General features: G+C 35.3%; 3 protein-coding genes across 3 annotated transcripts; 2 read left to right on the plus strand and 1 right to left on the minus strand.

Moving 5' to 3' along the window:
- Nucleotides 1-4,651: 4,651 nt before the first annotated feature.
- On the minus strand, nucleotides 4,652-6,200 carry LOC118489686 (protein FAR1-RELATED SEQUENCE 5-like). Its single transcript, XM_035987215.1, has 4 exons — nucleotides 6,117-6,200; nucleotides 5,457-6,023; nucleotides 4,928-5,331; nucleotides 4,652-4,835 (listed from the first exon to the last, which is right to left on the minus strand). The coding sequence occupies exons 1-4, from the start codon at nucleotides 6,198-6,200 to the stop codon at nucleotides 4,652-4,654; spliced, it is 1,239 nt and encodes a 412-aa protein (XP_035843108.1).
- Nucleotides 6,201-20,562: 14,362 nt separating this feature from the next.
- On the plus strand, nucleotides 20,563-52,842 carry LOC110889008 (tyrosine-protein kinase JAK2). The gene is made up of 9 exons (XM_035987196.1): nucleotides 20,563-20,750; nucleotides 21,063-21,996; nucleotides 24,074-25,082; nucleotides 25,263-25,352; nucleotides 34,140-34,226; nucleotides 49,664-50,656; nucleotides 51,173-52,072; nucleotides 52,304-52,460; nucleotides 52,544-52,842. The coding sequence occupies exons 3-9, from the start codon at nucleotides 24,909-24,911 to the stop codon at nucleotides 52,549-52,551; spliced, it is 2,409 nt and encodes an 802-aa protein (XP_035843089.1). The 5' UTR covers nucleotides 20,563-20,750; nucleotides 21,063-21,996; nucleotides 24,074-24,908; the 3' UTR covers nucleotides 52,552-52,842.
- Nucleotides 21,067-24,724, plus strand: LOC118489687 (probable serine/threonine-protein kinase PBL28). Its single transcript, XM_035987216.1, has 2 exons — nucleotides 21,067-21,996; nucleotides 24,074-24,724. The coding sequence occupies exons 1-2, from the start codon at nucleotides 21,067-21,069 to the stop codon at nucleotides 24,722-24,724; spliced, it is 1,581 nt and encodes a 526-aa protein (XP_035843109.1).
- Nucleotides 52,843-72,089: the final 19,247 nt, after the last annotated feature.

Below are 72,089 nucleotides of genomic sequence, written 5' to 3' on the forward strand. Positions count from 1 at the left end.
CACTAGCATCCGGCCTAAATGAGGAACAACGTCAGAAAGTGGGCGAAATTGGGTTTGGTTCGATTTTTCATTATAAGGTGACAGGTGTGCCTACTACTTTGGCAAACTGGTTGGTTACAAATTACGACCCAGACAATGGTATTTTAAACGTGGACGGCGGGCGCACTGTAAACATATCGTCGGAGCTTGTTAGGAGTGTTTCCGGACTGCCTATGGGTCCAACGGATCTTGCTGAAAAAAAGAAAGCGAGCAAAAGGAAGGATGTTGTTGTCCAAGCGTTCAGAGATCAGTTTAAGCATATGGATATCACCCGCTTGTCACCGGTTCAGCTGATGAATTACATATTGGATTGGCAATCTGATAACGGAAGACTGTTTGTACTGAACTTCTTGGTTCTTTACTTCTCACTCCTAGGAGAAACCACGACGAACAACTCCGTCAATGTGCGATTCATTTCAAATATTCAGTCGGATGTGGATATAAAAAGCTTCAATTGGTGTGCGTACATGATCTCATGTCTCAAAAGAACGAAAACAGCGTGGCATGGTGGCGATGATGCTTTTAGAGGGCCTATGTTATTACTTGCGGTAAGTAATTAACTTTTAGTATTAAAAAATTATTGTGAAACATCGTTAGTTAATAACACTTTATATTTCTAAATAATACCACATTTTACTTAATAACACTTTATATGTATAAAAAACACCACAGTTTACTTAATAACACTTTATATTTCTAAATAACACCACATATGGTTAAATAACACCATGAAACTTTATAACACTATATACCTGCATAACACCCTATTTTACTTAATAACACTATATAACTGAATAACATCAATATTGTTATCTGGTTCACAATTATTTTGAAACTTAGTCTGGGAATAAAACTTATTGCAAAATATTGTCGCAGATTGCTTATGGAATTGTGTTAAAGAAGATACCTTCATCACACAGTTCAAATATAATTGAACTTGTAGATGATGATCTTCTGGACAATCTCGAATGTGATATGGAAAGGATGCATACTGAACAAAATAAGAAGACAAAGAAAAGGGAAGATAAAAAACACAAACGAGCAGAAGGGGTTGAGGGTGATAGAAAAAAAGTCAAGAAGCAAAAACAAGGCCATAAAAAGGGAATGGACAATGTGCTGATCGAAGATGATGATGCGCACTTGGGTATATACAGACACTATGCTGATTACCTACTGTCACAAACTGACACCCAAACATGTGCATTATTTGTAGGTCCGGATGGCGAAGTCCGCACTCCGATGGTCTCTCAATATGGTGACACTCCATCAGCATCAGGAACATCAGTTCATGACGATTTTGAGCTGGTAAACATCTTAAAATTTGTACTAGACTTGAAAGTATATGTTATTTCTAATGATAACACTTTAAACCGGGGTTTTGTACAGGTTCGAGCCAATTTGTTGGATAACTTGTTTAGAGAATTTGAGATATGCGTTCACAAGATCAATAACACCATAACAGAATCGTGTCTGATGTTCCCGGATAGTGATCTGCTGAAACAGAAAGGATTGGTGTGGAAGGAGTTAATGAAATTGCTGCTTGTCGTTGACGATGAGGAAAAAAAGGATGGAGATGAAGTGGAAAAGGGAGATCAAAACGTTGAGGCAGAAAAGGATGACGTGGCTGAGGTAGTTGAACCAGTTGAACCAGTTGATCCGCAAAAAGGTAGTGTATCATTAGACGGATATAACACTCCTATGAACGAGAAAAAAAAAGATCATATAACACCACACACTTCTCCCTTTTCACCAATGACGGCTTCGTTTGTCGCAGAACTGGACAAAGTTGTTGAAAGGGTTCAAAGTGAAATAACACCAGAGACAAAGTTCAACGTTTCAGGAATTGAAATGGTGAACTTTTCAACAAGACTGGCCGATGCAGCAACGGATGAAAAACGTAAAGAAGTAACGGAGCCTGTTCAGCGTCAAAGATCGCCGAGGCTGAAACGAACAATCAAGCTTCCGGCGGCACTGCGGTCACCGTACGTGCATCGACCTGTTATGTTGAGAACCGTTCGTGAGAATGCTGAAGAAACACTTGCTCGATGTATATTTTCTGCAGTAGGAAACGTATGGTAAGTATCCAAATTGGACTTTAAAAAACGTATTTATGTGGTGTATTATACGTTATAAGTTTTGAACATATATTGAATTATACATTCGTGTCGACGGTGTTTCGGTTTGTAGGGATATTTTGTTCAGCGACAACGGTAACGTGTCGGTTATGAGGGGGCCTTTTGAATCGATGATGCCTGGTGTAACTGTGCACGTGAATGTCATCAGTGCCTGGGCCGCGTTGTTGAACCATGAAGAAAAAAAGAGGAGGATGGGGACAGCCCCAAGGTTATTCTGCAACGCAGGAATGCTGGTAAGTTTAATTTCTGCAGATTATTAAGTGAACACAGACTGCATCATGTGATCATAGTTAAATAGCACCATGTATTAACTTAACACCATGTTTATGTAAATAACACAGATTGTTTGTTTGTTTACCTGAAAAACACCACAGCTGGAAAAGGATTTAAATAACAGAATTATGTGATTGTGAATTCTTAACTTAACACCATAATTTCATTTTTTGTTTACCTGAAAAACACCACAGCTGGAAAAAGATTTCGCGTTATCTGAAGATGGACGATTAGCAGAATTTACAAACAACATGAATGTAGTGCTTGATTCAACAGGGCCAAAAGTAGTTAAAGGCAACTTTGAGATGGTGTTTATACCCATGTTGACCGGGCAGCATTACTATCTGCTGTTTTTCAACTTGAGAACAAGAGATGTCTTTATTATTGACAACATAGAAGGTGCTGCAGGCTTAGAGAGATACCAAGGAAATGTGGAGAAGATGGTATGTTTGTGAATGTTTATTCTTATACAGCTACCGTAACAAAAAAAATAATTTGTTAACATCGATAATTTGTAACTGCAGATAAGTACATTTTGTCGGTATCTAAGATCGATGCATCCAAAAATCGCTGCACAGCTAAGGAATACACAACCAGTTCGACTAGAGTTGCCATGGCAAACACTTTACAATGGCATCGACTGTGGTATTTTCCTTATGCGGCATATGGAAACTTACAATGGTAATCGCGTTTATATTTCTGTTTATTAAAAAAATAATTAAAATAAATGTACACGAAATATGAACAATTCTGATGGTTTGGTATTGAATAGGAACACACGTTGGACATTGGATGTGTGGTTTATCGAATGAGAGGGACGTTACGAACTTGGTTTTGCCTGATCAAGCACGCGAAATCGAGGATCTGCGTAAGAAGTACCTCTCAAAAATGCTCCTAAGCGACGTGAACACGGAACGGGGAGTTGTGGAACAAGAAGTACAAGAATATGCACTTTTGGACGAGGATGATAGGTTGAGAATGGAAGAGAATGCGTTTGATCGGATTGCTGAAAGGTTGGGAGCTGAAGTGTAAGTGGACAGCAGAACAAGTTAATCTTTTTGTTGAAAGACAAACATTTTGGGAAATATAGATTATATGATGTGTTAGCGTTTTGACAAAGTTGTGATTATGGTGTAGTTTTACTATGATAAGTATGATTACAATCGTTAGCTGTTTGTGTGTTACACACCTTTTTATTCTGGTGTTTTAATGAATTAATATTGCGATTTCAGGCACAAAAAAGAATGCGTATTGGCCAGTTAGTTTTTTACAAAGTAAATGATGATCATGCTAAATATGTAAAAAAAATATACCAACTCCTTTGCAACCTGCACAATTAAGACACTATAGTCAAGTAAATAACACAATAACGCTACACATACATAAGTAAGCAACCTGAACATATGAACACCAATAATAACACCCTGAACAACTAAAAACACCATAGTTCTACAAAATTAAAAAAAAAATAATTTCTATACAGACAAATAACACTACTCAACTTGAATTAACAAATAACACCATTAACAACAAAATAACTCCATGAAAAACACATAAAACCACCGGTTTAGAATAAATATCTGGGTGAGGACAAATAACACATAGAACGCGTATTGGCCAGATAGTTTTTTTACAAAGTAAATGATGATCATGCAAAATATGTAAGAAAATATACCAACTCTTTTGCAACCTGCACAATTAAGACACTATAGTCAAGTAAATAACACAATAACGCTACACATACATAAATAACCAACCTGCACAATAATAACACCCTGAACAACTAAAAACACCACAGTTCTACAAATTAAAAAAAATAATTTCTATACAGACAAATAACACTACTCAACTTGAATTAACAAATAACACCATTAACAACAAAATAACTCCATAAAAAACACATAAACCACCAGTTTAGAATAAATATCCGAGTGAGGACAAATAACACTATTCAAAATTGCAACATACATAATAAAACACACTGAACAAAAAATAACAGAACTGGTTAACAATAAACAAACGTATTTAACAGAAACAATATATAAACCATTGTCACTGGTAATATTAAAATTCGAACATAAGCAAACAAAATAAATCCATGAGTGTATGCGAATCCGGAAAACGATAAAAAACCTATCAATGTACGAAACAATAAGGAAGTACGTTAAAAATAACGAAATTTTTTGACATTTCTAAATAACTTACTACTCCTCTTCCCCATCCTCCTCGTCTAATGCATCCTCATCTTGTTCATCCATATCTTCTTCAACTTCCTCCCATTCATCTTCCTCCTCGTCGACTTCATCAGCTTCTTCACCGTCATCCTCGGCCATAGCTTGTTCTTTAGTCCGGGTAGGGTTTTTGCAAGAACGTCTGTTATGACCGTATCTAAAACAGTTTTGACGTTGACGGCTCTTTTTACCCAACTGACTTACTGCAAATTTCACGTTTGGACTTCATCCGTTTAGGCTTACCCATACCTTTGAATCTTGTTCCAATGGGAACACGAACGGCTCTTAGGTGGAGCATTGACGACAGACTCATCAGCAGTTTTGAAATAATTAACAACATGATCCCTGAACGAGCATAGCGCATCAAAGTTGGTGACAAGCTGATTAATAACCGACTCTGTAGAATATGTGATCTCACGTACAACACGGTTAACTTCATTATAACGATTCTCAGTCTCATTGATACCTAGAATAGCACCAGGGGCACTATTTGGAACAGCCTCCCGAGTCCAACGTCGTAATATATAGCGTTGTGGAAACTCCCTAATGTCAAGCATCCTTAGCACACAAAAGATGTGTGAGCACAACAACCCAAACTGTTCAAATCTTTTGCATGTACAATATATAGTCATGTCGGCCTCCCGCATCATAACCTATAAAACACCATTCGAAATTATAAAGTTGTCTTAAATAACACTATAAAACACCATATGCAACTGGAAATCACCAAGATCTATACAATTTTCAATAATAACACTACAAAACATCATGTGTATACCTCGAAGAAAGTAGTGCATGGTTGTTCCCAGTCCTTCACAAAAAAGTTAACGAAGTCACCAATGTCTTCCCACTTTCCGATAGCACATCTGTGTATACTGTTTTGTATCTCCAACTGCTGGTCAAAAAATATAGTGCGTGTGTATATCCTGGACGCTTGATCCTCCAAAACAAAGTCTTCAGCCCATATTTCAGCGTTTGTATTTCTGGTGTCATGGTCATTCTTCCTGTGCTCATGTCTCTGAGCTTCAATAGCAGAATCAAAATGCCCGAGAAATTCGACAAGTGTGCAACCCGGGTTACAGAACTGTCCAAAGAAATGGTTCTCGCTCTCGGAACGAGAAGAGGTACGCATAAGCCCGGACATGACCTCCTCACGATAATAAGCTGGTATCCAAGTATCCCTGATTTGGTAAAGTGACTGTAGCCACTCATGATCAACCAAGTTAAAATCGTTCATTATGGTAGCCCACTCACTTTCAAACTTAACTGGTATAATTGAATCGGTCCACACAATGGCACACAGGCTCTTTTTGAAATCTGTATTATTGCAGATTGAAGCACCAACCTAAAACACCATTGAATAAACATATAACACCATAATCACCAAAAAGTATTTAAAAAGTAGTAAGAAAGGTTAAAAGGACGAACAACTAAACACCTTAGCAGAAAGCTTGTCCATGATGTGCCACATGCATAGCCTATGTCTACTCTCGGGCCATGTATCTTCGATAGCCTTCTTCATGGCTGGGTCTTGGTCGGTGACAATCACCGGAGGGGCATGGCCAAATGCTTGACGAAACACATTTAGCAACCAACTGTAAGTTTTAGCAGTTTCGTTTCCTATTATAGCGGCACCAAGAGTAACATTGCGATTGTGATTGTCGATGCCGGTAAATGGAACAAACATCATGTTGTACCTAAAAAACAAATACGGAATAAAAACACCATAAAAATGAATTACACATACTAAAGAAAAAAAATAAGCTGTAAAACCCAAAATAAATATAATAATTACGAAACTTACTTGTTACGACGATATGTGGCATCAAATGAAACAACATCACCAAACACAGAAAAATTCATTTTGGCATCTTCATCTGCCCAAAACAAACCCCTTAAAACTCCATTCTCGTCTGTTATATACTCCATTGAAAAGTTAGGCATGTACTCTTTCTTCCTCAAAAGCCGTTTAATCATCAGATCAGCATCAAACTCCGATATATACCTGTTCAGGTCTCGCTTGAAATTTTTAAAATCGTTTTTGGTTGCCCCAACCTTGTCAAACCCACCATACAATGTCCTCATGATATTAAACGCTTTCACAGGGCCAATGTTCAAGGCACTCAATGCGTTATTGGCTTGCTCTTGCATATAGTTCATACCTCGGTTAGAGGGGAGTAGATGTCTATCTTCCTCAGCAACAAAAAAATGATTATGTGCCTCATTGAAAGAAGATACCTCGTGTAGATTCGAAGGCATTAACTTTATACACATACGTGCTTTGCACCCAGTCCTTATAGAAGGAACACATCGAACAGATTTCCTCTTTGACCCATTATTTGAGGTGTCAATCTTTTTAGATGTATCGATCGCATTAAAAGGTTTAATCCCCTCCTTTGAGTAAACAAACCATTTAGATTTTATAACACCATTATGTGTGTATTGAGTAGACTTCCTGGCAGTGAAGCCTGAAGCCATTGCATACTTCTGATAAAAGAGGAATGCGTTGTTCACTGTGTCAAAGGTCATCTTATCCCTCGGCTTAAGCGATTCATCTACCTCTGGTAAATAAGTCTTCTTACCGGAATTTGGTGACAGGTGTAGTTTCCCAACCGGCTGATAGGTTTGAAGTCCTGCGAAAATAATTCTACAGTAAAAAAACAATACAACATAATACGTATGAAATAACACCACATAAACACTGTTATGAAAAAAACCCTCTACTAATACGAAAAAACACCATGTACGTATAAAAAACACCCTAGCTTACATAAAAACACCATGACTCATCATCAACTAAATGTTTCTACAGTAAAAACACAACACAACATAATGTGTTTAAAATAACACCACAAACAACTGTTATAGCAAACCAGCATCTATTTATATGAAAACACACCATGTACTTATAAAACCCCTGTAAGGAACATCCAATGGAAAAAAACACCATGACTCATCATCAACCTAAATAAATAACACATACCAGCTTCAACTTCGATAACATACATAAAAACACCATGCACGTATAAAAAACACAACATACAGAGTTATAACTGGTGTTCATCAGAGTTCCAATAAAAAAAACAGATGATTGAAAAATTCACAATTACAATTAAACAGATGATTGTAATTGAATATTGATTACAATTACATAAATAAGCTGCGAATAAAAGATACATAAATACCTTGATCGTCGTTCTCCATGAAGAAAGAAATATGAATCAGATTAACGATTGAATGCGTAATTCAGTCTGTATGCGTGATCAACAATAAGAAATTGAAAGCGAATTTATAATGATTAAGAGATCGATATGATTTAAAGATTTAGATGATCTGATAAAATATTTAAAAATCGAATTCCCTTAAAAAACTCATAAAAATCGGTTACAAAAATCTGAACCTTAATTAGGTTTGTTTGTATAATTACTAATATAACCTTGATCTAATAAAATTAATATGGAATGATCTAATGGCTGAGATTCTTTCTCACCTTTCTCACAATTTATGCCTTTTTGACAGGATCCTTTACCTATATATATATAGGAGAATGCTATGCAAAAAACCCCATTTACTTAGAAAACTTAGGAAACCTTACTTGTGGCCTATATTAATCCACGTTGCCATAGTCCCTTGTTAATCCAGTCACCGGTCCATAGTTTCCCCAACAGGTTCATTGACAACGATGAAGAACGAAGTGAAGAACGAAAATCAGATCGATCAATCCCTGATGAAGAACGTGCTTTTGTGATGAAGATGTTAATATATGAAGTCAGATCCACGTGGTTACCCCTTCCAGATCTTGTTCCATTCCTTTTAGATCTTCTTTGTCCACATGTTTCATAATGTTGTTACAGATTTGGATATTTGTGAGTTTTTTACACTTTTTTTGTTTATATAAAATATGATTTGTATATGTTGTTTCAGATCTTGATATTTGTGAGTTTTTTACACTCTTTTAGTTTTATGCAACATATGTTTTCATATATGTTTGATTCTGGGTATTTCGTATGGATTTTTCTGATTTTGTGGAGTTTATATTAGTTGATAACTTGAGCATGTAGGTATGAACTTTTGAAAGATGATTATAATTTACGGTTCTACTATTTTACACTTAAATATTGGACCAATAAAATATTGAATTTAAAATTGATATAGGTATGGACTTTATAAGATGATATTCAACGTCTGGCTCCATTTTTTACACTTAAAATATCAAAAATTATTCATAAAACCTGGTTGTTAATAGGTTTTTGTGTAATGGCTGTTTTAGAGATGAAACATGATTTTTTTTTGTTAAAATGGTTCTTAAAAGGGGTAAATGTTTATGTAATTTACAGGTTTTTATTTTTGTGCTACAGCACAACACAAATAACACGTGTTATAGCAAACGTTGGTTTCGTCAAACGTGGATCAGATTCTCAAGGATCATGACCATGTTTATGTTACAGCACAACACAACTAACACGTGTTATAGTTTGAACTTCTCGGACATGCATGTGTTACATGTGACATGAAACCCATGTACAACATAACACGTGTTACGTGAGACATGAAAACACATTTTTATAATTTCCATGGCATACACACACCCACATGTTTACAAACCGTTTCAAGACCGACCCAAACAATAAAGCAAGGGTAGCCGCTGAAAAGCTAAGGCAGCAAAGGTAGCCGCTGAAAAGCTAAGGCAGACTGTCAAAGGAAGCTCCACCATTTTTCTTAGTGCTATGTATTTTCGTTTACTAGTAATATGTATTTTGAGACTCTTATTGTTTTGTCTAGTACATGATGTTAAAACGGTATGGACTTAACACATTATGGAAGCCTTAACACACGTTATAAAAGAGACTTAACATACGTTATATCAGGTATACTATGTTGTTATTAAGTTACTATTGGAGTTTATGCATCCATTCTAGAAGTTTTAACACATATTACTATTGGAGTTTATTATTGGACTTAACACATTCTGGAAGTCTTAACACACTATTGGAGTTTATGCATCCATTCTGGAAGTCTTAAAACATGTTATAATAGAGGCTTAACACACGTTATATCAGGTTTACTTTGCTGTTATTAAGTTACTATTAAGTTACACGTTACATACTAACTTGTACATTTATTACTTGTACAAGTTTTACGCTCAGTATCCACATTATCGGATATTTTAAACATCAACAAAAATAAAATAGATATTACTTGTTTTTTTAATTAACAAAAGGTTAATACATGTTATATATCATTCTAACAGGGGCTTAACACATGTTATACATGAACACATGTCAGGTTTACATCATGGTGTTCTGTTACAGCATGAACCACTAACACATGTTATAAATGAACGAAGACTTCTTTCCCAAAGGATGTGACTTATTCAATGTCCCCGCATTAACGTCGCCTACATCCATCCAGCTTGTCAATTGAATATCTTTTATGGATATGTTTCTGTAAATCAACACACGTTATATATCATTCTAACAGGTGCTTAACACATGTTACAGGTCTGTCTCTGTAAATCAAGCAACCCAACAAAAAAAAATATTGTTAAGATCAAAAGCCCTAAACAAGCAACCAAACCAACAAAAAAAAACCCGTTCAAAATCTCATCCTAAAGTTTTGGATTTATTTAAAATACATTAACATTAACCATTACTAGAACACACATTAACTTCTCCTACATCCATCCAGCTTCTCAATTGAATATCTTTATGGGTTTGTTTCTATAAATCAACACACGTTATATAACATTATAACAGGGGGGGCTTAACACGTGTTATGGGCCTGAGTCTGTGAATCAAGTAACCAAACAAAAAAAACACTTACTGTTCAGATCAAAAACCCAAACAAGCAACTCAAACCAACAAAAAAACAGCTATTGTTAAGATCAAAAGCCCCTAACAAGCAACTAAACCAACAAAAAAAAAAAACCCGTTCAAAATCTCATCCTAAAGTTTTTGATTTATTTAAAATACATTAACATTAACCATGGATACCCCATTAACCAATACTAAAACACTTTCAGCACACAAAAACATATTAACAACCATTTCAACAAAAAATCAAGTGTGAAATGATATTTCAAGAACACTTACCGGATCTATACCCGTCCGATGAACACGAAGAAGATCTTCAAACCTTCTTCTCACACACACACTCGTGCGTGTGTCTTTGTGATAAAGATTGTTGTTTCTCTATCTAAAACATCAACTTTCTCTCTCTAAAAACATTCATCTTGTCATCGCTCTTCTCACACACACACTCGTGCGTGTGTCTTTGTGATTTTTTCAGACCACATGACGCTGAAATTATCTTCAAATGAAGATCACCATTGAAGGATCACCATTGAAGACCATGAAGCTTTCTTCTTTTCAATGATGAAGAAAGAGGAGAGAGATAATAGTTAATTGAAAGATTTGACTAGAAGAAAGAGGAGAGAGATTATGACACAAGTGGGTTTTGTCATTTTCAATGCCAAAAGGTGTGTTTTGTTCTACCGAAAATGCCCTCACAGACTTTCAAATGTGCATTATACTATTTCTTTTAATTATAATTGTTACCTAAATGATGAGAGCCATTGATCAAGTTGGATGAAAGAGAATCAATGGATGAGGTTGGGTTTCCAAGGTTTTTTAAAAAAGATGGGGTTTCTTATAGAGCCCAACCCTATATATATATATATATATATATATATATATATATAGCACGAAACCCGGGCCTAACCCAAAACCCGAATAACAGACACTTGACTCGAGTAGTCCACTTGTAATTCAGTTACAAATATGGTTAAATTAGTTAAATTGAAAATAACCAATCCGAAACCCAAAAGAAATAATCAATAACACCTCTAGTGTGAACAAGGCCCATGCATGAAGACAGAAGAAATATATAACTCTAGTTAATGAAATTATTTTTTTAAGTATGCAGTAGGTGTGTATTATTTTTTATAGAATCGTGGGACATGATGTGAGTTTGTTAATGGAAATAGCATCCAGATTGCAGATTATGTATGATTATTTTATTAAGTCGTGAATCATGTTGTGAAGCGAAATAGCACCCATCTCTCAATTAATTTGATTTCTCACTGGATCTGTACGGCTTTTATCTTTAATTATAGCTTGGCTTGACTCAGTTCTCAATCCATGAGATCTTCTTATATTATTATTTTAGAGTAGGATTCGATTATTAAAATGACGAAGTCAACTTATTGTAGTTAAAGTGTTATCATCTCAGCTAGAAACATGATAATTGCACATGATTCGCATGTTACCATTTATAAATATTGTTAGCTAGCTCACCTTCGTTAAATATCGCTTAAATACATGTATGATAATACTTTGTTCTGACTAGAGTTAGATTAAAAAATGAACAAGTCAACTTAATTGTAGTTAAAGTATCATATCTCCGGCCAGCTCAAAACATGATAATTGCACGTTATCTGTTTTATAATTCCTAGTTAGGCTGTCATGTTCTCATCTTCAATATAAAAATACCTATGATTTGTATGACGTAAACGAATTAGGATCTGGTGACCAGTTAGCATCGCCACACAACTCATCTCCTTTGAGTCTCGTTCGATCATATTTTAATATATTTTGGCAATTAACTCTAAACACAATTACTATGTTATTAATTTTAGGGATATTCGTAAAAATTTGTTTATTTATTTCAACCTACTACACGTTCATACATATATATGTAGCACGAAACCCAAAACCCGAATAACCAACACCCGAGTACCCGATATGTAATTCGGTTACGAATATGGTTACATCAGTTAAATTGAAAATAACCAACACCAAACCCAAAAGAAATATTCGATTAACACCTGTATAATGTGAACAAGGCCCATCCATGATGAAAGCAGAAATATATACAACTCTAGTTAATGAAATTATTTTTTAAGTATTCAGTAGGTGTGTATTATTATTTTTATAGAGTCGTGCAACATATGTCAGTTTGTTAAGGGAAATAACATAGCCAGCTTGCAAATTCTCTATGAATATTTTAATAGTCGTTAAACATGTTGTTAAGGGAAATAGCACCCATCTCGCAATTAATTTGATTCTCGCTGGATATGTATAGCTTTAATCTTTAAATATAGCTTGGCGTCACTCAATTCGCAATCAATGTGATCTTTTTATATTTTATTTTAAAGTAGGATTCCATTATTATCTCAGCTAGAAACATGGTAATTGCACGTGATTCGCATGTTAGCATTTATAAATATTCCTAGCTAGCTAGCTAACCTTCGTTAAATATTGCTTAGGTACATATATGATAGAGTGAATTGCAAGTTTTGTCCTTTATCTTTAGACCATTTTGCAAGTTTTGTCCTTTATGTTTAAATTTGACGAGTTTTGTCCTTTATGTTTGAAAATCAAGCACGTTTTACCCTTTGAGGCAAAACGTGCTTGATTTTTAAGGACAAAACGTGCTTGATTTTTTAAACATAAAGGACAAAACGTGCTTGATTTTTAAACATAAAGGACAAAACGTGCTTGATTTTTAAGGCCCAAAGGGTAAAATGTGCTTGATTTTTAAACATAAGGGGCAAAACTCGTCAAATTTAAACATAAAGGACAAAACTTGCAAAATGACCTAAAGATAAAGGACAAAACTTGCAATTCACTCTATATGATAATACTTGTTCAGACTAGAGTTATATTAAAAAATGAACAAGTCAACTTAATTGTAGTTAAAGTATTATATCTCCGGCCAGCTCAAAACATGACAATTGCACGTTATGTGTTTTATAATTCCTAGTTAGGCTGTCATGTTCTCATCTTCAATATGAAAATACCTATGATTAGTTATGATGTAAACGAATTAGGATCCGGTGACTAGTTAGCATCGCCACAATGAACTTTGGTACTCATCTCCTTTGAGTCTCATTCCATCATATTTTGATATATTTTAATCAAACAATTCATTGGTTTGTATTGGGTCTGTAAGGGACCATCAGAAACAAATAATTTCTCTTTTTGTTCCCATTTAGCCCCCCATCTTCAGTTCTATATTATTTTTATGATTTTTAACCCTTCCTTCCAATATTGTGAACTATGTGGAGGATTTCTAGACACGTGTCATCTTAAGAATTGATTGATAGTTATCGGAGTGTCACAGTCCGATTTCCTTTCGTGGGTAAAGACTAAAGAGTCTATGGGCAGCCCAAAAACAAAGCGTGATCGTCTGGATTCTAAATAATGAAGTAAGACTTGGTTTATTCAAGTGTAATTTTTTATAAGTAATTATTTTATAATTCTAATCATGCACACCACCGGTTTGATTAAATGCCTCTGTAAATTCTTGGTTCCTATTTGGATTTACTTTGGTTATGATATAATAGGAAGTTTTTTTTTTTTTTTTTGCTAGGAAGGCTACGAAGTAATATTAACCATCAATTGATTTAATCAATGGCTAAGATTAAATGAGTGAAATTGAAGGGAAGACAACAGTTTCTCTCTCCTACAACCCCCCCCCCTATTTTTTAAACGTTAATAACTTTTTCATACGACCTTATTTTTTTTATAAAAATTGCACAAAAAAACGAGCGTTTTTTTATCTTTAAAACGAGTATATTATTGCTATATTTAAAAAAAAAATTCGAAAACCCAGTTGCGTAAAATGCAATGGACAAAAAACGTTAAAAATAACTTTTTTTCTGAAATGCAATGCACAAAAAACACAAAGAAATGTCTTACTTCTAAAACGCAATGGCCAGTAAACACAAAGAAAAATGTCTTATTTCTAAAACGCAATGGCCTAAAAACACAAAAGTAAGTGTTTAACCTAAAATGCAACGGCCAGAAAACACAAAAAAAAATGTTCTTTCTAAAACGCAATGGACTGAAAACACCTAAAAATGTGTTTTACCTAAAACGCAATCGACTAAAAACACTTCAAAAGTGTTTTTCTAAAACGCAATTGATGAAAAAACACTTAAAATGTCTTTTTTCTAAAACGCAATAGCTTAAACACAAAGAAAGTGTTCTTTCTAAAACGCAATGGACTGAAAACACATAAAAATGTGTTTACCTAAAACGCAATGGACTAAAACACTTCAAAAATGTGTTTTTCTAAAACGCAATGGCCTGAAAATACAAAAAAGTCTTATTTCTAAAACGCAATGGCTTAAAAACACAAAAGAAGGTGTTCTTTCTAAAACGCAATGGACTGAAAACACATAAAAATGTTTTTACCTAAAACGCAATGTACTAAAAACACTTCAAAATGTGTTTTTCTAAAACGCAATGGAACAAAAAACACTTAAAATGTCTTTTTTCTAAAACGCAATGGCTTAAAAACACAAAAAAAGTGTTCTCTCTTAAACGCGTTGAACCAGTGTTCTCTCAAAAATTGTCTATGGTCTACGGAATGGGGCAATTTCCAGAAAATTAAATTTTCTGATGCAGTTTTATTAAAGCAATTTTCACAAAAGAAAGCTCGACCCCAGCCAGGGGCTCTGCCCCTTGGACCCTGCTCCCAAGGGCGCTGCCCCCGGACCCCCGCCAATGGGATGTTGCCCCCTTGGAACCCCGTAGAACGCAATGACTCAATTTAAAAACCCAGATCGTAAAAATGCAATTCAAGAATTTCTTATATGGATCGAAGCCGATTTCTTCAACGATTGACGAAATTTGAATGATAGAAACACTTATCAGCGATCGAATCGAACGGATCGAGTGATTCGCTTCAAAATCATGAGAAAAAATGAGATATTGTATAAAATGGTGGGTTTTGAACTGGGAGAAGAAGGAAGAAGATTGGATAAAATTGACTAAAATACATTTCCTCTTTATTTTAAATTTTGCCACATGTCATAATCCTACTGCTTCCTATCCTTTCTAGCCAAAATATACTTCCTATTTAATCCTCTCCTTTCACTTGTATATAGCTCTTTAATTTTTGTTTTTTAATGAGATGGATTTAAATCAATTCAATGTTCAAAAGTAGGTTGTTGGACTTTCAAAAGTCAAACATGTTTCATAGTCTTTTAGAGCATTTACATTGGTTCCCAAATATATGTAAGTGAGTTACTTATGTCATATTATAAGGAATGGTTGTGAGTGGAGGAGACAGAAAATATATGGGAATGTTACTGTACAACCAACTCCACGTTCATAAGTAAGTATGTATATATATATATATATATATGTATATATATATATAGAGAGAGAGAGAAAGTATAATGTACTTCACGCCTTAACGTACATTAACGTGCTTCACGAAATATATAACATGCGTAATTATTTTTTGACCAAAATAACTTGCGTGATTTTGGATCCCATGCGTGATTATGTGGTCCCATGCGTGATTATATGTTCCATGCGTGATTATACCACTGATCTAACGGTTACCATTGTCTCCTACGTGAAGTATGATAAGCCGTGATGTATGTTAACCTTTCTCTCTCTATATATATATGTAGCACTAAACACAGACCTAACCCGAAAGCCGAATAACCGACACCTGAGTACCCAATTTGTAATTCGGTTACGAATATGGTTACATCAGTTGAATTGAAAATAACCAACCCGAAACCCAAAAGAAATAATCGATTAACACCTCTAGTGTGAACAAGGCCCATGCATGATGACAAAAGAAATATACAACTCTAGTTAATGATATTATTTTTTAGAGTTAAATGCTATTTTGGTATGTAGTTTTGGTCATTTTGACAATTTCGTCCAAATATTTCATTTTACGCATGAGGGTTCAAAAAGATTTCACTGATGACATTTTAGTTCACTGTGTTAACTTTATCCATTATTTCTGTTAACGAGAAGGGCGATTCGGTCATTTTATATGGCCGAATTGTCTTTCTAGTTAACAGAACCACATATAAAATGACCGAATTACCCTTCTAGTTAACAGAAAAAATGGACGAAGTTAACCCTGTGGACTAAAATGGCAATGGTGAAACCTTTTTGAACACACACGAGAAAAATGAAACCTTTAGACTAAACTGACAAAATAACCCAAACCACAAGGCCTAAAATGGCATTTAACTCTATTTTTTAAGTAATCAGTAGGTGTGTATTATTATTTTATAGAGTCATGCGACATGATGTGAGTTTGTTAAAGGAAATAGCATCCGGATTGTAGATTATTTATGATTATTTTATAAAGTTAGGGATGGTGATGGGTTGGGTTTGGAAAGGTTTAGGTAATCCATAACTCAAACCCGGTTAGATAAGCTTATCCTAAACCCGTCGGGTTTCTAGCGGGTAAATACCCATGGGTTATCACATATACCCACGGGTTTCGAGTAAACCCGTTAATTTAAAAAAATTACCCGTTGGGTATACCTGACCCAAAACCCATCGGGTACTACGAATCCTTTACATTTATTATTATCACTATAAAAATGTATTAAATAATTACAATGTATACGAAATAAAATAATTGTTATGTATAAAAATGAGTGTATCATATGTATACATATTTAAAAATATAAAAGAAATTATGTCGGGTATACAATCGGGTAAATAGGTACACTTTATCGGGTAATCGGGTCGGGTAAACAGATATATCACTAAATTCCAAACCCGTCCGAAAACCGCGAAAAAAATAAAAACCAATCCCAAGCCAGTCCCAAACCCGACTACTGACCTCAAAACCGTCCCAAATGACTCGGGTTTTAGGTTTATCCATCGGGTTCGGGTTTAATTGTCATCCCTGTATAAAGTACATGTTGTGAAGGGAAATATCACCAATCTTGCAATTTGTTTTTTTTTGAACCGCAAGGAACTAACCACCGTGACATCGAGCGCTGTGGCCAAGGTCACATACTCGACCGCCAGCCCCTTGGCTCTCCCAGATGCACGGAAACCCGATCTCCACCCGTCTGAAGGCACGACAGTGAAATAATCGGTAAAACCTCGCATCCCATCCAAGACGAACCGACGCCACTCGTCTTCGCCCTTCACCTGGATGCCGTAGAAAATAATGGAGAGAGTAGAAGAAGTCGAACCTGGGTCACAAAGAACATCAAGTTTTTCCTCAACCACTCCACCATTAGCTCATTAACACCAATCTTGCAATTAACTTGATTCATTGGATCTGTATGTTTCTTTAAATCTTACGTTGCTCAGTTAATTCTCAATCAATGTGATCTTTTTATATTTTTTTTTTGAAAGGTAACTATCATTAACACAAACACCGACCCAAGTCGGGCCGGCAAAAAACAACACCAACTATTACATATTTACAAAAGACAACCACTCCGTCCACTCCAAACCTTTATGTTTCGATCTATAAGAAAACCACAAAAAAACCTAAGGACTTAATCTCACTCAAAATATTATCTATTCTAACGGGCGTATTTGAAAATTTAGCATTGTTCCTAGCTCGCCACAAACTCCAACACCCGATCAAAATAATTCCTTGGACCGCATCCTTTTTCTTCTCCGAAACGGGTCAAGGCCTTTAAAAATATACAGGAGGTCTTTCAGATAAAAGGCGAAAATGTTTGGTATCTTGCACCACACACTAACACCATTCCAAACGTTCGCGGCAATAATGCACGTATTGAACACATGGTCAACCGTTTCTTCTTCTTCCGAATTACACATCGGACATAAGGAGGCTGTAATACCAATATTTCTCTTTAACAAGGCTTCGGCGGTCGGGACTTTATCCATTTGTTTAGAGTGGACATCGATTATAAAATGTATGAGTCAACTTAAGTGTAGTCAAAGTATCATTTTCTCACCTCGAAACAAGGTAATTGCACATTCGCACGTTACCATTTATAAGGGGAGGCAGGGTGGTTGGTTTTTCTCCGCGTGATAAAAAGTTCCACGCGTGGTGGTTTGCCTTTTTCCACCGCCACCAAATTGTTCATCATGTTGGAATATGATTTCCGTGAAGTTTTTCACACGTGACAAGGTTTGAGTGATCGAACATGTGACGGGTGTAGGGTTTATTGTTGGGTGTTGTGAGTGATGACCATTGCCACTAAAAAAGGTTATGAGTGATGGAAAAATGGTTGATGACATGGCGGAACTTAATTGGGTGTTGTGAGTGATGAGTGATGACCACCCCCACCCCCCTAAGGGGAGGCGGGGGGCATACCTTTTGCCCGTGATGGTTTATTATAATGAGTGATGAAAGATCAAACACCACCCCCACTGTTTCTTGATCACTCGTGAATTTCACAATGCGTGGAGAATATCACGCGTGAAAAATGGAATATTGTGAGGGAATGTAAGGGTTTATTGTTGGGTGTTGTGAGTGATGGGCATTTCCACTAGAAAAAGGTTGTGAGTGATGGAATAATGGTTGATGACATGGCGGAACTTGATTGGATGTTGTGACTGATGAAATTTTTGCAAGTGATAACCACCCCCTCCCCATAAATATCCTAGCTAGCTCATCTTCATTAAATATTACGTAAGTACACATATGATAAGAGTTGTTCAGACTAGACTTGCATTATAAAATGACTAAGTCAGCTTACTATTATCTCCGGCTAGCTCAAAACATGATGATTGCATGTTACTGTTTTATAATACCTCGCGAGACTATCATGTTCTCAGCTTCAATATAAAAATACTTATGATAAGATATGACGTAAATGGATTACGATCCGGTGACCAATCACACGAAAAACTTGATCATGTTATGACTGTGCCGCATTCCCACGTAGTAAAGCCCGGTCGGTCTACTCCGTAAAAGTGGCCTCTGGGACTTGTAAGGAAATTGAAAGAGAAAACAAACTAAGAAATACATTAAGGGCATGTTTGGCAAAAGTAGCTGGTGGCTGGAAGCTGTAAGCTGGTAGCTGGTGGCTGGAAGCTGGTAGTTGTAGCTGGTAGCTGTAGGTTTTTAGATATATTTGGTGTTTGGTAGAGTAGCTGGAGCTTTTAATAAAATATATAAAATGACCAAAATGGACATAACAAAAAATTTAGAAAGTTTGTGCATTAAAAAGTTTCCTATTTTTAGAGGTTAAAATAGTCATTTTTTCCCGAAAAGCTTGTAGCTCCATCTAAACGCTACTAGTAGTAGCGTTCAACCAAAAGCTTCAATCTCCTAACCTAAAAGATTAAGGGTATGTTTGGTACGGAGCTCTTAGGAGCTTTTAGGAGCTTCTAGCTTTAAGCTTTTAAGAAAAAGCTCATACTTAATAAAAAGTCTTGTTTGGTTGAAGGAGCTTTAAGCTTTTAGGTTAGGAGCTTTAAGCTTTTGGTTGAACGCTACTACTAGTAGCGTTTAGAAGGAGCTACAAGCTTTTAGGAAAAAATGACTATTTTAACCTCTCAAAATAAGAAACTTTTTAATGCACCAACTTTCTAAATTTTTAGTTATGTCCATTTTGGTAATTTTATACATTTTATTAAAAGCTCCAGTTACTCTACCAAACACCAAATATATTTAAAAAAACTACAGCTACTAGCTACCAGCTTCCAGCCACCAGCTACCAGCTTCCAGCTTTCAGCTACCAGCTACCAGCTACTTTTGCCAAACATACCCTAAAGCTCCTTCAACCAAACAAGACTTTTTATTAAGTAGGAGCTTTTTCTTAAAAGCTTAAAGCTAGAAGCTCCTATAAGCTCCATGCCAAACATATCCTAAATCAAGAAGAACGGAAATTTAATGCTATTCTATTGTTTTACATTTTATGTTTTAGCTATTTATATCTTTATCACTTTTATATTCTGATCTTTTATATCATACAAGAATTAGTTGTTTCCATTGGCATTTGCATCCCTTTCAAATTTTAACCTTAGCCAAACAATTTAAATAAGTAACTTGGAGAGGGGGGGGGGGGGTAATATTTAAAAAACAAAATAATATTTAAAGTGTATTTTATAAGAAATAAGAAAAAAAGGCAGGAGGGTACTCTCTCTACCCACCCCTGAACACTGTTATATTTACACTCGTTCCCACTGCCTTTCCCTTTGATTCCCTCTCACCCACATTCCGTCAACATCTCCAAATCCCTCTCACGCCACTGCCCTTCGATCACTTGCTATCTGGATCTCTTCCACTGCCGCTCGCTGTTGTCAAGATCTCATCTACCGCTAGCCGCTGCTTCTGTTCAGAGCCTTTTCATACCCATTACCAGGTTCCCACCTTCAACCCATTTTAACTATTACCGGCCCCTCTCTGTTTGTTTGGCACTACAAAAACTTTCTAAGGTGGTTTTGATAAATCAACGAAGAAACGAGAACCCGGGATTACTAACCCGGTTACAATACTTTTGAAATCTAAAAAAAAGGATATAATTTTTTACAGAGTTTTTTTTTTTTTTTTTTTATTTTTCAAAATAAATTGCTTCAAAAATTTTCATATATAGTGTGGTGGCTCGTATGTATAAGTTACCTTCTCAATCCTTTGTTATCCAATAATTTTTCAATCTTTTTTACTTTATAAACAGAAACATGACAACAGCAATTGCCAAGTTTGCTCACTTACAAATCCCACTTGAAGACGTAGTAAAGGCCACCGACAACTTTGCTGATGATAACATCATCGGACGCGGTGGATTGGGACGTGTATACAAAGGACAACTCCAGCGGTCCGGGGAGTTGATCAAGATTTCTGCGCTGAGGTTAGATCGTAAGCATGGTGGAGGAGTCGTCGAGTTCTGGACCGAAGTTTCAATGCTTTCAGATCTCAAGCATCCAAATATAGTCTCTATTGTCGGATTTTGTGATGAACAACATGAGAAGATCATTGTGACCACGTATGAGGCCAAAAATGGAAGTCTCAAGGAGCATCTAAGCAACCCGAACCTCACATGGACGCAAAGATTGAAGATATCTGTAGACGTGGCTCGTGCGTTGAGTTACCTCCATTATAACGAGGGACGTGGCTATGGTGTTATACATCTTAACATCAATAGCTCCACAATTTTATTAGACGAGAACTGGGAACCCAAGTTATCCGGTTTTAAAGTTTCCATCAAACAATCGCTTAACCGAATGAACCAGGTCATCCTTTCTGAACCTATTGGCACAATAGGGTATGTGGACCCGGAAATTGAAAAGACCAAAGGTGTGACCTACAAGTCGGACATCTACTCATTCGGTGTCGTCTTATTTGAAATATTGTGCGGGAGGAAAGCATTTGTTCCGAATGATGCTAATAGGCTACTAGCTCCATTGGCCATATATCACTATGAAAAAAAAATGCTAAAGGAGATAATCCATCCTGCTCTATGGAATCAAATGTCTCCGCATTCACTCAAAAGATACTCAAAAGTAGCATATTCTTGCATAAATGGGGAGCGAAGAAACCGTATGGATACAAACAATATTGTCAACGAACTTGAGGATTTTCAACTTCAACAAGTTCAACGTTTAAATCTTGTAAGACCCATTTTTTTTTTTACTTTTGCTTTGATGTTATTACTTTATTTTTTTTTCTAATCTATTCACACAGCACCACTAAGGTTTTCGATCCTTTTTGGTTCACACAGAACTTTTCTTTTGATTCTTTCTCTACACAACACCAAATGGTTGTCTTCTTCACATGATCATGGCTCACACAGAGTTCTACCATGATCACTCTTATCATCTTCTTCCTTCTTCACACGGCTCACTCAGAACCGCGTTCGGTTCACGCAGAACCCACTACTCTTATTTCTTTCCTCGAACTTCCATAACCTCTATCCGTCTCGTTATCTCTATCTTCTCACCCCTGCAATTTAGAGGGCTACTCCCCTCCTCTGGTAACCAACTCTCAAAACGGTGAATAGCGTCTTCACCCCTCTCATTTTTCGACCCTCGCTCTTATACCACTTGTTGGTTCAGGCCCAAGAACACACTCAAATCTCACGTAAAAAAACTATATGAAGTATAACTTGCAGAAAAATAAAGATGAAGACTGCTTGAATATGTGGTACACAAAAACTGAAAAACCTACTAACTACTCTACTTTTCGACCCTCGCTCTTATACCATGTATCCCTTTTTTCCAACAAACTTCAACATTCACAGCCCCTTAACGTCCATATTCCAGCTAACTCGGTCATCCAATACCAGGTCAAATGTAGACCAAAACTGGGCCATCTGACCCGTTTAAAACTTAACAGTTATCCAGCCCATTCAAGTATTTTGCTCCATAACCAGGCCAGTACATGTTGACCCATCACACGTGTCCCATTAATCTCCTGATCCGTGGCCGACTTGTCCCGTACTCGACCCGTACCGACCCGAAACATCAAGATTAACCCAATAGGAGCGTTCGGTCGTGGTCAACAAATCAATTAATTAACCCAACAGGGTGGTTTAGACATGTGGTGGTTGAGCAGGCATCAACTAGGGTGTAATTTGGATCCGGTTTTTATTGTGTGGTGGTTATGCTCCTATGCTCTGATACCAAATCAATTCACCTAAGGGTGAGCGGAGTGGTGCGATAAACACCTCGGTAAAGCGGGTTATCGATTGGTAACACCGCCTCCAACCTTTGGTTTACCGATCGTGAAGGCCAATCTTGGTGAACCTTTACCGACTCGGTGAGAGGGAGGGAAAGGGGAGATAGATGGGTGTGTGGTAGGGTCCGTTCCTTCTCAACCAATCACACATTTTTTCTTTTTTGTAATAGTTTTTACCTAAACCCCATTAGGTAAACCACCGCCAACATTTTTAAGCATTAGGTAAACAAATTAGGTGAATTGATGTGACACTATTTGATTGGGTGAATGGGGACCATCACTTATTTTTTTGTTCAGTTTATTCGTTAATTCATTTATTTATATTTAACCTTATCAATCTTTCTAATTACCACCTTATCAATCTTACTAATTACCAAGGATTGTCCTAATTAACTTTATATGTTAGTTGGAAAATCGAGACCATAGAATGGGTCAGATCTGGGAGGGCCTAACCCAATTTTGAAAAAAAAAACACAAAGAATACTAATTATTATTATCTTACATTCTAGTTTATTAATTAAAATAACTTGTTTCGGATTTCGTAAATATTTATAAAGTATACACATATTATACATGAACTTCGAAGTAGAAAACAGTTCAAAGTCCTCTTTATTTTCTAATGGGGTCAACTAGGGGTGAGCAAGTTTAGGTCCGGACCGAAAATAACAGAGAACCGAACCGAAAATATACCCAACCCGACCCGAACCTAAGTACCTAGGTATTTAGATTGGTTCCATTTTTCATATAAAATAGGGTCGGGTCGGGTCGGTTCTCGGTTCTTTTAATGGTGAAACCCGACTTGGACCTATGGACCGGAACCGACCCTATATTTAGGGTAGTGAATCGGTTCTGTATTTTATGTTTGATTGGTTCTCGGATCGGGTAATGGTCGGGTAGGGTCGGGTTTTTCCTTTTGCTCACCCCTAGGGTTAACAAAATAATGACCATTTCTTTTTAACTTATGTTTTTCTAACAAGTTATGACAGTTTTTCCTTTGTTACATATATGTAGATAGAGAACTTGAAACACTTGAAGATTCACCTTAGTGGCATAAAATTGGCCACCGATGATTTTTCAGACACATACAAAATTGGCGTTACAGCATACTGTAATTTGTATAGAGCAACTTTTGATTTTGAAAAAACTTCTCCCATAGAAGCGATGAATAAAGGTGAACCACTCAAGAGACACAACATTGTGCTTATAAAACGCATACTTTCTAGAGACGATGAGCAAGGAGAAGGAGTATTTTTCACAGAACTTGAAATGCTTACTAGTGTTAAGCATCATAACATAATCACTCTACTTGGATTTTGTGTTGAAGGTTCGGAGATGATCCTTGTCACTGAGAATGTTTCTAATAGATTCCTTGGTGATCATTTGGGAAACGTCAATGACATGCGTATTTTGACGTGGGAAAAACGTTTGAAAATTTGCATTGATGTTGCACACGCATTGAACTACCTTCACTCAGAGATGGAAGCCCAAAAGATTGTAATAAACCGTGATATAAAGAGTGACAACATTGGGTTAGACGAGAATTTGAGGGCAAAGATTGTTGAGTTTGGGTTTTCTGTATTCTTGCCTCCAAATCAAAAATGGCGAAGCTCTACATCTCACAAACATTGCTGGCTCATATTACTACATAGATCCCGAATATGAGAAGAGTGGTACATTAAAAAGAGAATCAGATGTTTATAGTTTTGGAGTAATTTTGTTTGAAATTTTATGTGGAAGACTAGCCTATGACCCGATTTACGTTAATGAAGGTGACAAAGGGCTAGTATCTGTGGCAAGACAAAGTTACAACACTGGAACACTAGAGAACATAATAGATCATATAATAATGGAAGAAATTGGTGAAAGCAGTTTTATTCCTAATAAAGGACCCAACAAGGGTTCTCTGGAAATATATATTGAAATTGCAAACCGGTGTGTAGCAGCAACTCAAGCCGAACGTCCAACTATGAAAGTCGTCGTTAAGGAACTTGAGAAAGCATTATTTATTCAAATGAGCCAGGTAACATATATATGCATTTATAAAGGATAATCTTTTTGTATTCATACTATTTATCCCTAATGGCAGTCTTGAGTTTATTGGTTTTCTTAGTTTTTTTTTATTTGCTTCACCAATATAAAGTTTTTATCATTCATTTCTAGCTTTTAGAACTAATTCCCTTCCTAAAATAACTGCTTAAAGGGGGATCAAGTGCAAGGCTCAGAAACAGACCACGCTGTCAGTAAACTTGAGAAAACATTGGAACTTCAGTTGAATGAAGAGAACAATCATGTAAGACATTTTATTCTTTTCTTTTCACTACTCTCATATCATTTTCTTATATCTATTAATTTATGCTTACTTTTGTAATTAGTAATTCGTGTCAAAGGAATAGCCGAGAAATACAATTGATAGCCCATCACAAAGTGTTTTAGAATAAACTCATCAACCAAGATATGCACTTGGAAGCACATCACAAATTGTCGATAAATTTCAAAACACAACAATCTAATGTAACAATACACGTGTATATTTCATTGTATCCAAAACGCCACTTTCTCGTCTCGTAAATTCAATATATATATATAGGACAAAGATCCGTTACAAAACCACCCTTTATTGCGAAAACCGCGACTGTGAACACAAACAGTAATACCTAAAAAAATCTAAAAAACACCCAAAAAAATTTTTTTTATATTTTTTTACTATTTTTTTTTTGGTAAAATTCGCTATATTTAGTTTACAATAAAAAATAAAAAAATAAAAAAAATTTCAAAAAAAAATAAAAAATTTCCGAGTCACAGTTATCCATGCACATGTGCATTTGTATCTTTTCTTTGACAAATTCCGTAATTCATTACAAATATTAGACAATTACACTTTCATTTACACTACCACGTGTAATACACTACTTTTTACGTTAACAATATTAGAAATGCACATGTGTATCTATATGTATCAACATCAAATAAGGTGTTTTGGTACACTAATTTCTCTTTCATCTATCATTCCATCCATAATACACAAACATGCACATGTGCATTTTTGTCATTTCTTTGACAAATTCCGTAATTCATTACAATTATTAGACAATTGCACTTTCATTTACAGTATCATGTGTTATACAATAGTTTTTACATTACCAATATTAGAAATGCACATGTGCATCTATATGTATTAACATGAAATAAGGTGTTTTGGTACACTACTTTGAATACACTTTCCCTTTCATCTATCATACCATCCATAATACACTACCATTATCTCCTACCATCCATAATACAATACCATTACCTCCTACCATCCATAATACAATACCATTACCAATATTTTCACTTTATTACATGCATGTAAACACCATTTATACCATCCAATCAACATATTACATCATAAATTGACAACTATAACCAAACCATCAACCACTAGATATAACTAACCAAAAAACATGTATATGGGCCTACTTCTCCATTCAAAAATCACAAACTTTTTGTAACAATACACGTTATATCATGGTTATACCTAATGATGCACATGTGCATTTTGAATATTGGTAATGTAAAAAGTAGTGAATTATGAATGATATTGTAAATTAAAGTGCAATTGTCTATTCCCGATAACGTATTACCGAATTTGTCGAAGTAATGATACATATGCACATGTGCATGGATAAATGTTTGGGGGGGGGGGGGGGTAACTAAATATAGCGAATTTTTTCGGAAAAATATTAAAAAAAATAATTTTTGAGTGCTTTTTTGATTTTTTTTTTAGATTTTATTTTGTGTTCACATTGGTTCTCGCGGTTCTCGCAATAAGGGTGGTTCTCGCATGAACCTTACCCTATATATATATATATATATATATATATCATGTGTTGGTTCGGTTTTTTACTAAAACATATACAGGGGGAGGTTCATTTGAGAAGAAAAAGAACACCGGATATAATTGTAAAACATTAAATAGTCTTTTTCTCATCTCATTTATTATTATCTTTGACTAATTAATTAGTTATACAAACTATAATCCCCCACACTATTTTTTTTTCCTACACACATCAAAATTTATCCTACACGTTTTGAAAGTCATCATACGCAACTCGTAATTCATCTTACACACGTCGTAATTTATCTTACACTTTAAATTATTTTTTTTCATCTTTGGAAAACTATATATTATTTTTTGAAAATAAGTTACAAATTTAATGTAGTTAGCTATTAAAAAGGAATACTACCAATTAATGATCTATCTAGTTTTACCAATATACCCTTACACTATTATTAAATGAAAAAATTAAATGAAGTAAAATGAAACATTTTTACTGGTTGAAATTTCTTTTTTTTATTCTTACAAAAAAATTCTACTCAATTTGAACTCTTCACTACATATACATATGTATTTATGCAAGTTATATAAACAAAATCACGTATAAGTCCAAGAATTTTATTTTCTTAACGATTTTGTTAGTTGATTCGGGTTAGAGCTAGGTATCGGTTTAGGATAAAATTCAAATAACTATATTAGGGCTGTCCAAAAAGCACGCGGCTCGGAGCTTGCTCGAAGCTCGCTCGGATTTAGCTCGGAAAAGCTCGCTCGATATGGCTCGGTTTGAAAGTGATCGGTAGGTAAGAAAGTGAGCCTAGCTCGGCTCGGCTCATGACGAGCCAAATTGGCTTGGTTTGGCTCGCTTGGTAGCTCGGCTTAGCTCGAATTATTTTACTTTTAATATATTTTATTTTATATACATATAATATATTACAAAAAGTGATTATTATTTACATGTATTTAGGCTTGTAGTTTGATATATATGACATATTTAAAGGTTGATTGTCGTGCTAATGAACAAATATTGTATTTACTTGAAATATAAAACTTATTTTGCGTTGTTGTGCATGATTTTGACTTGTAATGTATTAGGTTGAACGTATTTTGAATATGTTCTTTTGAAGTATTGAATAATATTTTAGAATACTGAATTTTGAGAGCTATGTATTAATTTTTATTTTTAAAATCGAGTCAAACCAAGCCGAGCCGTGCCAGCTCGGTTTAAAACCAAGCCGAGCCCGAGCTTAGACTTTCAGCTCGGTTTCAAATCTGTGCCGAGCTGAGCCAGCTCGGTTTATAATCGAGCCGAGCCCGAGCTTGCCCTAGCTCGGCTCGGTTCATGAACAGCCCTAAACTATATAGTAATATTGCGTTTTTTATATTTTACCAAGACTCGCGTTAACTTGTTGACCCGAACCGAATCTGACCCGTTGACCAGGTTTGACCATGTTGACTCGCTTTGACCGAGTTTGACTTGTTGACCCGAACCTGAGTCGAGACCCGAATCCCAAACTGAAAAACCGAGTCCCCCTTGATCCATGTAAACCCAAGCCAACCCGACCCAACCCAAACCGTCCACTACCGGCCTGGAGCCGCCGGCTGCGGCGTCGCACCACCACCCTGCCCCCCTCTGGCGGCTCCCCTCTGCTGCCGTCATCCCCACTTCAGCCACCTCGACATCACCACGCCGGCCACCACCATTACCGACAACCCAAACACCACTAAAAAGAAAAAAAAAACAAAAGAAGAAGCTTTAAGTGAGCCAGATCTAAACAGATCTAAGCTTAGAAAGTGGAGGAGATTAACTTACCCGCGACGAACTCATGAGACAGGCTACCAGAGCTCGAAATCGCGACCTCTGTTGCTCGTATGGGAAAACTAGTGTCAGAAACGGGTTCGGAAAGGATGATTTAGGGGGTACGCCTTGGTTCTGCTGTGAAATTCTGTCGCCAAAGCTGCCGTGAGCGGCGGCGCCGCCGTTCGCCTTCGCTAAAACACCGCAGGACTTCGCTGGCACCGCCGTGATCCGCCGTCGGAGTTCTAGAGAAAGAAAGGGGGTTGCGGCTAGGGTTAGGGAAAGAAATGAGAAGGATGAGTTATAATAGGGTATTTATACTTAGGTTTACGTGGGTTGGGCGCAACGCCCATTAGCCCGTTTCTTGTGTTTTGTTCGGCCCATGCGTATACGATGCCCGTTTTCGAATCCATACTTCGTGTAATGTCGTAAAATGTCATTTCAGGATCAGAAATATGTAAAATAGTGTCGGAAGTAGGTGTGTGACGCTTTCTTTTGTCGGTTGCGTTAAAATTGCGTAAAATACTTCGGTGGTCGTTTCTAGTCCGTTTTTCGGTCCCATTTCAACTGTAAATATTAGAATTCGATTACGAAGCTAAATATATCATAATATTTCAGATTTAATGTAATACACGAGCCAGATGCTTCCACTTCCTTGTCGGTGTGTTCCTACAGTCGCGTTTTTCGTTCACGTATGCATATTGTGACGTTCGAAAGCATGATAATTCAGCATAACCAATTCGTGTGTTTAAAAATATACGTATAAAACTCGTATTTTTTGGCATTGTCAATATTTCATTCGGTGTCAGTTCGTTACCGTTTAATGTTTAATGTTCGTCAAGTTTCCCGCAAATCACCATTCGCGTACTGTAAGGTCGAATAGACGTTCCTAGGCAATTCAAAGGTCTAATTAAGTTAATTTGTGTCTTAAAACAATACTTATAATTGTCTTAATGTTCGGTATACGCGTAATTATAAACCAAAAATTACCGTTTGTCACAATCGGTACCCGGTACTATTTGTTCATCTCCGACCACAGGTTTCATATGAACAACATCATTACCATACACCTTTTTTTTGGTTGATTTTCTTTCGGCTATCCTCCTACATTTTCTTGTTATTCTTGTCGACGGTTCCATGCGCAACACGCTCGTAATGATTTCAAAACACATGTAAACACAGACTAAATAAGAAAAAAGTTTGCCACAACGCAGCGACAATGATAAACCTAGTTAAATTTAATTTTGTTTTTTGCAACCAAACACCCACGTATCATAATTACAAAAATGTTAGTGCTTCTTCTATTAGAGAATATAACTTCGTATATCGTTATTGTAAGGTCACATAAAAGATCTACATCTTCTCAAGTATCAGTTTTTCATCATGCTTACAATAATGTTAGTGCTTCTTGATAATGACAGTGGCGGAACTAGAAAAAAAATTCAGGGGTATCCCAATTTTTTATTGTACATTCATAAAACAGATTAATTTTTTTACGGTACAATAAGTGGCAGATCAATGATTTTATTTGTATAAAGTCACTATATTTAGATGCTTCAGTTTCACTAAAGCGCACATAAAAAATTCTGACTCAGTTCAGATCGGGCTCTAACATAAGTTTTTGTATCTTTTAATATGTTAAAGGTTTGTTATAAATAGTAAGCTCTATACAAAATAAAAAATTAATAAACTAATAAATAATAAGTTTCTTAAATACTATACAAGTTTTTTTTGAAAGGTGTGAATTATTCGCGAATATCGAGAGATCTAACATACGTTATTTTAACCGGTTCCGTGCTAGAGAGCGCCTCGCACAATAGATCCCTCATTTAAATCTGTTAATGAGAAACCCCTATCACCAGACTCGAATTTAAGACTTAGAGAGGAAAGCTCACCCAAACTCACTATAAGTGCAACTTAAATACCTGTGATCACCACTAAATCATAATTGATGTTTACTATATACAAGTAATTGAATAATAACTTAAGCTAACTTCTTAGAATAGACATTAACTTTTAGAAATAAATGAATTTTAGCTTAACAATGCAACTGTAAATAATAAAATAGAAAGAAAGATAGTCTGCTAGCCACGTGGGTTACAGCTTTCCATATTTCAATGAAGAAAATAAATCTAAATAATAATAAGAATATCTTTTGTTTTAAAACACAAAGGTCATCTTAGCTCTGCAACGCCGGAGATCTCATTTTTCTTCAAAAATATTTCATATTTCTTCTCTATCTTATATCTAGGGGTATCCTAATATTTGCTCAAAGGTATCCGAATACATCAAAACGAAAAACAAAGTTTTTTTTGTATTTGGTCGATAAAGTTGAGGGGTATCCCGGGCAACCCCTGGCTCCTACATAGATCCGCCCCTTAATGAAGTCGTGTCACTACGCAAATTGCATGAAATTGTACCACATGTACATAGCATTTGTTAGAAAGGTTTATCTATTATTCATATTTCTTAGTTTTTCATCTTCAAAGTTTTAATTTAATTTCTTTAAATATGAAAATATAGTTGATCAACTTAAGACGATGTAAGAAATTTTTTTTATAGAGTTAATTACACAAATAGGTCTTGTGGTTTATACCTAATTTCGTTTTTGGGTACTAACTTTATTTTTTAACAGATTTAGGTTCTATGGTTTCAATTTTGTAACACCTTTAGGTACTAACACCAAAATTAGTTAATTAATGATTAAAATTCCCTTGCATTTTTTTAAGTTTATCATGTAACACATTTGGGTACTAACACCTAATTTTATTTAAGTTTAAATCAATTTTACAAAATATATTTATTTTTTATATTTTCATCTTTTTATTATATCTCTTAATTAACATAAAGTCTATTTATTTTTTTTATTTTTATATTTTTATTAAATTTCTTATTTAACATAAAATCTACTTGTTACACCAGTATTTTTTTAAATAGAATTTTTTAAATAAAATCTACTAGCTATATAGTTTTACGTAAATTAAATTTCTTACTAATTTTAAATAATGTAAATCTTACTTGTTTTCAATTTTGGATATATATGATTGATAATAATAATAAAAAATATCTTTCATGTAAAAAAAATTAAGCCATTTTTAACTTGTTTTTTTCATTTACATTTTACGATTTTAGAAAGATATTTAATTTACATAAAATGTACTAGTTGCACCAGTAAATCTACTAGCTATATAGTTTTATAATTAAATATCTTTTTTACAAAAAAACGAGTTAAAAAAAGGCTTAAATTTTTTTAGTTTTATCTAAATTACCTAGCTATATAGTTTTATCTAAAATATCTAGCTATATAATTTTATGTAAATTAAATATCTTTCTAAAATAGTAAAATGTAAATGAAAAAAAAACGAGTTAAAAAAAGGCTTAAATTCTTTTAAATGAAAGATATTTATTATTATCAATCATTTCAATCCAAAATTGACAACGAGTAAGGTTTACATTATTTAAAACGAGTAAGAAATTAATTTACATAAAACTATATAGCTAATAGATTTTATTTAAAAAAATATTAGTGTAACAAATATATTTTATGTTAAATAAGAAATTTAATAAAAATATGAAAATAAAAAATAAATAAATAGAGTTTATGTTAATTAAGAGATATAATAAAAAGATGAAAATAAAAAAAAATAGATTTTGTAAAATTGATTTAAACTTAAATAAAATTAGGTGTTAGTACCCAAATGTGTTACATTGATAAACTCATAAAAAATGCAATGGTATTTTAGTTATTAATTAACTAATTTTGGTGTTAGTACCCAAAGGTGTTACAAAATTGAAACCATGTAACCTAAACCTGTTAAAACGTAAAGTTAGTAACCAAAGGCGAAATTAAGTATAAACCACAGAAGTCATTTGTGTAATTAACTCTTTTTTATAAAAGGAGACACTGTTCATTATATAGTTGACGTCGTATACCAGGCTAAGACAATGACTATCAACGATTACTTTCTTTGAGTCTGTATGCAATTTTGTTGGGGGATATAATGGTTTGCCGTGGTGTCAATAGCAACCAAACATTTTGTAGGATCGTTTCCCCATCATTAGTCATCTTTATTAAAGTTAGACCTTTGGTGTTTCACCATTTTAGTCTTTAGAAATATGATATTAGTACTAGACTTTAAAAGCACATGCTAACATTAAACATCTCTGCCTTGCCTTGTGATAAGTAAGAATGTATGCAGGGTATTGTAATCTTAATTGTCTAATGACTGAATTTAAAATTCAATACAACCACCGCATAATCTGAATGTATTATACGTTTGTGAAAAGGGACACGAAATAACTGCTTTACTACGTGTCTGTATGAGTTTAATTTCATATTACATTAAATTACTACAAAAGTGCTTAGTTCTAGGATATCACCCAAATGAGTCTTCCTATCATGGCAAGGCTACCAAAGTACCTTATCAATTAAGGGGCCGTTTATTAACCATGATTAGTTTATGTTCAATTAGTATGTGATCTTAGAGCACGAAGCCAAACACGCAGTTTTAAATTTTAATACTATTATACTACATGTTTTTTTTTTCGTATTTTAGTACTATGTATACAATCTAACTCATTATAGCAATCATACGTTCATCTGGTAACGAATCTAGAAGAAACATTAGGGGTATCCCAAAGAAAATTTGTTGTAAACTGTGGCAGCTTTAGAAAAAACAAATCCACACTGACAGATATGCGTAAAACCAAACAAAAAAATTGGCATTTCACCAAGAAAGTTAAGGGTGGACCCCTCAAACTCTCCGTTCATTGTTATTGTAACACACTATTTTACCATCTTAATTGTTAAACATCTAACATTGCATCCTAAATATGGCAAACAAATTGAAAGCTGTATGATATAATAAATAAAAATTTTGGGAAAATTTTGTATTAAATAAGTAATATGTATATGTAATATGTTTGGTAACTATTTATATAACATTTAATCTTTTTATAATAGGAAGTGGAAGAGATATGAGAATACAACTATTCTTTGGTTGTACAATTTCCATTAATGTTCATTGAAAAATTCTATTAATCATGTGGTTGGCTACATGTACACGAAGAGTTTACCTATTTTTAAAGGTAAATTTCATTCACCACGACCCCCTAAAAGAAAAAAGGGGGCAACAAAAACATGTTAGAGGTAAACTATATCAAAAACTATACAATCTTAAATTTACACCGATCGCGGACTAAAACTTCAACCGTGTGAACCAAAAAAAAAAAAAAAAACAAGGCTTTTGATCTTATCCATAATCTGCTCCACTTAGATTTCCTTGTTTGAAAACCGTTTCTTGTTCCGTATTTACCATATACACCACAATTGTGCCATAAAAAAATTATACATCACTAGGAGAGTGTGGAAAGTTTTATGTTATTAGTAATTTCTAATTTTATCAACAGTTTATAGTTTTTAATTTTTTATAGCTAATTTTTTTCCTCCATATTATTGCTTAAAGGAGGAGCAAACACAACGTCCAAATACGACCCAAGTAATTGCTAAACCTAAGGAAGCATTGGAGCTTCAATCAACGCATGAAATTCTAGTAAGACCCTCATGTTTTTCCTTTCATCATTCTCTTATATTAATTAGTTGCACTTATCATTAACACACAAGTTGGTTATAAATATATTTAAAAGATATAAAATATTACATAATTTATTAAGGATATCCATGAAATCGTAGAAGTTTATATATGATCTGAACAAAAGTTAAGTGATGCAAAAGATATATAGTTAATAGGTTGTGTGTATTTGTCTAGGTTACGCTGTAGAAATCTAGCCAGTATCACGCTTTTAATCTTTTATACGACATGTATGTGAAGTCCACGAACCCAGTCTTTAACCGTATAATCTATCCATTGTTGCCCATTCATATCACCGGTTAATAATATTATACGGGTTCTAGGATAAAACATTTTTTGTTATAAAGTTTTACCTCTGGTGTTGGTGACTCAGGTCGGGTTTGCCTTGATATTCCACCGTATTCACAATCTCGAAACTCATCACCTAAGCCTCCACTTAATTATAATTTCTAAATCTTATTACTAATTGTTTAATATTTTTTTATTCACCCCATATAATACAAGGGTCTTTAACCTTATATATATATATACATATATATATATATAGGCTTTGGTTCAAAGGAGAACCACCATAAGTTGCGAGAACCGCGAGAACTAGGCCATCCAAAAGGTTTTTCCGAATTATTTTTTCACAAAAGTCGTAAAAATAATCACTTGTTTCAGCAAAATAAGAAAAATTGAAAAAAAAAAAGTCGCACACCCACATTTTTACATGAGAGGTAAAAAAATATTTATTTTCTTCCAAAATTTACGTTTGTCGTACAAAAACTTGCTTGAGTCAAAACTACCGACTCTTTTTTAAATTTTTTTAAATCTTATTACTAATTGTTTACATTTTTTTCATCTACGTTTGTGTAAAAAAAACTTGGCCCAAATCGCGCCGGATCAAATAGTTCTCGCGGTTCTCGCAACTCAAGGTGGTTCTCATTTTAATCTTTCCCTATACATACATATATATATATATATATATATATATATATATATATATATATATATAAGGGAGGGTTCAAGAAAAACTCCTTTTATTGCGAGAACACGAAAACTCGTAAAAACGCTTAAAAAACACAACAAATATATTTCTTTAACATTTTTTAGCTGTAAATCTAATATTTTAAAATACAAAAAAAAACAAATTTGTATTACACATGTGCAACACTACAAAAAACACCTAAACACCGGCCAACCCCCTACCCCCCCCCCCCCCACCCCAAAAAAAATTAAAAAAAAACCTAAGTTAAAAGAAAATTTTAGGGATGAGCCTAGGTAAAAAAAAATTAGGCAAATTGGATTTAAATAATCCCCACTTACTCAATTTGGCCGATAATAATCCCAACTCAGTTATTGGCTGATAATAATCCGAACTGGTCTACTTTTGGCCGATAATAGTCCGTCGTTAAAAATAGCTTAATGGAGTTATGCTTTTTTCCGAATTACAAACCGATGTTTTAGGGCTTTTGATTAGAACGAGGACAAGAGTTTATTGATGTAAAATTTACCTCGAAATACTACCCCAAACGACAAAAACGGTGCTTCAATTCGGGTGTTTAAACTTCCAATTAACAAAAATCAAGCCGTTTGAAGCACCGTTTCGAGGTAAGTTTTACATAAATCGACTCGTATCTTCGTTGTAATCAAAATCCATAAAATATCGGTTTGTAATTCGGAAAAAAGCATAACTCCGTTAAGCTATTTTTAACGGCGGACTATTATCGGCCAAAAGTAGACCAGTTCAGATTATTATCGGCCAATAACTGAGTTGGGATTATTATCGCCCAAATTGTGTAAGTTGGGATTATTTAAATCCAATTTGCCAAAAAATTAAGATATTACTAAAATTTTCTTTTAGATCTGCACTGGCCAACAACACCCACCAATTATAAACTCTCTTGTTTCTCTTGTTTCTACCCACCAAAACACATAAAAACGTATAGCTTAAAATTAGTTTTACCCATTTTTAAGTTGAGTTAAGGTTTGCAACGATAGCATGACGTAAGGAAATAAAAACTCTTCACGTACTCAAGGGTCGCTGATTGCAACTTGAACTCCCACATTGGTTTTGAAGATGTATTTTCTGTAATAACCATGTTATCTCGATCCATTGGTCCATTGTTAATATTTAATTGATCACCACTAATAATCAATTGACCATTAAACTGCCACATAAAACCTTCAAATTTGTACCCTGAGCAATAACAATAGAACTATTCAAAACAAAAACTATTGAATTCAACCATTGAACAGATTGCAACATTCTGTTACCTCCAAAAAGCCAAAACTCAAAACGACGAATATATATCAGATGGCAAAAACGCCCCACATTCTACGCGGCTTAATTCTTTTCTCTAGGTTTACTTTCATGAAAGAGTTTTTTTCTGTTCAAATTTGAACTCAAAATAATAACGCATATAAAGCTGCATTTTAGTTGAGGACAAATTAAATAGGTTAAGCTCTTTGAAAATTATTGGGGCTGCAAGCTTTCTGTTTACTTTCAGAAAATGATTTGTTTCACTTTTAACTCATATTGGCATGGAATTATTTCAAGAAATTGGACGCGATAGATAGTGCTTTTCAAAATGTTGAAACTTGAAGGATGAATGTAGAGTAAAATGCCCGGATAGTCCTTGTGGTTTTGTAAAATAACACATATAGTCCCTAACTTTTGAAAATTACACCGGTGCTCCCTGTGGTTTGACGAGTTGTTACTCGGATAGTCCTTGGAGTGGATGTCCGTTTGTTTTCACCGTTAAATCCATGTTAAATTACCAAAATGCACTTACTATTAAATTAAAACACATTATCACACACATACATACAAATATACAATACAATCTTCATAGAAACCCTACTTCGCCTCTGTAACAACCCACATCTTTGCCCTAACTATGGCCGATCGAAGAGACAGAGATCGAGACAGAGACAGAAAACGAGACAGAGATGACGGTGACCGTCCCCGACACCACCATCTCGACCATGACCATTCCCACCACACTAGACCACGAACCGGTTCCCCTGACCACCGCCGGTCACATTCTCGCTCCACCGACATAAACCGTAGAAATACCCACCACCGTACACATAGAGGTGAGTGTGTAGATGTGTGGATCTTGATGACGAACGGATTGATTGTCATAAAACATAGGATCGAAGCGAGTACGAGAGTGATCAATAAGAGGATGTATGTTGAAGGTGTGAAGGATGATTTTTGGGGTGGTTTTCAAGTTGAAGAGGAGGACAAATTGAGGGTGATTCTTGATGGATTTGGGTTTCACCATTAGAGCTGATTAAGAGAGACTGAAGGGGATGTGTGTGTGTAACGTAAAATTGAATGGGGGTGGGGACAATCACGTCTTTAAGATGGATGATGATTTTTAATTGATGTTGTTTTAAACATTTACATCATGTTATTGTTGGGTGTGGGGTAAATAAGTAATTTTACATGGATTTAACGGAGAAAACTAACGGACACCCACTCCAGGGACTATCTGAGTAACAACTCGTCAAACCACAGGGAGCACCAGTGTAATTTTCAAATGTTGAGGACTATAGGTGTTATTTTACAAAACCACAGGGACTATTCAGGCATTTTACTCATGAATATATATAGGGTAGGGCTAGGTAGAAAACCCTAAAAATTTGAGAAAACCCAACCTCCCGACTTTTTTTTTTTGAAAAAAATAACACATGTAATATACATGTTTTTAAGAGTTTTGAGCCAAAAAAATCAAAAAAGCGCCGAGTGGTTTTTTTTTTTTAAATAAACAAGTTTCAGCACTTTTTTTGTCTAACACATGTTAGTGACGAAAGTTGCTGAAACTTGTTTATTTTTTTTAAAAACATCCACTCGGCGCTTTTTTGATTTTTTTGACTCAAAACTCTTAAAAACATGTATATTACATGTGTTATTTTTTTCAAAAAAAAAGGTCGGGAGGTTGGGTTTTCTAGGGTTTTCTCAAATTTCTAGGGTTTTCTATCTAGCATTGTCCTATATATATATATATATATATATATATATATATATATATATATATATATATATATATATATATATATATATATATATATATATATATATATATAGGATTAGGTTCAAACGTGAACAAAATCCCAAGAGTGAACTGCGTGAACTGATCTGGGCCCTTCATTTTTATGATCTTGAGATTAAAGTGAGTGGCATGATGGTAATTATTTGGTTAACTTTTTCCATTTAATTAAATACAAAAAGGGTATATGTGTAATTTCAATCTTAAATTGATTGCATAAATCTCTCACAAATCAAGTAATTAATTATCCTCTTAAATTGATTTCATAAATCTCTCACAAATCAAATCAATGATTAGGAAAAATGTAACTTAATTCAATTATTAAAATAATTATTTGTTTAAATGCGATGTACACATGTGTATTCTGATTTTGCCCTCTATTTAATGCGATGTACACATGTGTATATCGTCTATTTTTGTGATATCTCAGAATGTTTTTTGTATTAAATGTTGATGTACACCTGTGAATTACTATACACATATGTACGATGCTGAGTACACATGTGTACTGTTCTATTTATATCCAAGTATACATGTGTATACCGTTGAAATATGAAGGTTACGTGGATCTTAAAAATCAAAATTTGAATTCAGGTGATGAAATCTGAAATAAAAATTAAAATTGAAATCTGGTGATTTGTTGTTTGTTTTGATAATTATCTTATTAATAAATAAACATAATGTGGATAATGAATTTAAATTAGGAAAGATGTAACTTAATTCAATTATTAAAATAATGACTTAAATCTAATTTTTAATATAATTACAATCCTACCCTTAACAACTAAAAAGGAAATCAAGGGTCCATATTTGTTCACGCAGTTCACTCTTAGGAGGTTGTTCACGATGGAACCCTACCCTATATATATATAGGGCCATGATCATTTCAGAACAATAAATATTTACAGAACTCGCAGAACTCCTAATAAACAATATTTTTATTTTTATGTTTAGGATAATTTTATCATTTATTATGTGTATATATTTTAGCTAAAAAATATTAATTTTTTTTTTGTGTTTTTAGCTATTTTTAGGCATTTTTGGTTGTCTTCACATTGGTTCTCGCGGTTCTCGCAATAAAGGGTGGTTCCTAACGGATCTTTGTGACATATATATATATATATATATATATATATATATATATATATATATATATATATATATATATAGGATAATGCTAGATAAAAAACCCTAAAATTCTTAGAAAACTCTGGAAACCCAAATGGGAAGCCATTTTTACCCAACCTCCCGACATTTTTTTTTTTGAAAAAAATTACACATGTAATATACATGTTTTAGAGTGTTTTGGGCCAAAAAAAACAAAAAAGCGCCGAAGGGATTTTTTAAAAAAAAATAAACAAATTTCAGCTCCTAACACGTGTTAAGCAAAAAATCCATAATTTCGCTGAAAATTGCTGAAACTTGTTTTTTTTTTTTAAATATCCCTTCGGCGCTTTTTTGATTTTTTTGGCCCAAAAGTCTTAAAAACATGTATATTACATGTGTTATTTTTTTCAAAAAAAAAAAATGTCGGGAGCTTGGGTTTTCTCGGGTTTTTTATATATATAGGGTTTTCTATCTAGCCCTACCCTATATATATATATATATATAGGACAGAGATCCGTTAGGAACCACCCTTTATTACGAGAATATATATATAGGACAAAGATCCGTTAGGAATCACCCTTTATTGCGAGAACCAATGTGAACACAACCAAAAATGCCTGTTTTTTTTTCGGGGGGGGGGGGGTGGGGGGGTTAGGTTTGTTTTAACCATTTTAGGTTGTGTTCACATTGTTTCTCGCGGTTCTCACAATAAAGGTGGTTCTCGCATGAACCTTACCATATATATATATATATATATATATAGGGGAGAGTTCATTGAGGAACACTAAAAAGTGGGGAACGAGGGAACACTCTTAAAAATTATACTTAACATGTTAAAAAAAATGTTTTTCTATTTTTTTTCAGCGCTTTTTCTTATAAATACAAGTAGAAACATTTTTGATAAAAAAAATCAAAAACTAAAAATATAAAAAAAAATGTTTAAAAAACAGTTATATCTTATAGAATTAACTTAATATGTTAAAAATAATTTTTTTTTTAAATTTTTCAGCGCTTTTCTTTATAAAAAAGAGGAGAAACTAGTCTAGCAAAAAAAATTATTTTTTCTAAAAAAACATTTTTAGCCTTTTTTTAATTGTTTTTTTAATATTTTTTGTTTTTGATTTTTTTATTAAAAATACTTCTACAAGTATATATAAGGAAAAGCGCCGAAAAAGATTTTTAAAAAAAATTATTTTAACATGTTAAGTTAAATTTTTAAGAGTGTTCCCCTGTTCCCCACTTTTTTAGTGTTCCCCAATGAACCTCGCACTATATATATATATATATATATATATATATATATATATATATATATATATATATATATATATATATATATATATATATATATATATATATATATATATATATATATATATATATATATATATATATATATATATATATATATATATATATATATATATATATATATATATATAGGTTTAGGATCCTGTACAAAGTGCTTAATTTGTAAGAAGTGTAAGAAATATTCCTGGAATGACAAGTGTCCATCCTCTTAATTAATTCAAAAGGGTAGTTTTGTAATTGTACATTTTTGTCATTTAATTCAAATTCATCATAACTGATCCAAAAATAACCGTCCATGAGATTGTTTAGGGATTTGAACGAATTTTGTAATTTCCACACGATTGTGTTATACGTATCTTTCAATCATCATTAATTATAAATACATAAAGGATTATCAAATCGATATCCCCATTCCAGTTGTTTAACGTCTGCGCCTTTTTTCGATTCTGGTGTTTTATATCAATTTCAATGGAGTCCAGCGATGCAGGTTAATGTGTATCATAGTGTTTTATTCTAGTGTTCTATTAAGTTGTATGGTGTTATATTCATAGAAGGTTGCTGGGGATTCCAGATAAAACACCATGACTTGAATCATGGCGTGGTGTTTTATCTAGTGACATTGTTCATGGCATAGTGTTTTAAACATCTGGAGACAAAACACCACGCCATGAACAATGTCTCCAGATAAAACACCACGACATGAATAATGTCTCCAGATAAAACACCACACCATGAACAATGTCTCCAGATAAAACACCACGCTATGAACAATGTCTCCAGATAAAACACCACGCCATGAATAATGTCTCCTGATAAAACACTATGACTTGAATCCTAGTCATGGTGTTTTAAAATCTGGGAATGTTTTGTATTTATAAAACACTACACCATGAACAATGTCTCCAGATAAAACACCACGCCATCAACAATGTCTCCAGTTAAAACACCATGACTTGAATCTGCGATTACGTTTTAAAAATCTGGGAATGTTTTAAAGTATGAAGAAATTCGCTGATTTTTTTTGGAGATTGATGGCGGTTACATATAATTCGCTGATTTTTAGGAGTTTGATGGGTGGTTTTGAAACGGTTACCATATTTGAAATGTTGGAAAAGTCACTATTGCCCTTCAATTTTTACATAAGGTCCTTCTAATTAAAACACAATTTACATTTTATACCCTATTGATCTCAACCATTAGATCAAATATCCAATGGTTTAAAACACTTCTTACCCTTCTTACATTTTAGACACTTTTTACCATATCCCTACCCTATATATATATATATATATATATATATATATATATATATATATATATATATATATATATTGCGACGAAATTCGTAAAAAGAGGTAAACAATCAAATGTGATAACCAATCAGATGCAATAAACCATAAGGATTTGCTATTATGTAATGCAATTGATAAACCTTAAAAGGGTTGAGACAATTCGAGTCAAAGAGGAGAGAACATCAATCAAAATTAAAACAGGCTATAAACAATTCATATAATGAAAAGATGCAGAATGATCACTAAGTCAAAATTCCCCGAAGTTGAGTATACATGATATTTTTACTATAAGTTAGTAAAGTTGCCTTATAGCATACAATTTATTAGTGCATCTCAAAATAAATTAAAACAAGAAAAAGAAAAAAATAGATATAAAACTTACATTGGGTCCCATCATCTCACCAAATACACCATTCTTTACCAAGTGCACTCCCCTCAAATGCAAACCGCTCAAATGCTAGATCCACATAAGCCAAATGCAAGCTAAATGCTTTGCATTGGCCATGGTCTTATAAAGTTTTACCTCTCGTGTTGGTGACTCAGCTCAGGTTTACCTCAATATTCCACTGCATTCACAACCGAAACTCATCACCTTAGCCTCCATTTACCGCCAACAGCAGCCACCAATTATAAACTCTCCTGTTTTTCTTGTTTCTACCCACCAAATTTCTCTTGTTTCTACCCACCAAAACACACAAAAATGTAGAGCTTAAAATCAGTTTTACCCATTTTTCGTTTTTTTAACTTAAGTTTTCTAACAAGTAACAATAGCATGACCTAAGGCAATAAAAACTCTTTACGTACTCAAGGGTCGGTGATTGCACCTTGAACTCCCACATTGGTTTTGAAGATGTATTTTCTGTAATAACCATGTTATCTTAGTCCATCGGTCCACTCTTAATATTTAATTGATCACCACTGTTAATATTCAATTGACCATTAAACCTCCACATAAAATCTTCAAATTTGTATCCTGCGGCAATAACAGTAAACCTATTCAAAACAAAAATTATTGAATTTAACCATTGAACAGATTGCCCACATTCTGTTACCTCCAAAAGTCAAAAGTCAAAAGTCAAAACCCAAAACGATGAATATATATCAGATGACAAAAACGTCCCACATTCTACGCGGCTTAGTTCTTTTCTCTAGGTTTACTTTCATGAAAGCGTTTTTTTTTTTTTTTTTTTTTTTTTTTTTTTTTTCTGTTCGAGTTTGAACTCAAAATAATAACGCATATAAAGCTCTATTTTACTTGAGGACAAAATAGGTTAAGCTCGTTAAAAGTTTTTAGGCTGCAAGCTTTCTGTATACTTTCGAAAATGGTTTGTTTCACTTTTAACTCAAATCTGCATGAAATAATTATAGAAATAAGTGAATATGATAAAGAGAATTGGGGTTTTCTTGTATTGAACAATGAAAATCAAATACATGGATAAATAGGAAACTGGTATGACAAATCCCGTGAATCACTCCTTCTAGTATGGAAGGGATTACCAACATAAAGGAAAAAATAAACTAATAAAAATATGAGATCCTATATTCCCCCCTCAAGATGGAGCATGCAAATTTGCAATGCCAATCTTGCCAAGAAGAAAGTTAAGCTGTTGTGCCGAGAGCCCTTTGGTAAGTAGGCCAGCTATTTGCATTTTGCTGCTAATGTTCATGGGAATAATTTCTTTGGACTCGACCCGTTCACGGACAAAATGACAATCCATTTCTACATGCTTGGTACGCTCATGGAAGACGGGGTTGTTGGCTATGTGACGAGCAGCCTGATTATCACAGAACAATGGCGTCGGTGGGGAAACATGGACTTGGAGTTCGCTGAGCAGCCAACGAACCCATATAATTTCACTAACCGTAGAGGCCATAGCTCTATATTCTGCTTCTGCTGATGAGCGCGAAACAACTGACTGCTTTTTTGTCTTCCAAGAAATAGGAGATCCTCCCAATAAAAGTAAGTACCCTGTACGGGAACGTCTATTATAGGGACAACCTAACCAATCTGAGTCACAGTAGGCTGTCAATACAGGGTCACCTGCCCGAGAAAGTAAAATACCCTGTCCTGGTGTAGTCTTCAAGTATCTGAGGACCCTATGAGCAGCTTCCAAATGATTGTTTCTTGGATCGGCAACAAACTGACTTAAGATATTAACGGAATACGTGATATCCGGTCTTGTTGCTTGAAGATATAAAAGGCGCCCAATCAGTCGACGGTATTGGTTGGCATCTACTTTCGGCTCGTTTTCTCCTTTATCTAGTTTCAATCCTTGCTCCATAGGAGATGAGCTCGGTTTGCAACCGAATTTCCCACTATCCTTCAAGATGTCCAATGTGTATTTTCGTTGGCTTAGAACAAGGCCCTCGTTTGTTTTGGCCACCTCTATGCCAAGAAAATACTTTAACTGACCAAGATCTTTGACACTGAACTGTTCATCAAGTTTCGTTTTAATTTCTTGAATCTTGGTGAGACTGTTTCCAGTAATAATGACATCATCAACATATATTAATACTACCACTGTGATGTTATCGGCTTCAAAGATAAATAATGAGTGATCGGCATGAGACTGCCTAAACCTTAGACTCAGGAGAAAGGTGGTGAACTTTTGGTACCAATTGCGTGAAGCCTGTTTTAAGCCATGTAGGGACTTTCTCAAGCGGCAAACACGGGTCTCATTTTCATCAGAGAAACCTTGAGAAATCTTCATGTACACTTCTTCATCAAGATCTCCATGCAAGAAGGCGTTGTTTACATCGAGTTGATGAATAATCCAACTCTTCTTTACAGCCACGGCTAGTAACGTTCGCACCGTAACCAATTTAGCCACGGGTGCAAATGTGTCATGATAGTCAACCCCATCCATTTGAGTAAAACCCTTTGCAACAAGACGTGCCTTGTACCTTTCAACTTCACCGTTTGGTTTGAATTTGATTTTGTAGACCCATTTCGAGTCGATTGCCTTCTTTCCTTTGGGCAATTGTTCCAAGGTCCAAGTTCCATTTCTCTCTAGGGCCTTGATTTCCTTTTGCATAACTTCACACCAACGAGTATCCTGTGCAGCTTGTTTGAAATCATCAAAAATGATAGCCGTCAAGAAAGCCTTGTGATTAGCGTTAAAATTATCATAAGATACAAAATTAGAGATAGGATAGTCTACCTTGGAGGTGCCTTGATTGGATGTTGAAGCTGGGTGTTTGACCGAAGGGGGAACTTGAACTATGAAGTCTTTAAACCTTGAAGGTTGAGTTCGTGTTCGAGTAGGTCTTGCTTCAGTTCGTATTCCGGGTTCTTCATCAATAATATTTTCCTCAATGTTTTCTTGACCAACTTCAATGTGATTAATATTCTCTTGAGGACTATTGGGCTCATGACCAAAGCCCGTGTTATCTGACTCATCGGGCTGGACATTGGCCTGATCAGTCTGGGCCTCGGCCTGGTCCATCATTTGGCTTAGACATTGGTCTGGGCGTTGATTCTTATGGCCCACTGCTTGATCCGGGTTTGTGACACTGTGTTGGGCTTCGGTTTCATTAATGTTGATTGGGCCTTGCCTTTGATGACAATGACAATCATGGACAACGGTTGGTTCTTCATGTTCATCACTATCAGTGATTTTCATGCCCTTAAAGGGAAAATTTTCTTCATGGAATATGACATCTCTACTAATAATAATCTTTTTAGTTTTGAGATCAAGTATTTTATACCCTTTTGTCCCACCGGGGTATCCAAGAAATACTCCCGGTTTCCCCTTTCTTCGAACTTATCTCCCTTGGTGTCGGTGTTTTTAAAATAGGAGAGACACCCAAAAACCTTTAGGAAGGCATAATCCAGTTTCTCATTCCATATCATCTCGAAAGGGGTTTTGTTTTTAATGACTTTCGACGGAAGTCGATTAATAACGTACGCCGCGGTTAAAACACATTCACCCCAAAATTTCTTAGGGAGGTTGGCACCGATTCTTAAGGCACGTGCCGTCTCAAGAAGGTGCCTATGCTTTCTTTCAACAACGCCGTTTTGTTGAGGGGTATGTGGGCATGAAGTTTCTAACAAAATTCCTTTTTCATTGTAAAATTCTAACATGTTGTTAGAAGTGAATTCCCCACCATTATCACATCAAACCCTTTTAATTGGCTTTTCAAATTGCACTTCAACCATCTTATAGAAATTTTTGAGACATTGGCTAGCATCACTTTTATGTTTTAGGAGAAAAATCCAAACGGCCCTACTAAAGTCATCAACTATCGTAAGAAAGTAGTTGGCTTTAGTGTATGACTGCACCCGATAACCTCCCCAAATATCACAATGAATCAACTCAAAACACGCAGTAGTTTTAATGAAACTAGAACGAAAAGGCAATCTAGTATGTTTGGCTCTAGCACAAGAGTCACAAAAATTACCCAAATCAAGAGTACTAGTTTCGAGAAAATTTAATTTAGCGAGCTTTCCCTTTGAAGCGTGTCCAAGTCTTCTGTGCCATGTCTCGACCGTGGTAGCCATAGCCTTTCTTTCTTGAATCATCTTCATCCGGTACAGTCCCCCTTCGCATCTACCCGCACCAATCAAGTTCCTCCTCTGGAGACCCTGCATGATGCAAAAATTAGGAAAGATGGATATGCAACATTGAAGGTCGCGACTAAGGCGACTAACGGAAAGTAAGTTGCACTTGAAATCCGGAACATAAAGTACTCCATTTATTTTTGCTCCTCCTGGAAGGACATACTCCCCTTTTCCTTTAACAGGAATGGATTCCCCATTTGGAATGACAACATGAGGTTCAAAAGGAGTATTCCTTTGGTTAGCAAGAATGTTCGATAGGTAAGTAATGTACTCGGTACAACCCGAATCAAAGATCCACTCACCTTCTTCATCTTCCTTAAGTGCCATATTAGCAACTGGTTTCATACCTTCACTCTTACCGGCTCCACTGAATTTTTTTAGGAAGAGTTGATCCTCGTGACTCAAACCTGGAATCGGACTTGGTTCACTCTCCACGCATGCAGCCTTGACCTTTGCCTTTTCACCCTTCTTCCCGGGCCACCATTCCGGGTAACCGACCAACTTGAAACAACCTTCGCGTTTATGCCCATCTTTGTCACAAAAAGTGCAGTGTTCATTAACCTCCTTGCCGGTTTTAATTCCCTCCTTTTCTTTGTTTCGACCAGCAAACGACTTTTGTGACGGCCCGGTTTTCTTAATGTGGGTCTGAAACGCAGCGGAATCAACGTTCGTTTTCTTCCCCATGGATATAGCTCTTTGTTGCTCATCTTCTGAAACAAGGCGGTATGCCTCTCCTAGAGTGGGAGTAGGCTTCATGGCTAGTATTTGAGTCCTAATGGTGGAGAACTCACTGTCAAGATCAAGCAAAAATTCATACAACTTCTCTTTATCCTTTGAGTCTGTTAACCTTTTGCTCATCCCACAAGTACAGCCGGCGCAAGTGCACTTCGGAGTGGAGAAGACAGAACCCATCTCATCCCATAGTGTTCTTAGCCGAGTGTAATACGTGGAAATGGATGCGTTGTCTTGCCTCGTCGTGGTAAGGAGTTGCTTTATTTCATACGCTCTAGGCGCGCTTTCCTTTCCGAATCATTCACGGAGATCGCTCCATATCTCTCGGGCAGTATTAGCGTATTTCACGCTAATCCTAATCTCCTTCTCCATAGCCGCTGTCAGCCACCCCTTTATCATAGCATCGCATCGTAACCACGCCATGTGATTCGGATCCGTTTTTTCCGGTTTTTTAAGAGTTCCGTCCACAAACCCGATTTTGTTCTTAGCAAACAGAAAGTTTTCCATCTCCTGGAACCAGTCCAGGTAATTGTTGTCACTTAGAACATCATTTATGTGGATTTGTCTTGGGTAATCGGATGGATGAAGGTAGAAGGGAGAGGTGTGATCGATAGCCTCATTGTTGGTTTTGATGATTTGGTTGTTCACTGGTTGATCGTCCCCCATTGTAGAGGACGTGAAGGTGATGAGTTATTTAGGGTTTGGGAATGGACCGAGTAGGAAGACAACCTGCTCTGATACCATATAGAAATCAGTGAATATGATAAAGAGAATTGGGGTTTTCTTGTATTGAACAATGAAAATCAAATACAGGGATAAATAGGAAACGGGTATGACAAATCCCGTGAATCACTCCTTCTAGTATGGAAGGGATTACCAACATAAAGGAAAAAATAAACTAATAAAAATATGAGATCCTATAATAATTTCAAGAAATTGGACACGATAGGTAGTGCTTTCCAATAAGTCAAAACTTGAAGGTAAACAATCAAATATGATAAACAATTGGATGCAATAAACTATTAGGTTTTGCTATTATGTAATGCAATTGATAAACCTTGAAAGGGTTGAGATGATTTGATTGTCGTCAAAGAGGAGAGAACATCAATCAAAATTAAAATAGGCTATAAACAATTCATATTAATGGAATGAGGTAGAATGGGCACTAAGTCCAAATTCCCTAAAGATGAGTATACATGATATTTTTAGTTTCCTTGGGTATATATGAAATTTTCAATGTTATGCCTTAACGGAGTTAAACAAATGACGTAACTAATGGGACATTCAACTCTTAGACTTATTGTTTTTTTTTGTTCTTTTTTTTTGGGGGGGGGGGTGGGGTGGGGTTTCCAAATGAGGCACACACCACAAAGGTGGGGGGTTATTGGGACCTTATGTGATATGTGGTATTGGGTATCATCAAATAGCCCCCCATCTGCCATCCACACCAAGCCCCTGCCCCCCCCCCCCCCCCCCCCCCGCCTGCTATCCCCACCATGCGCGCCCACCCGTCGCAATATTCACGCTCGTCTTGTAGCTAATGTGACAGCACTGGCACCCCAATGAAGCCCAATAACACATAGCCTATTTACCTCTCTTCAAACATCCCTAGTCTACCTTGAAAACAAACAAACAAAGGGTATATTAAACTAACCTGTAAAGTTCTCTTATTCTTATTAAGTTGTCTTACAAAATTCTTGTTCCTATGCGTGTTATCATCTAATTATTTATAACATCTAATTTTTCACTTGATTTATGAATCAAGTTAAATAGGTTAGGTAATTTCAAGTATTGCAATAGATACTTCCTCAACTTCTCTTTTACAGTATTATTTAATTTTATTTAAACTACATAAAGATTAACATATATAATCCTCTTTCTTACCAACAATTAACTTAATTAGTTGGTCTAACAATTAACTTAAACACATATTAGTAACAACAATTTTAATTTTAGCAAATCTATTCTTAGGCCTATTATAGGCAACGAACAATAAATTTTACCAAGGTTAACCCATAAGATTTATATTGTTTTCATATTATCACCCAGTGTATCTGGGCCTTATTTAGTCATTGAGGTAACTATAAATGATTTGTGGGCTTGTAAAAAAGTGGTGGGCTGGACCATTGTAAGCCAACCAAATATAAAAGTAGGGCACATGAAACAATAGCAAAGCAGAGGTCGTTTGGGTTCCAGAGTCGAGTGACGGACGTGTGCTTACTTCAAATCTCACTGAAACTTTCACTGTGGTGCAAAGAGGGTGGAATTAGATATATTAACTACTCAATTTCTTTCAATTCCCTTCTCGTTTTTCTATCTTAGCTGTAACTCCCTTTTCACGTATTTAATTTGCAGGTGGGGAAGAACTTGGAACACTTGAAGATTCCTCTCACTCATATCCAATCAGCAACCCATTATTTCTCACAGGAATACAAAATTGTAAATTTCCCAGAAGAGGACTATGCTTTCTACAGAGCAGAACTCGAGCATTATGATAAAGAGAATCCATCATCCAAGAGACACAACACTGTACTTATCAAACGCTACCCCCCTTCTGGAAATCAGTGGTATGGAGAAAAAGAGTTTCTCACAGAAATAGAAATTCTTTCCGGTGGAGTTAAGCATCCCAACATAGTCAATATGCTTGGATTTTGTTTTGAAGAGTCTGAGATGATCCTTGTCATTGACAATTTTTCTAATGGATTTCTTGGTGAGTATTTGGTAAACCTCAAAGACAAACGTGTTTTGACTTGGGAAAACCGTTTGAAAATCTGCATTGATGTTGCACACGCATTAAGGTACATTCATTATGAGATGGAAGACCAGAAGATGATAATAAACCATGATATATATAGGTACAACATTGGGTTGGACGAGAATTTCGAGGCAAAGATTGTTAACTTTTGGTGGTCCGTATTCTTGCCTCCAAATCAAGAAGATGAAGCTCTCTATCTCAATAATGGTATTTGCAGACTGTGCTACATAGATCCAGAATATGAGAAGACCCATAAGTTAAAAAAAGAATCAGATGTTTATGGTTTTGGAGTAGTCTTGTTTGAGATTCTTTGTGGGAAGTTAGCCGATGACCCAATTTACCTAAAGGAGAGTGACATAGGGCTGGCCCATGTAGCAAGACGAAGCTTCAGCACAAGATCACTAGAAGAGATGATAGATCCCGTAATAAAGGAAGAAATTGGTGAAAACAAATTTGTTCTAAATAGAGGACCCAACAAGGATTCTTTGCACACGTTTATTACAATTGCACACCAATGTGTGGCGGAAACTCAAGACCAACGCCCAACAATGAAAATCATAGTCAAGGAACTTGAGAAAGCATTATTCTTTCAAGTAAGTCACTGTTCTGAATTCAGTTTATCAATGCCTAGAAGTAATCTGTGTGATGGTTCACTGTTATATAGAAAACAAATTAGAATGCCTTATGAGGTTGGGTTCAAATTATATAAAATTCATTGTTAAAAATCCTTTCCAACTTATAATGTCTAGGATCAACCTATCAAGTTTACTTTTTAGACATTGTGGGAATTTATCAATCCTACCTTTTAGACTATTAAGTTAGGACCTTGCTAGAATTGCTTATACGTAAGTATAATAATAAATAAAAGTTCAATCCAAAACCTTTAGAAAACACAATACACTGCATATTTATAAGGGACATTTATCATCATATTAATAATATCATGTTGTTTAGTGTTTGTGATCAATGATGTGACCCAATTATCAATTTGCTCATCATTTATAGTTTTTCATAATATTTAGAAAAAGATAATACCAATTTAGTTTTCTATTACCACTTTATTAAAGTTATTAATATATTTATTTTATTTGGTGTGTCATGTTTGACAGAACAACAACAAGGATAACCCCAAAATGTCACTTGAAGAAATAAAACGGGTGACACAAAACTTTCACGATGACAATTTCATCGGTGGGGGAGGATTTGGTAAAGTCTACAAAGGAAACCTTCATGATGGAGATGGAATTAAAACCATTGTTGCAAAGCGATTGGATACAAGGTTTGGTCAAGGAGAACAACAATTCTTTAGTGAGCTCCAAATTCTTTTGGAGTATAATCATGAGAATGTCGTTCGTCTTGTAGGCTACTGTGATGAAACTGATGAAAAAGTCCTTATCTATGAGTATTTGTCCAAGGGAAGTCTTGATAGGTATTTGAATGATACTTCTCTTACATGGGTGAAACGACTTAATATATGCATTGATATTGCAAGAGCGTTGGATTTCCTACACGAAGGAGTAGGAAAACAAGCAAAGGTGATACATAGGGACATCAAAACTGAAAACATCCTGTTAAACAATGATTGGAAAGCAAAACTGGCTGATTTTGGGCTTTCGCTAATATGTTCAATAAATCAGGAAACAGACTATATCATCGATCATGCGTGTGGCACAAGAGGATACGTGGACCCACTTTATAGACAATCGGGATTCCTAACCATAGAGTCTGATATTTACTCGTTTGGTATTGTTTTATTTGAGATTTTATGCGGGAGATCAACGTTTGCAATCCACAAACATGAGGGTCACTATCTACCGGATTTCATTAAAAACAACTTTGAAGAAGGAAAGCATGCTGAGGTGGTGTTCGAACAAATAAGGGAACAAATCGTGCCACAATCGTTGACTACATTTCAAGAGATTGCCTACCAATGCCTACATCTTGAAAGAGAAAAACGGCCGACAACAAAAAAAGTTTTGGTAGAACTTCAGAAGGCATTGGAATTTCAAGTAAGTTAATGATCATAGTTATCATGTAACCTAGCCATGATTGTCTAATGCATAAACCAAAGCTTTAACTTCTGTTCATTTAATACAATAAAATGATGCCTGGTAACTTTTTATACCATTATCCCAATCGAATTAGAAAGCCCAGTCACAGTTTCCTGGGGCTGCCAGTCCTATTCTGTCATTTTCTAATCTCGATTTTAATTTTTTCGTTTGGCTTTCTCATTGCCCCAGTTGAATTCGGAGGTTTCCATAATTGAGACACAAGTAGTTGAGCTATCCAGTGAATTGAACGATATCAACATGACTGGCAAATCTGAAAATTCTGAAATACGTAACAAGGAAAAGATGTTACTTGACCAAACCGATGACCAAGCTGAATCTGACTGTCGTAAGTTTGCTTTGTTATAAATATTTAAAATGATTTTATCATGTGGCGTTTAAGCTGCTGACAACCTTGATATGTGAGTTCAGGAAAGTAAAGACTCTCAGGAAGGCTGCTACACTTTGTCGGCTGAATATCTCATAAACGAATGCACGTATATGAAAAGGAGGCTTAGTTGCAGGTACTTTTGGTTGGTGTATTAGGTGGGGTGGGTTTGGAATAAACAGATTCGTGTTCATACGGGTCTTGTTTCATATAGGTTTAAACCGGCAAGCTGGATTGAGTTGCACTGTTATTTTTTTGTATATAACTTAATTTGTTTGTATAAATGAATGTCATGTTGATGCTTCTTTAGCTATAATAAAGGCATCAAATTTCGTTGTAGGCCCTGAATAACTGTCATAATAGAACGTGTAACATCAGAGGTGCTTCAAGCACAATACTTTTAAAATAAAGTCAAAATATAATGAGGACTTGTGAATTGAAAGCGACAAGAAATGTTCGTACACATCTTCTCTTTGTTTTCGGGGCCTCTAGTGAGTTACAGGTAGAGTTTGAAAAGGAAAATAGAACGTGTAGACATCAGAAGGTGATTGAGCTTCAAGCACAAGTACTTTTAAAAATTGAAAGTCATTCAGGTCCAGCACATATAATGAGTGTATTCTTGTGAATTTGAAACTTGTAATAGTTACGAAAGAACGGTGAGCTTCAGCCAATGCAAGAATACATATATCAGAAAATTTCTAATATATACTGCTAAAATATAATTAATCCAGACTATGCATGGAAATTATATAACCAAGTGCTTCCTCCAAAGCATATAGTTGAGAATAGAAAGTAACACCAGTGTCAGACTATCAGAAGCCAGTTCTGACCTGAACCAAAAGAACCCCTTAGTTTAAATAACCGATTCCAACCTGCACTCATCGCGGCCCCAACCGGTTCTGACCCGTCACCGCACCTCACACGACCGTCCGTTTTCCTAGATTTAATTTTATCCAAATGCTTTCAATTTCATCTGGATCCATTTGTGGGTTTTTATTCAACTTCTAAAATATGAAAATTCCCTTGAAATCAAATCGATTTTCAAGCCCTATCCAATATCCATACAGAACAACTATGTTATCGCGTTTCTTCCTTTTACTCTTGTTGATTACTGGATGCAAACACAATGTTAGTGAAGATTATTGTTTAACTACAGCTGATGCTCATTAGCCTGTTGACTTTGATTTTTTTTTATTATTATTATTGCCAGTGATGCTTATTAGCCTGTTAACTTTATTTTTTTTTATTGCAAAGCCTGTTAACTTTGATTTTTTTTAATTGCAAAACTGCATAATTCATTATGCGACAAAGATCAACTGATGCTCAACTTCATTTACATTCACTTATTTTGTTTAAGTTCAATCCAAAATGTATACAAATTGCGCAGTTGAAATCAGAAAATAATTTATCTATTCTTACTTGTCTAATAGTCGACGTATCTTTAGTCCACTTTGGTGAATAAGGTTCTCTCCTCAGCTATGGGGTATGGTCCCCTTTCCCACACCTCCACATCACCTCCACCTCACCACCTTCTTCTTCCCCCATCAAGGGTATGGTCTCCCATCCATCCCCTTCCAATAATATTAAGATAGAGAGAATCAAGAGATAAAATTTGATCGGGGCAGACGGGGAGGAGATCCCGTGGGCACCGAAATTGTTACGGTGGGGGTGGTGTTCCCCGTCATGGAAACCTTCAACCTCAGCATCCGAGATCCTCCCGAGACCACACCCCTTGGTCTTAGCTATGAAAGACTTCAGGGGAAAGTTAGTGACATGTGCGGGACCAAGTAAAAATGCAAAAGAAAAATGTATCATGAAAGAATTGATAAACTAATTAGAAAACAAGTACTGCATTGTAAATGGTTGCGGCGGCGCGGGTTTCCCACTAGTTTACTCTAATGCTTAAGAAATTGTTTGATGTGTAATTTGATTGTATGAAGATCATAACCCAATTCATAAAGAATAGGGTTCCAATTGCTTATACTTAATTTCTCCTTATTTTTGGGCCTTAAACGTGTAGAGCCCAACATGAAACCCCATCTACTATTCTCATCCATCTTCAATTACTTTACTGGCTCAACACGTTTTCAGGCCCAAAAACAAGGGGTGCGTAGTAGCAACATGTGTAAAATATCTTCAAAATGAGACGCTTCTTATCACCATTGTAAAGTATGATTTTGTTTATTCATGTTTAATTTTAAAATATTTCATTAATTTATAATCATGCACTGATGAACACCACCTGTTTGATTAAATGCCTCTGTGAGTTATTGCTTCCCATTTGGTTCTTCTTTTCACTTGTTTTCTTTTGAACGGGTCATATAAAAGTTAAATTATTGAGGTGAGAACTGTGATTAGATGGATTCAAAGTTCAAAAGTTGGTTGTTACACTTTGGGAAGTCAAACAGTTTCATACCTTTTATTAACTTTTGGTTAATTGTATGTTATCAAGTCAACTGTTAGATAACCTATGGCGTTATAGCCTAGTGGTATCTTGGGGTGGGATAAGGCTTATGACCATTAGGTCATGGTTCAATTCCCACAAAGGTGGTTTTCCCAGATTTATTGGGTTTCCTCCTGAATTGGTGTATGGGCATTATTGCCTAGTGGAGATGGATATGATCGGGTGGTTCTGCTGGTGGCACGATGATACTTCAGTGGTCCGTCAGTGATCCAACTTTGCCGTTCAAAAAAAAAAAACTGTTAGATAGTCTTTTGATTTTGTCTCCTGATTATATTGGTAATTTTGTGACATGCATGTGGTTAAGGATGAAGCAACAAATAATGTCATGGGTCTAATATAAAATAAACTTGGATTACAACTTCATAGGGGAGATAATTACCTCCTCAATAATGCAATATATAAGTATTTTGAATCCAACTATAACAATAGGTGTCATAAGTTTGATGATTTGTGCCCTATTGTTACCACTAAACAGGTATGCCCTTAAAGTTGCTACAAACATAATTTATACTTTTTGAGATTATTGGACTATGATCACTTAAATGATACACCTGTATCTGATTTTTTTATCTTACCTGATCAACCTTTTTAATGTGATCTGCAATTCTTGAAGAACCAAGTTGCAATAACAATTGAAATTAGCGATCAATCACCGGTAAAACACAATCATCGAGAATTGAGAGAATTGATTTGCAAAAGATTTTGGATTCTTTATAAAATTATAAATTTTTACCAGAGGTACTTCCCCCTTTACCCAAATAAATGTAGATACACTAATTTGCAAAAGATTTGGGATCCTTTATTTCAAGCATTGCGAGGCCTTGATTCATTAGTGTCTTTTTGGTCCTGGTTGATGCCTAAGACTTCAAATGCTCTATTTTTTCTAACATTCTTTCATCTTTTGTTCAAATGATTAGATTAGAGTTTGTGTATTTGTGTTTAAATGGCATGGGTTCTTTGATATTGATTATGTCAAAATGATAATCTGCTATGCACACCATCTGTTTGATGAAATGCTTGAATGAAACCCACTTCAATGAGATATGAAGTATCGATTGTTTTGTTTCGAACCTGGTCTACATCTGCAAAATGTAAAATTCTTGATTTCCTGGGTAAGTGATTTTAGGAACCCAGAAATTTTTTGTAGGTTAATTTCAATTTTTTTATATCATATAGCAGAATATACATATATTCTTCTGTTTGAGGTATGGGTTTTATGGATTCTAACAGCAGCTACTTAGGAATTGTTTATCGGCAGGGCGGTAAATACAGAAAACCTAGGGCACTTGTAAATCGTCGGGTATCTTATATACGGCCTCAATCTGCCTCTGTGAACATACATTAGCAATCAAACAAGTTGACATTATGGCTTAATTGGCAACTTCATGACTTTTTATCTGATTGCCCATGAGTGGATCTGTGTGACACTTACCATGCTGGCAATCAAACACAAACAAATCTTTAATCCGAGTCGTGCGCTCGTTAGTGAGTTGGTTATCAATACGTGTTGATGGATGGGATGTTAGATATGGTTATAATAGATGTCGTTTGTAACTAACTTGTCGGGTTGAGAGGAGACAAAATTAACAACAACCATCAAGATAATGAAGACCTGCTGAATATAAATTCTGCAAAAAAATTGAAGTTAACTTTTGTACAAAGTTAACGTAGACTTCGACCAAAAAAAGTCAATATAGTCAACAGCAGCAAAAGATGTTTTGATAATATGCTACAAGCACCCACGTCTCCATTACCACTACGTGCAACTTTATTCCATTTTTATTTAAGCATGTTTAATGCAGTTGATTTCAAAGCTTTCATAGTTGTACTTTCAGCATCTTCTGTAGTACTTTAATTAGTTTCAGTTATTAAAGGTGTTTTACTAGGACGTGAGCAGTCAAGATCTCCTATATGTACTAAGCAAAGTTGTGACGACCTTTATTGGTGAGAACTTTAAACTTCCAAGCAAGGTCCTATAGCGAAGTGATGAGGGCAATGAAGGATGTGAAGATTGGTGAATGGAAGAATGCAGTGAAGTTGTTCGACGTAATGCCCGACAAAAACATCATGTCTTGTCATTGGAGGGTTTCTGCAAACTCGGGAATTGGATCAACCGCACAGCAAGGTGTTTGTTGCAGACGACTGGGTCAACACAACCTGGTGTTTGTTGGTTCAGGCCCCAAAATCACACACGCAAACTCACAAGTAAATTGCTCTCAAATATAAAGAAAAGAACTCTACAAGAACTTGCAGAAATGAAAAGCTTCTTTATTAAAATGTGAAAGATGGATACATCACAATTGAGATAATACTACTATTTATAATATAAATATAACCATCACATGCAAAAACTAATTCCACGTTCTCCTTAAAACCAGCTAACAACTCAAATGTTCAGCTTGCTCCACACATGCACCATCCGTTTTACTCGGTCAAGCTACACCAATTTTGCAACAACCTAACTGACCCGTTAATGCTAAACTCGACCCGTACCCATTCAAACGTCTTTGACCCGATCAAGATTATACCCAACAGTGTTGACCCGTTTAGCTAAACGTGTTCACATAGTTGACACAAGACTAACCCGAACCGGTTTAGACTTTAAACTAGTCACTAACCCACCTATTTTGTAATGGATTCGTATTTTGTTGTTTTGTGTCAAGAAATTGCTGGCCTTAATCTTAAAAACTAAAACGAAAATTTTGTTGAAAAAAGTGAACCAAAGTCGGCAACTAAGTAGCCCAAAACTGAGTGATTCGGTTCATTTCAAGTCAAAATGAGTGGCTAAAAAGATAGTTTTCCATCACTTCTTTATTTCTCTTCCTTCATATGCATTGTTGACATTGGTCAACGTTGGGAACTACATTTGACTTCCCACAGTTCACTTTTGTTTTTTTTTTTTTTTTTTTTTGGACGGCAAAAAAATACTTTACATCTAAATTTTGCAAGTTAAGCTACAAAGTTAAATAGACACCAATTACATAAATGGCATCGCCTGCGTTTCCCCGAAAATCCGATCCATTGATGCCCGCTTGCCTGAGAATATTAACTCATTACGTGTTTTCCATATCGCCCAACATGACGCTATAAAAATCAGTCTTAGCAGACTACTTTTGTGACCCGAAACATCGCCGGCCTTGTATTAATTGAGCAGATCCCTTACATTAGAAATTGGATTCCAAGGGACCTTGCACCAGGCGCACACCTTATGTCTCACCACTGTAGCAACGTAGTGTTGGAGGCCCGAGACATCATCATCGTTTGCATATGTATTACCATTTGCAGCGGAAGAGAATACATAATTTGCAGACATGATTAACAAATGTGCAGAACAAGAAAGAATGAACGATTGAGAATACAAAATGGACACTTTCAGATTTAGAGGGAAAATGTCTTGATACCGGACTGGTTACCGGTCAGGCCATATATACACATAATATGTGGCGGTTAATTTTGGCGGTAAACTGCCTAAGGACAGTTTGAAATACCCGCTCCGGTTCTAGATCCGCACATAACTTGACCCATACATAATACATAATAATTGTAACTTAATCATTACATAAACTAAATAATAAAGTTTATATATTCTGACTAACACCCTCCCGTAAACTTGATTATAGTTGCATCATAACGCTCTTGTTGGCTTCATCGACCGCTTTTCGAGCTTCACTGAAATTGAATCGGCGTCGTTTCTTGTGAAGAATCCACGATCCGTCTAGACTGTTTCTTGTAAACAAAGCATAATGCTCTGTTTCTTTATCATTTCGTGAAGATTCGGCTTCCGCACTTTTGTTTCTTCTTGTTTTTTCGTTTGCAGCCATGGGAGTTCCTTCTTGTTCCAACATTTCTTTGTCTTGTGCCTTCTTTTGTACCGATTTGAACTTGTAATAAAATACAAGAACATCTAAGTGCATTGCATAGATGATTCTGATAAAATCTCCATCTTGATATTCGAAACCAAGATCCTTCGCTATGGCCGGCCACAAATTGTCAAGTGTGACACTTTGATAGCCTCCATCTTTTTCTACCATAACATACAAATCGAGCAGATTTATCTTTCTTCCGTCATCCAACTGTGGGGGTATTATCCGCGTGGTTATTTCCATTTTTTCTTTTAGGAACCAACCGACCATAGTTTCGAACTTCACTTCCAGATCGTGTTTGTACTTAAACACGAAATCTCTATGGTCAATCATATCTAACAAGGCTTGACAGTCGGAGAATTCTTTGAATTCTAGTGCCCTTATGATCATCCGACTCCAATCAAACTCTTCTTCATTCGATACATTTAATTCTTCGAAATATGAATTCAAGTAATCTTGTTTGTATATTTCATTCATATCGTTCAGATTTAAAACTTTTTGTCTTTCTTCATCCCCAATTCTTCTTCTTTGGTCAGACCAGTAACATCACTTATGGTATTTAACACGGGTGGACAAAACATTGGGAAAATTCTACAAGTATCACCACTTTTCTTGATGGTAAAACCTTGTAGAGTTAGTTGATTCATGCTTAAAACATTTCTGTTCAATTCGGGAGTATACAGAACACTTTGTATTCTTACAGTTTCGTTGTTGGATTTAACATCCACATTTCCTATACCCCGGATGAACAAGAAATCATTTACCGGTCTTTGTATCAACACCAATTAAATGTTTAATCCTTTTAAAAACATTTATATTACCGGCGTAGTGATGAGAGAACGAGTAACTGACATACCATATGTCATTCCACTGGCCACCATCCGTGCCAGTAACGATCATTTCGCCCCGATCTCCTGCATCCATCCTTGTGTTTGGATTCCGGTGTGTTAACGCTTGATTAACCAATTGGGTTGCTTCGTCATTTTCTTTTGATTTACACGAGTAAATCAGATGTCCTGGCCGATGACAATAGAAGCATAACTTCACCCTTCGTTTGTGTTTCACCCCTTCATGTTGTTCATCTTCGCAGTGTTGGCATGGTAGTGTAGAAGAAGATATTCTAATTTCTGCAGGAATTCTGGAAGTGGCTCTGATACCACTATGTTGGAGGCCCGAGACATCATCATCGTTTGCATATGTATTACCATTTGCAGCGGAAGAGAATACATAATTTGCAGACATGATTAACAAATGTGCAGAACAAGAAAGAATGAACGATAGAGAATACAAAAAGGACACTTTCAGATTTAGAGGGAAATGTCTTGATACCGGACTGGTTACCGGTCAGGCCATATATACATAATATGTGGCGGTTAATTTGGCGGTAAACTGCCTAAGGACAGTTTGAAATACCCGCTCCGGTTCTAGATCCGCACATAACTTGACCCATACATAATACATAATAATTGTAACTTAATCATTACATAAACTAAATAATAAAGTTTATATATTCTGACTAACACGTAGCAAGATACCAAAAGATGGTCCGCGTCTTCCTCCGCTTCACCGCAAAATCTGCATAACGTCAAGCCACAATGAACATTACGTCTTTGCAAACCTTTAAGTGTCGCCAATCGGTTTTGTTCAGCCCGCCATGCAAAATATGTTGACTTTCTTCGGGCCCATTTAACCCAATCGAAGGGGGCAAACGAAACCGAAACCTGCACATCAAATCTCTGCACGACGAAACCGAGAACATACCATCGAAGCCCTTTCCCACACCCAGCGGTCCTTATTATTTGTAAGTAAAACAGATACCAAAACAGTGTTGAGCTGGCCAAACTGATCCACTTCCACAACAGTCAAAGGCGCCCGCTCCAATCCCAATGAGACTTTCTCACAGTTGACTTTTGTTATCTTTTCTTTTGGTGCCACTGGTGTCATAAATGATGTAGGCTAGAAATGTCAGATGTTGCTACATTTGACTTCCCACAGTTGACTTTTGACTTTTTTTTTGTCAATCGTAAAGTTTCGCCATCAGTTGAAGCTATAGTGAGCACTGAAACAAACATATACATATAAACAAGATTATGGCTGGTGTTGAGTTTGTTGTATGACTTGATGTTTTGAGCATTTTTTCCAACTTGTGTGCACCATGATCCTCCTTTTCACTCCAAACTGAATCAGCTTCTTCAACAATGGATTCAGATTCACCAAGATCCTCTTTTTCAGTCAAAACTGTGTCAGGTTCGTTCAGGCTTTCCTACAACTTCATGGGTGTGATCGAGTGATTGTTTCTCAAATTGGGGTCCCCCCAAGATCCTCCTTTCAATCAAAACTGCAACGTGTTCGTCACAGCTTCTTCGAACCTGTTCTCTTGAGCCTTTTCTCTAATTCGGGTGCTTCAAGATCCTTTTTTTGGGGGGTCAAAACTGCAACAGGTTCCTTGACAGCATCACGAATCTGTTCACTTGGTGCACCAATATCCACATTTTCATTAAAACTGAAACGGTTTATCAATTTCATGCTTGATGTCTTCACTGACACCACCTGAATCAGAAATGATCTCCTGCTTAACATCATCAGCTTCATAGGTTTGAGTTTCTTGACCCCTATCCTCCCTCACCACAGCCTCTATTAATGTTAGCCTCTTCTCACTGGGAAACATGACTTGACTACGAAGCGGGTCCCGCACCTCTATCTTTGACCATATCATCTTGACTTGTCATCTTGGGATCTTACAGACAACAAATTTCACAAAATTTGGAAAAGCCGCGACACCTTTTTTTTTTAACATGAAATCATCTAAAACGAATTCTAAACGATCAATTTAACCTTAGATGGTTCCACATATATTGTGGGCTTGCTGGTGTTTTGCACTTGGATGTGGGTTTGGAAAAGGCAACCCACATCTATGACAAAATAAACCACATGACCCGTGTCCTGCAAACATCAAGAAATCAACAGAATCAATAAACGATAGTTTTGTGATATACAAAACCAAGAAATAAAAACTGGGGCTGGTGTGTGTGGTCCGATCTTGGACGTCCATACAGGCCCTATAGCGAAGTGGTGAGGGCAATGAAGGACGAAGATTGGTGAATGGAAGAATGCAGTGAAGTTGTTCGAGTAATGCCCAACAAAAATAACATCTTGTCTTGTCATTGAGGGTTTCTGCAAACTGGGAATTGGATTAACCATGCAGCAAAGGTGTTTGTTGCAGACGAGACGACTGGGTAACACAACCTGGTGTTGACCCGTTTAGCTAAACGTTTTCACTTAGTTGACACAAGACTAACGCGAACCCGTTTAGGCTTTAGACTAGTCACTAACCCACATATTTTCTAATGGATTCGTATTGTGTTGTGTCAACAAATTGCCGGTCCTAATTGAAAAACTAAAATGCAAATGTTGAAAAAGTGAACAGAAGTTAGCAACTAACTAGTCCAAAACTGAGTGATTCAGTTCATTTCAAGTCAAAATGAGTGACTGCTGCAAAAAAAATAGTACCAATTTTCAGTAATAAGAAAAAACAGTATTTGAACTTTAGAAAACAGAATGCTACATGTCATGATGAATGTACACCCAAAACAGAATTCAACCGTTATTGTTAATAGAACAAATGTGTGAGGTCAGGATCATTTAGGCCCGATCTTACCATCCATGCATCCGCATGTATTAGATTTAAGGGTCTGGTGGCTTTACCGCACGAGGTTTGCGGGAACATGGCCATGAATCTTTCCAAATATTTGGCAAGCCAATGCACATATGCAAAGTTCAATTGCGTGCAACCTTTAAACTTCTTCATCTCTTTCCTTTGCCTGTTTGTTTCTCAATTTTCAGTAATAAGAATCAAATAGTCTCTATTGTGGTCGTTAGACGGACTGTAAAGTTTATGAATCAACAACACAAACAATAACACAAGAAATAGCGACAAAAAACAGTGACAAAATCTTATTTAACCAACCCAAAGAACTTACCTACCCCCAAATACCAGAGGATCTTACCAAAGTAAGATCAACAATACAAAGATACAATCTGTACAAAGATGACATCAACAGATGATCATCAACAAAGAAATACAAACAAAATACAAATCAAACCAAATGAATATACTCTCAGATACAGATGAGAGTTATTCACAACCAATTTACAAAAACCAAGAAACCCTAATCGGAGCAAACGAACAGAGAGAGAGATGAAGACTTCAACTAACTCCAATAATGAAGTAACACTTCCTTTAATGAAGAACTTTAGAACTTCAGACTAACCCATATCTCCAAGCAAGTGAACAAAAGTCCCTGTATTTACACAAAACACCCTCCAGATATTTGTTATAACCGACTTACATAAGCCCATATGTAACAACCATCAACAGCCCAAATAACAGCCCAAAATATAGACCAAACGTATAATATATAAGCCCAACCAGATGAATGATATAATAAGAAAGTAAACTCAAATGTTTTTAACATCCCCCTTTCATTCAACTGGTTTAAACAGGTCAACAAGACCCAGTTTTTCACAAAATACCTCATGTTGATCAACACTTAGACCCTTTGTAATATATCTGCAAGTTGATTTTCTGAATCAACTTGACTGGATTAATAATACCATAAGCAACTTTTTCTCTCAAGAAATGAAGATCTAACTCAAAGTGCTTAGTTCTTTCATGGAACACAGGGTTAGCTGCTATAGACAAAGCAGCTTGGCTATCACAGTTTAATAACATAGGAAGTTGACAGTCAACATTACTCAAACAACAAATTTTCAACCACATCAATTCACATGTAGCAGAACACATAGCACGATACCAGCTTCAGCTGTAGATCGTGATACAGTGCTTTTTTCTTACTTTTCCAAGAAACAAGGCACTCTCCCAAAAAAACAAAACCCAGTTACACCGAGTAGATAGGCACTTAGCCCAGTCTGAATCAGCAAATCCATACAAATTTAACTTATTTGACTTCTTAAAAGTCAACCCTTTACCAGGATTCGTTTAAGTACCTTAGTAATCTCAAAGCCAAGTTTAAATGCACTTCTTTTGGCTTGTGCATAAACTGGCTTAGAAACTGAACAGTGTAACTAATACTGGCCTGTCAAAGACAGATATATTAACTTTCCTATCAATTTTTGAAATCCGGTTATGTTTTAAGATCTTGCTGATTTTTTTCAAGTTTAGATGTAATTAAAGAACTTTGTTCAATCGGAACACTAACAGGCTTACAACCAAGGTACCCAAACTCACTCAAAAGTTCAAGACAATACTTTCGTTGACTTAGACACACAGTTTTGTTTTCATACAAAACTTCTATACAAGAAAATATTTCAAAATTCCTAAGTCTTTAATTCTAAAATTTCATGCAAAATATGTTAATACGCTTGATTTCAACTTCAGAATTACCAGTTATCACGATATCATCGACATAAACAAGTAAAAACACAGTTATCTCAGATTTAGACATCATAAACAGAGAATGATCAACACTTGCACATAACCATTTTAATTAAACACTTGTAAGCCTCTCATTCCACTTTCTAGGTGCTTGTTTAAGTCCATACAAGGACTTAACAAGTTACAAACTTGGTTTCACTTTTTGAATAATAACCTTGAGGAAGTTTCATGTAAACATCCTCACTAAAGTACCATGTAAAAAGCATTATCACCAAGTTGGTATAAAGACCAACCATAAAACACAGCAAGAGTAATAACAGTTCTAACTGTTACCATCTTAACAACAGGTGAGAATGTCTCACCAAAATCAAGTCCTTCTCTTTGTTAAAGCCTTGGCAACAAGCCTGGCTTTAAACCGTTCAATCTCCCCATTTGATCTATATTTTACCGCGATATACCACTTACACCCCTAGGCTTTCGACCTTGAGGAAGATCAGCCAAAATCCAGGATTATTCCTGAAACAAGCATCCATCTCTTTGTTCATGGCTTCTACCCATCTGGGAGCACTAGCAGCTTCCTCATAAGTTGAAGGCTCAATAGTTTATTAAGAGTAGAGGTAAAACATCTATTTCAACAGATAAACACGAATAACTAACAACTTGTTCAAACTATACTTAGTTTTACTATTAACACATAGTTTTCAAATCTTTTAGGTAATACAGATTTCTACTTGACCTTCAAAAGAAGGACTTGTTCCCTCAGATGGGTTAACCTCTTCATTTGAGACACTAGTGCCCTCTGCCCTACCACATCCTTCACTACTACTACTTCCAGTTCCAGGATCAAAATGTTGGTGATCAACATTAACATTCTCTGGAACGGCAGATGTAGAGGGGACTGGTTGCTGATCACCACCAGAAACCTCATAAGGTTTATGACTCCCCTCTTCATCATCGGGAACAGCAGAACTGACTGTTAATATTTCAGCATTATCAAAAAAATTTAAATGATTCAATTCAGTTGGAAAACTACTATCAAGATTACTTAATCGTTCAGACTTAAAAGGAAAAACACTTTCATAAAACTTAACGTCTCTAGAAAAAAATTCTCTTTTATTATCCAAACTCCATAACTTGTAACCTTTTTTAACATTTGAATATCCAATTAGAACACATTTTTCTGCGTTAAAAGACAACTTATCTGAATCATTTAAAATCGTGCTAAAACATAAACAGCCAAATACTCTAAAATGTGCAAGAGAGGGTTTAAAACCAAAAACTAACTCATATGGACTTTTTCCTAAAAGCACAGAGGAAGGTAACCTGTTAATTATATAAACAGCAGTTAACAAACATTCAGACCAAAAATTTAAAGGAACTCCACTTTGAAACAACAGTGACCTTGCCAAGTTTAAAAGATGACGATGTTTTCTCTCAACCACCCCATTTTGTTGTGGGTGTAAGAGCAGGTAGTTTGATGTAAAATACCTTTGGTCTTACAAAAAATTTCCATTTTATGATTAACAAACTCTGTTCCATTATCACTTCTAAAAACTTTAACTCTTTTCTTAAACTGAGTAAGAAGAAGTTCATAAAAGCTCTCAATGTTTTCAAAAACTTCAATCTTACTTTTTAACAAATAACACCAAACAGTCCTTGAAAAATCATCAACAACAGTCAAAAAATATTTGAATCCTTCCTTACTAGCAACTTTATATGGACCCCAAACATCAAGATGAATAACATCTCCTACACCTTTTGACTTATGTTCACTTAAAGGAAAAGGACTTCTAACTTGTTTAGCCCTATGACAAGTTTCACACGTTTGTTTTGTAACATCAACAATACCTAAGTCATTTTTTAAAACTGACAAGACCTGGTCAGCAGGATGACCAAGCCTGCTATGCCACAGATTACTGTTGTTCAAACTGTTAAAACAAAAATTAACAGAATTACCACCTTTGTTTATAAAATATAATCCATTATCCTGTTTACCAGTCACCAGGATTCTCCCTGATTTCGAATCCTGAAGAGTACAAGTATTTTGATTAAAAACAACAGTAATTTGATTATCTCTAGACAACTTATAGACAGACAAAAGGTTAACACTATAGGTGGGAACATAAAACACATCAGTTAATATAACATTCTCAGCTAGTTTTATGTTACCAATTTTAGAAACTTTTGCCTTAGTACCATTAGGATGAGACACAAACAAATCAAACTCAGATACATCAACACTGTCAAACATATTTAAATCTGTTTTAACCATGTGTTGATTGGCACCTGAATCACAGATCCAGTTACAATCAAACCCAAAATTAATAAGACTAGAACAACAAACAAACTCTCCTAATGAATTAAAACTACAGTTAGACTCACCTCCCATGTTAGAAGGCTGAGCATCAGAACTGGTTTTTTCATTAACAAGACTCAAAAGTTTAGCCACCTGTTCAGGAGAAAAAGGAGAACCAGCAATAACAGATGACATATTTGTTCTACTATTAGATACACTTTTACCACTTTGACCTCCTGGTTTCTTCTTGGAACCTGAAGGAAACCCAACTAACTCATAACATCTATCAACAGTATGACCCAATTTATTGCAGTGAGTACACTTAAAGTTAGGATTTGGACCCCTAACTTCTTTTCTTTTTTGTTCAAAGTTCTGACCAGTTTTAGAAACAAAAGAAACGTTCTGAGTTTTGGTTCCTACACTAGAATTTCTATGAGATTCCTCTCTAGAAACAATTGAAAAAGCAACTTTGACTGAAGGTAATGGCTCTCTTGTTAACAAATTTGTTCTAACAGGATGATATACATCATCTAATCCCATTAGAAACTGCATAAGCTTGATTAAAGTAGAAAAGTCATTGTAATCTTTAGCTGCTTGACATGAACATGAAGGCAGTTGAAGCACAGCATCAAACTGCTTCCACATTGTATTCAGTTTGTGATAATATTCAGAAACTGAACTACCATTTTGAGTAATACAATTAATTTTTTTGTACAAATCATATACTATTGAGCCATCAACCTTGTCATAAGTTTCTTTTAAATCTGTCCAAACATCAGAGGCTAATTTAGAAAACACTTGTCCTAAATATAACTCCTCTGAAACAGAGTTTAACAACCAACTTAAAACTACTGAATTACATCTGTCCCACTGACTGCTTAATACTTCATCCTCAGTATTCTTTTTACACTTACCATCAATGAAGCCAAATTTATTTTTGGCTTCTAAAGCTAGTTTCATAGCACTAGACCAGACCCTATAGTTTTCAGTTCCTTTTAACTTTATACCAACAATAGTCAAGGAACTCGAATCACTAGGATGTAAGAACAAAGGATCACCAATATCCAACTTGCTTATCAAGGTCTGAGAGGACCCAGAACTATCACCCTTATCACTCATTTAAACAAGACAGCAAACACACAGAAACAGATGCAAGCAAACAGACCAACAAAACAGAACAAATACACAACAACTAGAAACCCTAAATGGCGAAGCTGAGTCAGTGTCAAGATTTCAGGTTCATCACTCACAGGTGCCTGAACATGTCTTAACTCAGAAGCCTTAACTCTATAACAGATAATATTGCCAAACAAAAACACCAAAAAGACAACAATGTATCACTAACAATAACGATCAAGAAAACACCAATCAAACAATAACAAATAAGTGCCGTCCTCACTACCCCGACTTCAACTAAATCAACCAACAGAAAGGAAAAGAGAGGAGTTAGAATGATCTCACAGTGGGTGCAAGCACTCCCAAATAATACCAGATCTAACAGATCTGATGTCAGAATCAAAAAAAACTGGTTAGTTTGCCCTAAATCTTCAAGGATTTAGAGACCAACTCAGCTCTTCAACCCAACAATAGAAACCCTAGGAAGGGTTTTATCCTTTCAACCAGACTTCAAGATCCAGAAGATCTCAACAGATAGAACCAGATCTGCAACTAATAGCAGACCTACACACAAAACAACACAAGCATCAGATAAACCAGCGGAAACAAGAACGGATCAAGAGCTCAGAGCTCTGATACCATGTAAAGTTTTATGAATCAACAACAACAAACAATAACACAAGAAATAGCGACAAAAAACAGTGACAAAATCTTATTTAACCAACCCAAAGAACTTTACCCCCCAAATACCCAGAGGATCTTACCAAAGTAAGATCAACAATACAAGATACAATCTGTACAAAGATGATCATCAACAGATGATCATCAACAAAGAAATACAAACAAAATACAAATCAAACCAAATGAATATACTCTCAGATACAGATGAGAGTTATTCACAACCAATTTACAAAAACCAAGAAACCCTAATCGGAGCAAACGAACAGAGAGAGAGATGAAGACTTCAACTAACTCCAATAATGAAGTAACACTTCCTTTTATATGAAGAAACTTTAGAACTTCCAGACTAACCCATATCTCCAAGCAAGTGAACAAAATAGTCCCTGTATTTACACAAAACACCCTCCAGATATTTTGTTATAACCGACTTACATAAGCCCATATGTAACAACCATCAACAGCCCAAATAACAGCCCAAATATATAGACCAAACGTATAATATATAAGCCCAACCAGATGAATGATATAATAAGAAATGTAAACTCAAATGTTTTTAACACGACATCATCCAATACATAATCAATTTTTTAAGTAAATAACTGCGTATATACATGCCTAGTGCCTTATTTCTCTCTCCCACTATATCCAGGGATGTTCACTGGTTCGGATATCGGTTTATTGGGTTTAGAAACTTTTCGAGCCTAGCCGATAACTGAACCAACCGGAACTAGAAATGTGTCTAACCGAACCGAAATCTCAATTCGCCGATTAAACCAATAAATGATTAAACCGGTTATTATTTGTTTTACTTGATTGGATAAGCAAGATTTGTAGAGCTGATAAGCAAACCAAAACCTGAACGGAATAAACCAAAAAGATTTGGGTTTGTTTTTTTATACGGTTTGGATTTAGGTGCTTTTCGATTACGGATAATTTTGCACACCCTACAGAATAAGTTATGAGCTTCAATGTCATTGTAATGCATGCATTATGAGCTTCGATTACCGTAAAAAAAAAACACCTGCCATCTACCCGTCTATCTCCAGCCGTATACTCCAGCCACCACAACCCCCATTACAGAGCCCGAAACCATATATCGATTATTCGTGCGTCCCCTCATGTGTTAATATCAGACGAAACATATATACTAGGTTGACACTACTTGCATACCATATGACTCCTATAACATGTCAGAATCGTTCCCATAAAAATAACAGTTCAAATGTTGACCAAAACAATAATCATTAGTGTCAAACAATTAAACAAAACTACAACTTAAAACACATTCATGAAAGATATTCAACTAAAGGAATTACAAATAAGAATTTTCTTTTGATCTCACATTTAAACCAAACAAATAACACAAACTAAAACTGACAACCCATTCACTAAAGAGAAATACAAATACGAATTTTCTTTTGATCTCAGATTTAAAGCAAACACTTAACACAAATTAAATTTGAAAGATTCAAGTGATATTTGTTGATACACAATCAACCTCACAAAGCACTCAAAGAATACTGTAAATGAAAGAGAGAGCAGTTGCTTTTCGAAATTTATTCAAAAGTTGCAAATACAAAGGCCCATGACTACCACTACTCGACTAGCACCAATAGACTAAGTAAACACTAACAATTTCCTACATATTAGCATGAATTAAAAACAATTAAAGCAAAAGACAAACAACTAAGCCAATGCACATGCATGCACGTGCATGACCACAGACCCATGTGAAGTTGCAAACTTTAACATTAAAATCAGTAAGATGGATCATCTAATATTCATCATCATCATCCTCCACATAGAATGCCTCCGCGGTTAACCGGCTTGAACTTCTTTCCAACCATACTCACTCCCACAAGCTCCTGTTCATTATCATGATCTTCCTCAGCTTCATCCGATTCTCCCTTGTTACTCCGATCTCGTTCCGCAACATCGGTCATTGTGGGCGCTTTTGCTTCACTAGCAACCTTGCTGGTGACTTCATTCGCAGACATGATATTGCGCCCAGCACCTGAAAGCCCCGGTGCTTTACCACTGAAACTGGTTGAACTCAACCCACGATCGCTAATTTGATTGGTTGACTTCATTATTGGACGTACATCTGACTGTACCGGAGACACCATTGCTGACTGGTTGCGGTCAACTGAGGTTCCGAGTGTCCGTTAAGAACAGATGAGATGGTTGGAGCTGTTGGCTCGGGAGCGTAGCTTACGTGCTTCGTGGGATCGATGCTGGCGGAACGTTCGAATGTAGCTGAGAGAGTTGGTGAGGAGCCGCTGTAATTCATTTTTAGCCGGAGAGGAAGGTTTTCCGGTGATGTGGGGTGTCATGAGTTTAGATGGTATGTGTATATATGGAAGTAAGCTGTGAGAGAAGTCAATGTCAACTTAAATTATAGTCTTTTGATATTTGAACAATTGAAGTATTTACAAGAAACTTCCTATATATTTATATAATCTTTTTATAATAAATAATAACAAGAGAAAACAAATTACATTGTGCATGAATATTTTATTTGATACGTGGTGGATACATGCTTTTTACAATGTGTGATTTAGGTTTTAGAGTTAAAGTTATCTATATAAATTAACACATAAATGTGGGACGGTGGATTTGATATGAAAGGAAGAGATAATATAAACATCAACAAATAAACAATTCAAAAATAAAATATTTTGTTTCAAATATGATAACATTATTTGAAAAAGGTGTGAAAAGAATAAAAACCTCCTTATTATGATGTTTGAAGATAAGTCCACTTGTAATTAACAACTAAAATTAATGGATAAATACAATTGGTTATTTCTTTTATGATAAATTTTTATATTATTCAATAAACTAAACACAATCAGCATATATTCGCTCATGACTTTATAGCCTAGTGGTATTTTGGGGTGGGATAAGACTTTGGGACCAATAGGTTCTGGGTTAGATTCCCATAAGGGGGGGTTTTTCCATATTTATTGGGTTTCCTCTTAAATTGGTGTATAGGCTTTATGTCTAGTGGAGATGGATATGATCGGGTGGTTCCGCTGGTGGTACGATGATACTCAAGTGGTCCGTCAGTGATCCAATTTAGTATGAGTTGGCACTGAGCTCATTCCTACCCTTGAAACTAAAAACAAGAAATCATTAAAAGTTGAAGAAAATCAACAAAAAAAAAAGTTCTACGATACCGTTGTTATTTGTATGGTACCCGTGATCATGTATGAGCAAATGGTGGTACTCGGTAGCATTTATCCCAATCGACGATAAAAAAGAATTATTAAAGTTGAGAAAAATAATAAAGAAAAAAATAATATTTTATAAAAGTAAAAAAAAAATGTTTAAAAAACAATATATATTTTATTAATAAATTAAAATACTATTTATAAGCTTCGTTTATTAATATATCTATTATAAAATTATAAAGGATCATTAAAGTTGATAAAAATAATAAAGAAAATAGTTATTGTTATAAATAAAATAATAAATGTTAAAAACTATAGAAAAAGTAACTAGATTGCAAGATCCTTTGATCCAATTCTTACGAAACATGAAAATACCTAAGGGTTATAAAGAAAATTAGAAATGAGTTCAGGAAAGTGAAAATAATATAATCCCTAACTTAAAAGATTCTGAGGTAGAGAACTTAATAACTAAAGTAAGGGATATGAACTTAAATGAAAATTTTGTAAATATTAAAACCCATGAAAATTTTAATAGGGAAGTAATATAATAAAAGACCCAACAACTATACAAAAATATTTGACAACTTTATTACGTCTACAAT

Source organism: Helianthus annuus, unplaced genomic scaffold (genome assembly GCF_002127325.2).
Source record: "Helianthus annuus cultivar XRQ/B unplaced genomic scaffold, HanXRQr2.0-SUNRISE HanXRQChr00c001, whole genome shotgun sequence".
Lineage (NCBI taxonomy): Eukaryota > Viridiplantae > Streptophyta > Magnoliopsida > Asterales > Asteraceae > Helianthus > Helianthus annuus.

Coding starts and splice junctions, on each gene's coding strand:
- LOC110889008 (XM_035987196.1), top strand. CDS start 24,909: ATGGAAGAAATTGGTGAAAGCAGTTTTATTCCTAATAAAGGACCCAAC. Junction 25,353..34,139: donor TGAATGAAGAGAACAATCAT/GTAAGACATTTT, acceptor TATTGCTTAAAG/GAGGAGCAAACACAACGTCC. Junction 34,227..49,663: donor AATCAACGCATGAAATTCTA/GTAAGACCCTCA, acceptor TTTAATTTGCAG/GTGGGGAAGAACTTGGAACA.
- LOC118489687 (XM_035987216.1), top strand. CDS start 21,067: ATGACAACAGCAATTGCCAAGTTTGCTCACTTACAAATCCCACTTGAA. Junction 21,997..24,073: donor AAGTTCAACGTTTAAATCTT/GTAAGACCCATT, acceptor ACATATATGTAG/ATAGAGAACTTGAAACACTT.
- LOC118489686 (XM_035987215.1), bottom strand. CDS start 6,200: ATGAAGAAGGCTATCGAAGATACATGGCCCGAGAGTAGACATAGGCTA. Junction 6,024..6,116: donor TGGACAAGCTTTCTGCTAAG/GTGTTTAGTTGT, acceptor ATGGTGTTTTAG/GTTGGTGCTTCAATCTGCAA. Junction 4,836..4,927: donor CATTGGAACAAGATTCAAAG/GTATGGGTAAGC, acceptor AAACTGTTTTAG/ATACGGTCATAACAGACGTT.